General features: G+C 43.2%; 1 protein-coding gene across 1 annotated transcript; it reads left to right on the forward strand.

Moving 5' to 3' along the window:
- The first annotated feature begins 7,395 nt into the window (after window positions 1-7,395).
- PXDC1 (PX domain containing 1) lies at window positions 7,396-34,006 on the forward strand. The gene is made up of 5 exons (XM_061346588.1): window positions 7,396-8,008; window positions 21,039-21,130; window positions 21,414-21,531; window positions 26,328-26,439; window positions 32,361-34,006. Exons 1-5 carry the CDS (start codon window positions 7,753-7,755, stop codon window positions 32,476-32,478), a joined length of 696 nt encoding a protein of 231 aa, XP_061202572.1. The 5' UTR covers window positions 7,396-7,752; the 3' UTR covers window positions 32,479-34,006.
- The last annotated feature ends 37,882 nt before the right edge of the window (window positions 34,007-71,888 follow it).

Here is a 71,888-nt window from a genome sequence, read left to right on the forward strand (position 1 = left end):
TTTCTTTAATGGGTCTTTCCTTTGTGACTCAGATAACAAAAAATGGGAGAGACCATGGGCCACCCTGGTGATCGAGGAAACATCATAAAAATTGAAAATGAGGTGGTTGTGCACAAACTGAACTTCCAAAGGTATGACGGGCCTCAATTTAATTCCCATAATTATAGTAATGATGCAGAATATAGCCAGACTGAAATAACTCAGGTAATTACTTAGCATATTGCTCTAGTTTCTGCAATGGTAGTCATTGTTTACATCTCTAATTATGCTGTGTAGACACATCAAATCACTCACGCTTGTTTTGACTTGAAGTATTTGAAGCAGGAAACACTGACGAGCTGCATCTTACGGATGCTGCTATGTGAATGAATGCAATTCAGTAATACTTGTTCTTCAGGCTCAGGGTCCAATCTTGCATGTCTTTCATAGTCAGCATTCCTGTTGCTGTGACTTACTTATGTATTTCTTTCATTGAGACCTTCTCCTTGCATTGAGCAGATGTTGAAGGGCTCCATATTCACATAGCTAAGCACTTAGCATGTCCTTAATTTTAAAAGCACAAGTGGTCTACTGCAGGTCGGCTGAACTGCTATGATTTAAGGGAGAGCTACCACTAGTTAGGATACAGCCAGAGTTTTCAGTGTCTAAAACAAGGCCAATTGCTTATCTTAGGGTAGTGTAGGAAAAGCAAAGAAAGAATTTGTTCCAATTAGTAAAAACTGTAACAAAAAAAAAGCCCAACTTGAAGTTATTCTTCACCTACCTGTTTAAAACTGAGTGATTTTTCTTCACAATAAGGGGGGGGGGAAGTAAAAAGGGATAACATTAGAGCAGCTTCATCCTTTAAAAAAACCAAACCCAACAATCAAGGTATCCTAGCATGTGCAAATGGCTCTGTTGTGCGTTCATGGCTCTACAGGACATACACAATATGGCTTTTTTTTTTTGCCCTGCAAAACAGTATGTTCTCTAGGGCTTGTATATAAATCCATGTGCCAAGGGCTACAAGTATTTCAACCTTTAGGACAACCACTTTCTGCAGTTCTGGGCAAACTGCTTTCTCTGCTCTGTGGGTCAGTCTCTCCTTCTGCAGATTCAGAATAATAATGCTCATCTTTTTGAACACTTTAGGGGTTTCAGTTTTGATGTGCAATACATATTTGTGGTGTTAGGCCGTACAAATGATCATTAAAAACAATACTGAAGGCCAGTACTGTGGACCTTTTACTGCCCAACTGGCTGATTGCGCTAGGCTAAAAGTCTGAAAACAGAGATAAATTTTGTGTTGCATATTTTTATACCAGTGGGGTTTTTTAGTATCCTGCAGGTATATTTAATTTATTTTGCTCTGCTGGAAAAGTAGCGAAGACATAATTTCGAAAGGCTCATAAAAGGTAAATTGTTCCACTAGAAATATTCTCCTGTTAGATGAAGCTAGTTTACCCTTTGGCAGGAATATACCTAGCTTTCAACTGCAGTTACTGCTCTTTGAGCATTTATAATACACACTTTAATGGAAAGAATTTCATGCTCTTCTATTAAATCAAATTCAATGTCAACTCTGAGGGAGAAGAAGGGGTCTTTCAAGCAGTTTTTTACCCAGAAAACATGTTACAGATTCTAAAAATAGGTTGTGCATACATTAATGGCTATATTATGAGGTAGCCACAGCTGGAGGGATGTTGAGCACTTTTTTAACTCCCACTGGCTCCAGGAGGGCTCAGTACTTCACAGAATCAGCCTGGGGGAGAGAGGAGGAGAACAAAGTGGGAATACACAGCCCCAGCAGCGCTCTGGCTGTGCATGCAAACCTTTTGCTGTGAAGCCGCCCCATAGGAGCATGAAAGAAGGTTTCAGTCAGTGGGTCATTTCATCAAGGGTTCCCTCTCACCAGAGGCGTTCACAAGGGATGATCTTGTCATATGAATTAAAGACTAAACCAGGAGGAGCTGCTTTGCACATTAAAAGAAGTTCTTTGAACAGAAGGGTGCACATAGTGGGAGAACCAAAAGAGTGCCCATTTCACACTGTTTGCGGGTATTATATAAGTGTGGGCTGCTTATTAAAGCTCATTATTGTTTGTCACCATTTGTGTAAGTGGATAATGCTTCAATCCCTCTTTCCAAATTAGTTTTTGTACTGTTGAGCAATAGGTGAGCCTTTTATTTATACCAGCATGGCACTAGCAACCGAGCAGAATGAGCTGAGTGTCTTTGATAAGGCTCTGGTCTCCTGTGTTTACACTTCTGCTAGCTGAGGCAGTCTAGGCTGTCCATGTTTTCACAGCAGGAATGATTTTCAAAAGTCACCAGGCAAGAGGTCTTTGGTGACTCCAGGCCTGGGAGCTGTGACTGTCTTGATTTGCTAAATGACTTCGGGTCTCAAGTAGTTAGAAGGAGCAAGTATTAATGGAGTCAGGCACCTTGGATGCAATTTTTGTTTATTTACAAGAATGTAGAAAGTCAGCTTCCTTGAGCAAAGGAAGACTTGAACAACCAGAAAGCCTCTTACCCCAAGGCAGGCATTGTCCCCCTCCTGCCCTCTCAGACTTTCCGGGGTGATGTACCAAAACTATTCAGACTCTTTCCTGTTGGCGTTTTCCACCTTGAGTTCTGGTGGCAGTATCAGTTAAAAGAGATACCTCTTCTCCCTGTTCCTGGCTGGTTCTTCCTGCTCCGTACCTCAACACTGGTTTTAACCCTGATCAGCTGGCAGGGGTAGTCACTCCAGTGCAGGAAACATAACTCTTTGACAGTGCTGCCAAAGCTAGATTGCCTTCAGCTAAAGCCTGCCTCTGTTCTTAAGCTCCAACTTGGTTCTTCCATGACAGCTATTGCCTTTAGGTGTTCCTGCCCCACAGAGATTCTGCAACACCTCTCCCCCTCTGTTTCAGGTGGAGATGTATGTTGGCTGGTTAGTGGCTGCTACTATTTCAATCATCTATTTCCTTTAAATAAGTTAATGATCTAAACTGAAGCAGTGAAACCTTACAGCTTCACTGGTCCCGCTCAAAAGATACTATTTTTCAGTAAGATGAAAACTACTTTCTTTACCCCTTGTTTGCACTAGTGGATACTCCTTGTTACCTACTAAAAAGCCTATTGACAAAAATGAGGACTTCAACTACAAATCTAGTACAAAAGCCTCTTCCTACCCTGCAAGTTCATGGATGTGGACAGGAAGAGAGTGAATCATCATGCCTCTCTCCTAAGGGGGTTGAAGGCATAATGGCAAAAGGGAGCTCTAAAATGACTTCCAAACAATAACAGGGAGAGATCTGAGGCATTTAGATGAAGTCCCTCCCAAATACAGATGCAGTCTGGGAGACAAGAATAGCTGGGGATTATAACTGGTGAGGGTGAAAGAAGGTGCTACAGTGGACAGATGTAGGACACATGAAGAAAACGGATAGGTAGTGTGGAAATAGCTTTCAGAAGTCTTCATAGCCTGTTTGTATGTGACAGAAGGCAAGGATATATTATAATTTCCACTACACCAATGAAGAAACCTGAAAAAACAGGGCTCACATGTCATAGTGCAGCCCAAGATTAGAACCACTGGCTCATTAAACTTTATCTGTATTTCTAGCCATGGTTCACATCACAAATTTAAGAGGCAAGGGCTACCTGCCCTTAGGCTTCTTAAACCCTGTGCTTTGGCTGCGGCCTCTACTCAAATTCAGGCAATTTTACTGCATCACTTTTGTTGTGTTTGCATCAAATGAAGACTTGAGAGTGAATTTTTGGACAGAGTAACCTTCAGAGGGCCCGAGTCCTTTCAGCAAGCTGATTAACAGTAGATGGTAGGTATTCTACATGTATTTTAAATTAATTATATTGTTTACTGGTTCGTGAAAGTAAAATGCAAGACTGGGACATTGTTAGGTTGAACTCAAACTAATAAATGGCCAAGCAAATGCATGCATTCCTGAAATATCTTATTACTTAAGTAAGATCACAAAAGTGGAAGGGGATAAAACACATACTCAGTCAGCATCTTTATTCTCTAAGGTGCAATTGCTACTAATTACTTTTGTCTCAAAACTTAAATATGGAAAATAGTAACCCTACATGTCACATAAGAATGAATAAAACATATTTCAATAAAAACCTTTCTTTAAAGAAAGGCAGATGCATGTTTCCCATTTTCTGCTGAAGAGCAGCTGCTGCACAGTGCCTCTTCCCATGCTGCATACACATGAAAAACCTGTCAAATGCAAATGCCCACCCTCTGTGTACTTTTAAAAGGGCACAACAGATACAATTTGTAGAGCAACAATATAATGTGCTGATAATGAAAAGTACTAGAAGACGTTGATGTCCTTTGGGACTATCCATTCTTCCTGCACATCCATTTCACATTACACACTACAGGTAATCTTGGAAGTCCCACCGCCCTCCTCGGCACACCACTGGGCTAATACAAACATTTATTTTCTGACAAGACTTTTCTGGAGCCACACAGTAACAGATGATTATTACTAACCCAACTTTCATGAACAGATTTGTGCCCAGATTTAATGGCTGGCTGGCATTACATTGCTGGAATAGGGATGCTCAGGAGCACACCTGGGTGGTGGGAGGATGAGAATGAGACTAAATTGCACTGAGAACAAGATTAAACTGTTGTGGGCTACTGACTTGTCCCCGGGCTATAGGTAGCCTGCTCAGTGGCAGGATTTAAAGCCACTTTTTTCCTGGAACAGGATCATACTCAGAGAAGAACAACAAACTGATCCTCTGTGTGCAGCATTAGGCATAGGCGTACTTTGACCTTTGATACTCCTAAAACTCAGGATCTGGCATCAGTATGTCAGCTTCAAGCCCTTGAGAAGTAGAATTTTCAGCACAGGCTAATTTTCCATGAGCAGGCACACAAGGTCTTGCATGATTTGAGTATTTTAAGTTGGAAGCTTGGCACCAGTCAAACTGAAAGATTAAAATTGAACCAAACATTTAACGCTCAAACCTACAGGCTGGTGTGCACCACCCTTAACCCAACAGAAGCTGGGGATCTCCAATCAAGATCTTGCAGAATCCAGCTGAAGCCAGAGCTCTGAGAAGGTGCTGAAAGCCTTGGAAGTCTATTGAGTGGCACATAGCTTGTGAGCAAGCTGGCAAAATTCCGATTGCAAAGGCAGAAAATACCAGTCAGAAGGAGCAGAAGTCAAATGCTTTCCTTGCTTAAACAGAAACAATGCAAGGCTGACATCATAAATAAAAAGGGGATTACTCTTGAAGTTCTCTTCCTAGAAATTTCACTTCCTTAGGGTATGTGGTTATTTCGAGTTACCACAGCAACTGTCAGAAGAAAAGGCATTTTATTTTCTTGTTTTGTTTTTACATGGAAGAACTGGGAAGACCTACTGTCCTGATTTCAGCTGTAATGGCTATTTTCCTTCCTAGTAGCTGGTGCAGTGCTGTGTACTGAAACAAGAGGAGGGATTACAAAAGCACGCTCTGAACAAAAGGAGACCTTCCTACAGTTCAAAGTTTCATAATAATTCCTTTCCTGTGTAACCACATGGAATATACTGACCAGCTAACATGGGGTACTCAGGAGATGTCTGGCCCAACCGTGGTGTGAAAACCCTTTGTGTGGCAATCCAAGGTGAAGCGGATGGGCCTCTGCTTTGCCCAGGGCAGGGGTACACAGCTCTCCTTGGAAAGTGTGTGCCTTCATATTGTTCACTTTATTTGGTTGTGTATCACAGCTCTGAGCCCAGTGCTGTTCTCAGTGAAGTTGGTTTGGTAGGATTTGGTGCTGAGGGCCTCAGGATCCACTCCAACATCTTGACTATCACCTGTCCTGGTTTGAAAAATACAGATTTCTCTAAAGAAATGTCTGCAGGTGCTGTAGAGTGAGGCTGCGGTAAACATGCGTGTGTCTTTTTGTTTGGAGAGATGAGGCTCAGATCACTCTGAAGCAGTCATATGTAAAGAATATGATGTGCTTCAGAGTGAACTAAAACCAGTTTTGTTATGTAGAAGTTAAATCAAGAAAATAATACAATTATGTATTTGAATAGGGAGATTGTGACATCATTGCATTTGTTGGTTTGGAGTTGGTTTACCACGGAGGCATGTATCATCTGGGTGATGTAGGCAGTTACTAGCAGCATGCTATCTACTGAAGAGTATGAGTTAGTTATTTAATTATGCACTTTACAGAAAACTGTTAAGTATCTTTCACCTCTCTGCCTCTCCTTGCCATGCTTATTTGTACTATCCCAAGCCAATCCAGCTGCAGTGCTCTCCAAGCCCCGTGTTCTGGCTGATACCCACGTGGTTTGTCTCTTGGCTCTGCCGATTTTTCTGAGCAGTTAAACAGCACCTGGGTTGTTACCATGTGAATTCCCAGCCTCCTGAGCCCCAGATGTCACACTGGCGAAAACTGGCTTAAATCTGATAATATGTAATGTGAGTGTGACAACCTCTGACCTTCCCAAATTATGCAAACAGGAGGGGTCTCTCCTGCCCCGGGACATGGCATGACCCTGGGAAGTGGCCTCCCTCTACAGTGCCAAGCCCCCCCCCGCAGCAGAAAGCCCAGTGTCAGAGGCCACAGCCTTCAAGCAAAGGCCAGTCCGAGATGATGCATCCCACATCACCGCACTGTCATTCAGTTCACCTGCAGTATGTATATCTTAACCCTGCAGCTCCTAGGCATTTTCAGGTATCCAGGTACCTCCCACAGGCTTCTTTGCTTTACAGTGCATTTTTGATTTTGCCAAATAACCGGTGCAGACCCGCCGGCTCTCCCAGTGCCCCGCTCTCCGTGCATTAGGACAGTTCCGGATCCCATCGGAAGAGGAGGCTGTATTCGCAAGTGCAGACCTCCCCATCTCCCTCCGTATGCGATGCTGCAGGAGGCTAAGGGATGGCGTCCCACCAGACTATTAAGAAAAGGCTGAAGAAGTCCCAGGCACCAGCGGTGTACTCCCTTCCTCCTTTTTTTTCCTCTCCTCAGTGCACCTCCCTCTTCCCGGAGATGCCGGGGTCTTGGCTGCTAGGGTCTCGGTTTAGGCTTCCCAGGGCACAGAGGGCCGCTCCTCAACCGTGGGGCGCTGCTGGGGGCTGACAACCTCGCAGACGTCGTAAGCAAATTCCCTGTTTTCCTCCCTCGGCGGGCCCGGATGGAAGTTTTAAAATTTATTAAAAAAAAAAAAATAGAAAAAAAAAAAAAAAGCAAACAACACTCGAGGGGCCACCGGGAGGAGAAAAAATGTCCTCGTGATGTCTGTGGCGTCTGCGAAATCGTCCCGAGAAGGAAGGGGAGGATCCCGCAGCGAGGACAACATTGTGTTTGGCGCAAGGGGTGGGCGCTGGCGCCTGGGCCGCGGCTGGGACCGGGGAGAGGTAGTTAAGTGGCCGCGGGCAGCCGCGCTCCCCCCCATTTGAACGGGAAGAAGGGGCCGGGCCACTCCGCTCCCCGCCCCGGGAGGGGTGAGAGCCGCTCCGCTCCGTGCCTGGGGCTCGGCGGGGCAGGGGCCGGGGTGCCCGGACCGGCCCTTCGCTGAGAGCTGTCGTCTGTGAGGCGCCGGCGGGACATCCCCCTCCAGCGCCGGCTGGCGGCACAGCCCCGGCGGGCAGGGCAGAGCCGGGCCGGGCGGCGGGTGGAACCCCCCTTCTCCTTTCCTCCTCCTTCTTCTCCTCCTCCTCTTCCTCCTCCTCCTATTAACTTGGCCGCGGCGGCTCGGGGCGGTGCGCTTCGCCCTCCGCCGGCTGCGGGGGATGCGCGGGAGGCGGCGGGATGGCCTCGGCCGTGTTTGAGGGCACCTCGCTGGTGAACATGTACGTGCGGGGCTGCTGGGTGAACGGCATCAGGCGGCTCATCATCAGCCGGCGGGGCGACGAGGAGGAGTTTTACGAGATCCGCACCGAGTGGTCGGACCGCAACATCCTCTACCTGCACCGCAGCTACTCCGACCTCGGCCGCCTCTTCAAGCGGCTCCTCGACTCCTTCCCCGAGGACCGGCCGGAGCTGTCCCGATCCCCCTTGCTCCAAGGTTTGAGCATCCTCCGCGGGTCCGACTCTCGCTGCAGGGCGGTCGGGTTCTTCCCCGGGGGTGCCGGTGGCAGGGCGGGCGGGAGGACGGTCCCCCCTGGCGGAGGGGAAGGGGACGAGGAGCCGGATCCGCGGCGGGACAGGACCGGACGGGGCGGGAAGGGGGGACAGAGAAGCTGCGTTTTGCGGTCGGAAACTCCTCCCGAGCTGTTGATTTCTGTTGTAATGTTTTTGGTGAATATGGGGGGGGGGGGGGGGATGAAGGGTAGCCCCGCATTCGGAGTCGAGCCGGGCGGGAAGGAGTCCCCAGCCCCGCCGCTGTCCCCAGCTGCTCGGCGACTTGGGGCCCCGAGCTGGGCTGAGGGAGCAGAGGGATCCCCGACCGCGCTGCTCCTCCCCGATGCCTCCGGCCTCCCCGAGGCTTCCCGAGGGAGGGCTGGGGGGGGTTGTTGGCAGGAGGACTGTAGCTGAAAAATCTCTGCATGTTGGTATGTTGTTTGCCACAAGGAGAGGAAAATAGACCCGAGGCTGCGGCGCTTGGCAGCGGACGGAGCAGCTCTGGGAGCTGGCATAATTCCTCGCATAACTTCTGCGAAACAGGGAATTGCACCAGCGTTTAGAACCGTGTTTTCCATTTTCATTTCTGAAGTGGATTAACCCAACTCGGGGGATGTTGCCTATTCTCACGTCTCTTTGAGCAGAAGCAGAATGTACCTGCTAAGCTGTCTTGGGGTTTGGCTTTAATTTGTGTGGGGTGTTTTTTAGCTACAATTACGTGTTTTGCTCGAAAATATTTCAAGTGTGTAGAGTGGTGCGGAGCATCCGCTCATCTGAAAATGGATGTGTGTGCAGCACTTCCCCTCCCTCCCCGCTGTTTCGGTAGCCACAGTAATGATCTGATTGAATAGGAACGGGGAGAGGCCGGTATTTCGTATGTGTTTTCCTCTATGAGAGGATGGCGAAGTTCAACCCTACGCTCGTTTCGCCTCTCACCTTGCTAGCGGGACCCTTTTGCAGAGGGTCTGCCTTTGATATTATCGGGATGCTTCGCCACCCTGGGCACCGGAGTTATTTCGGGGCCCTACCTGTGTGCCAGCCAGCTCTGTGCTCTGCGGAGATGGAGGGGAATATATCGACCTCCCCCTAGGCTGACCCTCCAAGGATATTTTCTGACGTGCGTTCCCAGTGAGAAAAGTAATTTTCTTGCAGTCCTGCCAGATCCCTGGTGGTGGGGTGGGGGATGATTATTTTTGGTGCTTCGTCTAAACTTCCCATACCTTTCCCGCTCTTTGCCCTCTTCGGTGTCTCCCGGCGCTGGACTTTTACCTTCTCGCAGCCGGGAGTGGCCGCCTGGTCCCACCGGCTGCGGGAGATCCGCCACCGCTGCCGCTGCTCGCAGGTCCCGAGTGCCCTCTGCAGACGGCTGGGAAAGGTGCAAGGCTGCCGGCGTGGCAGCGGCCCCGGCAGCCCCTGGCTGCCCGCTCCGGTGGGGTGTGCTTACGGGACTGGGTGCTGGATGGGGGGCTGTCTTCTCCCAGCTTGGGTGCAAGCTGGGAATGGGGGAGTCCGTTGTTCCTGCAGACCCCTGTCCCATACCCCCAAGCAATGCTGCGTGCGGGGCACACTGTTCTTATGCAGTGTCTCACCCAACTAGGTTGCTGACCAGGGATCTCAAGTATTGTGAAAAATTATTATCCTTTGCAGGTGCCCTACCTAAAGTACTCCAGGCTTGAGTTTAAATAGTGCTGAGTGGCCGTAAATTCTAAATAAAATGGCTTGTATGTGCACTTGGCAGCTGGGCCCTGCATTTTGAGGATTCTGGGTAGGTCCGGAGTGAGCCTGCCTGTGGCCTGCAGGGCACAGCACCTGCCAGGGTCACTGTGACTAAAACTTGACTTCCCAGGGTGGCAGGAGTCCTTTTAGTTGGCTTTATTGGGCTCTGAGAAGTAGCTTGGCAGCTGTGCCAGGGTGTGTGCTGAGTCTGGCCGCAGGTGGACTCAGTCCTTGCTGGTGCTGACCTCTAGCCCCTCCCAGCATACTCCCTCCCCATCACTTAGGCACAGGAACCCCTGTGCATCCTAAAGCCATTCTCATTCCTCAGTGCCCCTGTCAAGTGAGCATGGTTTCTCTCCTGTTTCAAGACCTGCCACAGCTTTCGCAAAATATTAAACTGGTTTCACATCTCTCTAAGGCATCATTTGTGCAGTTGGAGCTAGATGGGGTTATAATCCCTTGCACTGGCTTTACGTGACAGTCCCAGGTAACATAGTGCATGAATAATAACCCTTAGTGCATGAAGAGCTGGGAAAGCGTAAGCATCCTCAGCCTGCAACACTCAATTCCTGCCTACAAGCTGGAGCCAGCAACCTTCACTTACCCTTATCTCAGGAACAGGCATACCTACCTCAGTAGAATTGGGAATGAGCAAAGCATCAGTCCAGGGTTTAAAAAATCGAAACCCAATATAAGCAGACTATGATCTGTTCAGCTTGATGAGGGGGTGGGGTTAACTGTGCAACAGAGACAGAATAAGAATCAGGAGTAGTGTTAAAGCAATCACAGTGCGCTTCACGATGTCAGTAATACTCTGTTTAAAATTACGCTGCTCGTGCTCTAAAGAAGATGACTTTGCAGAGTGTGTTTCTCTGCATAGAGGACACTTCATCACACCAGCATGTTAAAGTGACCAGCCACAGCCATGTATAACTTCACAAAATTGAAACGTAAAAATCTCATTTAACTAGGTGACATTGCTGCAAAGCTTTGGATGTAAGAAGATACTGCATGGGCCGTGTCCGGCCTTTGCAAAACTCATGTGGTAAGCATGGTTTCTTAATGTCCTGTTTAAAAACAGACATCCTAGAGCTGACAGTGAGGCTCAATGTACTTAGACCAGCAAAAACACCTGACAAAAGCACACCCTTGTATGTTCAGTCATTTATGTTTGTGTGTATTTTTATATACATACAAATGTATATGCATATGTATGTGAGTTTGTATACATGTGTGTGTTTATCTTGGTCTTTCTGAAAGAAGGTAATTATTAGCTGTGGCTTTTATCTGGAGGAAGTGGTAAAATGTTGCAAACCAAATTTGCATTGCATTGAAGGACTCCAGAGTCCCTGCAGATTTGCCTAAGGAGCATTAAAAGGACAAGCATTATCCTGCAGCTCAGTCAAGCTGCAGTATGTTACGTTTAAGGGATATGGTTGAGGAGCAAAAGCTTGAGCTATTTGACGTTATTAACTTCTTAAAAGAAGATTTTATTATTTTTTTTAACATCAGCAATATTAGAAAGCATTGGTTGTTACCATTATTGCTGGCTTCAGCAAACAGCTCATACTGAGCAGGAGTGTGCTGCTTTCCTTGCTCAGCAACAGCAGACCATCCTCTCCATTCCTTTCTTCATCTTTGTTCCCTTGGACTGACTTCCATGATGCTCTCCCTCTCTATTTGTCAGAGCTGCTGACTGCTTTGATATTACAGAGGACAGAATGGGAAGTACAGTTTTCTGCAGTGGCTGTTCATCTTACCCTTTCTTGATACTAAAAGAGGGGAGGTCCCCAGGGGGAATATGGCATTCACACAATCTGGTCTTGTCTTTGATAACTAATAAGAACACGTGGCAAAGTACGCGCTTGGCATCTGGAGCTTGCTGTGATGCTAAGGGCCAAGGACATTCAACAACACAGGACATCCTTCTAGTAAGCTGGTAAACAAGGTTAAATATGTGCATACCTGCAGGGTGACTAAATATGATTCACTGTGATGTTACTAGTAACTTGCTAATATTTTGTGTCTGAAACGTGCCCATCCCTTGCTCTAGGCAAATGCACAGAAGAGAATCACAGAAAAACACAGGCTAGTTCACTTTTAGCAGAGCTATAACACAGCCTCATGTTGCTAAGCTGTCTTTCTATGTGAAAAATAAACAAGCTTTGTATGTAAACCAGTCTTCATGAGAAAGGCAGCACTATGGACTTTGAAGCCAACTTAGAATCAACGATTTAAAAATAATGCAACAGGCCAATAGACACTGGAAGTAAAGTATAAACCTGGAAAAGTACTTTTTGTTCCCTGTTTTCTCTAAATGTTACTTCTGGTGGGTTCTCATCTAAGATTTCTCCTAGAACTTGATCCAGCTTCAGTGCAGTCAGACACTTGCCTCTGACTTCAGTGTGGGCAGGAGCAGCCCCTTAAGCGTTGGACCAGAAAGCCTGAAGAGCTCATTAGCAGCCTTTCAAAGCTGGGATTTATTTTGCCCTTGGAGTGGCAGGGTGGTTTCTGGCAATCCTCCTCTGCCACTGTTTTGTTGCCTTTGTCATCAGAACAGGTGCTCGGGTACTCTTGCAGTGTCACTGTGCATATTGTGCCTACATGTAGCGCCTGGTCCTGCTCTGATACTCTGAGCCATCAGAAACTTTCTTCAGCCTTACAGATTTATTTATTTTTCTTACTTTCCAAACTGCTCATTTTTCTCCGCCTCCTTTTTTCCATGCCTCCTCTGACTCATTCTGCTCTGTCGTGGCCTTTTTTCCCCTTGCTCTCCTTTCTGTTATTTTCTCTCTGCTTCTCCAAGTTGCTTTCCCAGAGCCACTTTCTGTTTCCTTTGCTTGCCTCCAGGTTTCCCTCACCATCTTGGTGCCATCTGTGATTATCTCCAGAACTTTTCTGTTTCATTCTGCTTTGCTGGGGCTCAACCGCTGTCCATACATAGAAGCTCTCCAGTAGTGGTGGAGATTTCCTATAGAAGCTTTGTGTCTGTAGCTTGCCTCGTAGCATAGAGGCGGCCACTTCACCTGTGGCAGACCCTGAGCAGTCCCTTCCAGATGACTAACACTGGGCTCTAGGTCTGAGGCTCTGCCCTCCAGCCTGGTTGCCTCATACAGGAAGCAGTCAACCAGCTGTTTTCAGTGTCCGAGTGGCTGTGCTCCAGGAAGCACACATGGGAAGCTCCTCCAGGACTGCCGTTGGAAGGACTTGCACAACACAGAAGGCAGTTCCTAAAGAGCCATCCCAGGAACATTATGTTTGCTTGCAAATGTCGTGTTCATAACTTATGGTTTTCTATATGCTGTATTATAGTGTTGTTGTTGTTTACAGGACCATCTGGGAGTGTGATTGATGAGAAGAGGGAGCTCTACAGAGGCAGCATAGTGGTTTCCACAGACAGCAGCTGTTCCGGTGCTGTGACAATACAGATAAATACACTGCATCTATTGTGCTCTTTTCATTGTTGACATTGTCAACAGTTCATTAGTGGAGCTTGCTCAGAGCTTCTGTCTGGCAGACAAAAGATGCAGCTCTTGGTTATCAGGCTCTAACAGTGCTGGATAACCAAAATGAAGTTTGGGGCTTCTGGGTTTGTTTTTTATTAGCTAAATTTCATGGTTCATCAGTAATGATGGAGATAAATGAGGCTGGCTGTGTTGTTGTAAAGAGATGCACAAGTCCTCTTTTTGTGGTGGATAGAGGCAATGTGTCTGTGAGGATTTTGGTGGAAAGGAATGGCAATGATGGAAAATAAGTGGTTTTTTTTTTTTTTCATGACAGTTCTCACCTGATAAGAAATAAGCACTGCATTTTTCATCAGGCTTTGACTGCTGTGTTCACTTTTATCTCACGCTTCTTTGACATCATTTTCTTTCTTGTGGCTCATCAGCATCAAGACAGGGAGCTCTGTAAGGCTGACTGTTACCAGGAGGTGTCACCTCCCATCCAGATCCTGGGAGATCATGTAACTAAAAATATATGTGTGGAAAAAACATCAGTTGGAGAGTCTGGACTTCTCAGCTTTTAACTTGCCTCCCTGCTCTGCAGGGAGTGTGTATTGGAGTGTGCCAGGGTCATCAGGTAGTCATGGTCACAACCTATGCTCTGGAGGATTTCAGTTGGGCAGTTGTTTGGGTAGGACTTTGCTCTGTCTGTATTTTTACATCTGCTGCGTATGAACTGCAAAGTTAAAAATGGCCCATGTTAGAGCTGGGTGTGGGCAGTGCGGGCAGGGTTTTGAAAGCTCCCTTTCTTTCTGCATCTAACAGATTTCTCTTAGTATCTTCAATATGCTCATTGCTACCTATTGGGACTTCTAGAGGTAGGGAGTGACTTACATGCACCTGTGTAGTCGCACCTCTTCAAAATTCCTGTCCCTATTTTGTTTCCCAGCATCAAGTTTAAGAGGGCAGCACAACATGTAACAAAAAAAAAAAAAGTCCACCTCCCTGCACCTCTCTTTTCAACTCAGTCATATCTTTTTAGCTGCTCCCTGAGTAATGCCACCAAGAGATGGGCCTTGTCAGGGATACTGCATAAATAGTAAACCTTTTGTAAAGGCTTTATAGACTCTAGTGACCCTGGTCATGTTTGATGGATCAATTTCCCCACGAGGGGAAGGGACAAGTGTGTCTGCCCCAACAGAGGGGTGTGGTAGAGTTAGGCAGGAGGCGTCCAAGAGTTGTTGCTGGAACTGCCATATGGAGTCAGGCCAGTGCCATAGCTAGTTCTGGGATCTTGCCTCTAGTGATGAGAACCAGATGCTTCAGAAGACAGCATGAGTAACTAGCAGAGAACAGAAAAGTGACAGTCCTGGTCTCAAGTAATTGGAGATCTGATATCTCTGATTGCCTGTAATTATCTGCCTTTCTCTGGATTTTATCAAGACTTTGGACTTAAGGAATTCCTGTGGTGTTATTTCTGCAGAGTTAGTGAAGAAAAGTTGTGTGAAACAAACTTCCCCATCTGTTATTTCTTTGTAATTTCCTGCCTTTACATACCATTGAGTATTCATTTGTCCTTCTGATGACCTTTTATCCTATTCTCCTCCATCAGAGGAGGCAGCTGTAAATGCGAGCTGTTTGGTCTCATCAGAGTCCAGTCTGAGGTGGCTAATGCCATAGCTCCCAGGCAGCAAGGCTGAGGAAACATGAATCTGCAGGGATGAAGGATTCTACCATGGCAGCTGCTGGGAGAGAGACGTATCATGGCCATGAAGCAGGGAAAGATTCCAACTGAAGTGGTCATGAGAAGAGGCCAGTTCAGCAGAAGGGGAAATGCAAAGCAGTGCAAAGGAGCAAAATAGCAGAAGACATTGAGCTGAGCTACTGCCTTTCAGCCCTGATCCATGTCCCTGAGTACCTTCAGTTCCTGCATGATTCTGTGGAATATCTATCCATGGGGTTATTCAGAAATCAAATGGACATGGTCCCCAGCAGCCTGATCTGATTTTGGAGCTGGCCTTTCTTTGGATGAACGAGATGAAACTCCTCCATTGGACATTATTCTGTGATTTTGTGTCCATCCTCTCATGGCTGGGGTCTTCCTCCTATTGCTCCATCTACATCCTAAATTGTATGTGTGTGCACATGGGTTAGAACGTATCTGAGGGAAAGGAAGAATGAGGGCACAGGATAAAAAGACTGAGTGCTGCATTGTTAATGAATACTATAACTGGGGGAAAGTGGCATATTTTCTATTGAAGCCATACAGCCTGATCAGGAGAGGCAGCAGAGTAGCATTTTCCTGTGCAAGACAGCTTAAGTGTCTTGCCTAAAGATCTGAAATCCCAAACTGCTGCTCATGGGCTTGTGCAAAGAGAGAAGGATGGGCTCAAGATCTGAATCTCTAGGCCTTAAAACTTTCTTGCAGGCAGGTTAGCAGAACGTAGTAAGATTTCTCCCTGGATTTATTTGCCACTCTTTTCATAGGATACCTACTGTGCAGTCATCCCATAGGGGATGGAGAGAGGATTAGGTGAGGTGCAGTATTTTGATCTTTGTGTACGTACTAAAATACACACCATTTAGGAGTATTGTCATTCCATCTTGCACGCATCGTCAGAAAGTACACCTTCGATTCTGCTCTTGCTCAGCCTCCTATACATATTGAACTGATTTTGAGAAAGTAGGAGGTTCCCTTGACGTAATTTATTCCTCCCCTGACCGCAAGCCTGAAGTGGAGTCTTTCAGATTGGAGAAATAGGGTTTGCCCACAGTTGGAGATCATGTATACATAGTGACTTGTACATAGCAACACATCTCTAGAAAAACAGACTTCTGTGTATCATCATTGAGAGATGGCGTATGAGACATACTTGACCTAGGCATGAACTTACTCTTCCTTGGAGGCACTAGAGGACTGAGTGCATTCCAAGGAAGGTGTTCATTGTGGCCACTGACTGTCAAGGCTGCACTGTGATTTCATTACAAGCCAAGGAGCACATGCTGTGATAATTGCTGTTGTTTGGTAGAAGCATGCAGCGTGTTACCTGCAGTTGTCAAAATGTCATTAGTTACAGATTTGGTGGCTCACATGGCATGAATAGGACAGGCCTACCATGGCTTGTGTGCTGACATCAGGAATTGGCTCCCAGTTCCTTCTTCTCTGCTAAGCTCATTTCCTGTCATTTGCAGCTCTGGGCCCCTCTCCCACGCCGTGAGCCAGTGTGCCAGGTACACAGCTGCTGGCCTGCTCTCAGCCTCCTGCAGCTGCTCCGGCACCAGGGTCCCAGAGCGGAAGGATGCTGCAGGCCTCTGCTGCTGCATGGGCCATGTTTTTCCAGAGACATATTGCTATGTGTAAAGTTGCTTGGTCTCAAACTGTGGGCAAATCCTGGGACTCGTTATCTGGAAGGGGACAGAGAAGAGGGCAAAGGGATTGAATTAGGTCACTGACTAGGGTGGTTGTGCACACAGCAGAGCCCAGCTGAAAGCATATTTTCCAGGTACAGGTGAGTGCCACCCTGGCTTAGGTGGTGTGCTTGTGTCGTCCTTCCTGTCACCCAGCATGTGGGCTCCCTTGAAATCTTAGAGGTTTGTGATATTGGGCAACAGGGTTTGTGGTAAAAATGGAGTCAGTGGGACTCCAGTTTACCTCAAGCCCTATAGACACAGGTGTTTATATAATTTAAATCACTTGAAATCATAATTGTCCAAGCACAGTATGGGTAACAAAACAGAGAGCAAAGTTTTCCTGGGAGGAATTTATGCATGTTTTCCATTAGCAGTCATACAGGGGCCAGGGCAGAGGAAAAGGCATGAGAGCAGCCTTTTGCCATGATCTCACTAGGAGATTTCCCAGCTCTAAGCTCAGCTCTGTGGCATGGCTGAACAAGTGGAATAAAGCACAGCCAGTTCCAGGCTACTGGTTACTTTACTGGTGTCTTATTTTTGTTTTATAGTAAGCTATCGGAATAAGGGTTCTTGGGGTCTAAAAGCTCCAGATGGAAAGACAGTCACATATTTATAGTCTGTGGGTGGAGACAACAGCCTCCAAGACATGCTGTAGCTGCTGTACAGATGCTGCATACATGGCCAGTGAGTCCTGTGCACTCCAGATGCATCCAGGTTGCCGTGTGTTTGTGTCAGGGTTAATGGATGGTGGAGGTGCTGGGCTCTGTCTGCAGAGTCAGCTGGCACGTGTGTGTCTGTTTGTTCAGGTGTTTCCAGCATCTGGAGATTCTACACCAGTCTCTGGCTTTTGGTTTTTTCTTTCTCTGCCTCATCAAAGCTTCTGAACAGGGAGAAGAAGACAGGCATGGGAGAAACCCCACAAAGTGAAGAATAGAGCTGGAAATCTTGGTTGCACTTCCATGAGCTTCTTTGTACAAGTTTTGTTTCCTGCTCAAACTCAGTATGGTGCCTGGGTGAGAGAGGAGTTTAAATGGGGCACCCTAGCCTATAGTCTCTTACTTCTTCTGCAAAGGCTGGGGTTTCCTGAGGTGAAGCCTTTGACAAGAGCCGTTCAAGGCATTCCCCACTGCTCACCTGATTGTGATGGCAAAGCAGAGGCAGCCCTGTGTTGCAGTGTGGGAGGGGAAATGAGTTGCAGGGGAGGGTGAAAGCCCTTTAAAGCAGTGCTGCCACCAGAGATTTCACCTCGCAAAACCACAGTGTTCCTCGTGCGTGTCTGTGCTGTGGTGGGTGACAGCAGCCAGTTGGGGAGTGCTGAAAGGGATCAAGAGGAGAGACAGGGGCCTCTGCTCCTCCTGGCTGCTTGGGTAGGCAGTGCCTTTCTGTGGTTGACGTGGCTGTAGGGTTGTGAGCAATCCCTTGGGCTGTGGCATCACAGACTAAGACTAACCGAAAACCACAAGGGCATCTGTTAACTCTTAAAAACAGAGACTTATAGAGTTAAAATAAATGAGGGCCTTACAAACTTTGTGGCTATTGCAGAAGAAATGACAGGGTTCAATATATATATATACACATTCAAGCAGTTACTGTGTATTTGGACTGTAGATGTATGAAAAGAAAGGCTTTAACCCAGCCAAACTGAATTCCCTGTACAGGGAATTCATGTAAGGTCAGCAGCTTTAGATCCCAAAGCTGTGCATCTGTAATCATTAAGCACATATATGGGAAGCTGTATCATTTACTGTCCATCCTACGCTGTCTGCCTTTTGGTTTTGAAATTACTAAAAGCTGCAGTAAGAAGCAGTGTCAGATGTTACAAGTCATCTGTGCCAGTTTCCAAGTCAGAGTGTGGGTTTGCATGGCTGGTGCCTTTCCAAGAGCTGGAAGGAGGAATATACCAGGGCTGGAAATTCCTGGTGAATGCCAGAAGCTGTAAAACCTCCCACTGGGTGATCTGTGACAGTGTGACAGGCTGACAGCCTTGTTGGACTTCTCTTGCTGCAGCACAAAAAGGCAGTGTGAAGCTGCAGATGCTCTCTCTGATTACTAATGAGAGAAAATCCTAACTCCTTCGCTGGTTTTCCTCAGGGGATGAATATTCAGTGTTGTTGGTGAGGTATTTTTTTCTTCTTCCCCTCCTTACCTCCCCCCTGCTCTGATCTGAATATCTTCATTTGTTTGAAAGTATCCCTCTTCCTGGTTTCCTGCTTCCTGAAAATACTAGTTTCAACAGTAAATGCTTATTTGGGAAAGGGTCTGAGGTGGAAGGCATATTTAAGAGAGAGCGGTTGAATGCTGAATCCTGGGTGGGTCAGCAATGAGGTGAGAGCTGCAGTTGGGCGGTCTCTGCTCTGCTGTGTCAGTATTTACACAGACAGGATCAGGACTGGCAGGAGAAGTGGAGGCACCCCATGGCAGCTGGCACCGGGATGGCTAGATCTGATTTCTCTGATGTGGGCTATTGCAGGGTGACAGACAGCATGTTTCTGATTTCTAGCATCATAGGTGGGTGTCTGAGCCGTGAGGCCGTTGGCAGCTCTTTTTTGTAGGGAAGATGAAAACACCTTTTTTGAAAGGTTTGAACTTTGTTCAAATGTGGGATGGGAACATGTTTGTGGAGGGGCCAAAGCATATCCACCCAGGCCTGCTCACACCCAGTAGTTAGGAAAATGAAGGGTGCTGGTCTGCAATTGATGTCTGTAATGTCAAGCACAACCCAGATAATACACAGTCTGTGGACCCATGCAGATGAATTAATTAATGTTTCCAGCCTTTCAGAGAATTTTCATGCAAAGCTACCTGACTGTCATGTACACTAGTCAAAGCAGGATACTCTGCTTCAGTGTCAGAAGAGGGAGTGAGCTGTACCAGGGTGCGGTTGTATATGCTCGCAAAACCAGGAAAATAAAGGACTGTCAAGCAATAGAAGGGCTTATGCAACCAGGCTACTTCTGTGGGACAACCATCAGGTAAACCTGGTTGCTTGAGAAACAATCCCCATTTTATTTAAAGCTGTAACTGGAGGAGAGCTGACAGCTTCAAAGTCACACCTAAGTCTGGAAAGTTTGCATGGGATTATATCTTGTTGGTAACCAGCAACAAGGACTGGCGCAGACTGAAACTGTTTGGGGAAGTTCTCCCTACACTGCATGTTTGATTGTTCTTCCTGTACTTTTGTCTTTTCAGAAGGGAGATAGAGATGCACTTAGTTTAACACAGGTTTAGTATCTCAAAGTGATACGCACAAGTGATTCTCACAGGCTGCTTGGCAGATATTTAGTTTTGGTGGTTTTGATTTATTGGATCTTTTTCTGCTCCAGCATTTTGCTTTTGTTTTGTTTTGGGGTTTTGTGGGATTTTTTGGTTTTTATTTTGGCTGGGTTTGATTAACAGTGGAGCTCGTTGAGTTTAATAATCTCTTAGGTATTTCATTTTCATCTGTGTATCCTGCTCCTTAGAAAAGATGCATGAGTGTGGAGGTGAAATGATGACTGGGTTAGAAAAAGTAGGTTACAAAGATCAGAAATAAAAAGGCTGCTAGGTGGATGGGGGATTTTGGGGTTTACTTCCTGTATTCCCTGTACATTCATATAACCTGTGCTGTATTTCCCTGAGCCTGCTAGAGGAGGGGGGAAGTCACAGGTGCCCTGCACATTGTACATATGAAATGTGGTATTACAGTTGAAGATCCCACACTGGGCAATTCAAAATCACAAACATTGTAATGCATGGACACTGGACAGCACATTTCCACTTTAATCCCTTCTGCAGCACTGTGATAATTCACTTATTAGTGCATATATATATATATATATACACACACACACACACACACACACACACACAAAGTTGTTTTGCACTTGAAGGATGTGATACTGAGAAATCTTCTTTGGGCCGCTCACTGCACCTTACATGCAGAGAAATAAAAGACTGCCCTAAAAGCCTTTTGTTTAGCTTGTGTTTAGTTTTTTCCCCTTATCTGTGGATTGTGGTGTTTGGGTTCTTTCTTGGGTTCTTTTGCTTTGTATTGACAGGAAAAAGGATGAATCATGGTATTTGGAAGCAGAAAACAGGCTGTTTGATTATCACTGCTGGGAATGCTGTGTAGTGAAACTGTGGGTGAGGGCGTAGGTGGTTCTACTTCTGCTTGTCTTGCAACTCTTAAATATGATCATAAACAACAGAATCTGGTTTTAGGCTTGCAACTCTGCTTGTAACTACACCCATCTCTGTTTGGGGTACATGCTTTGTCAACAGTGTGGGTTAAAAGACATTTCCAGGAGGCATGATATTTGAGGTTGTTCCACATCTTCATGAGTGGCTGCTTCTGGCCGCTGAAACGTGTGTATACATGGAAGTGTGCTTTTGTCTGCGCTCATGATCTCTCTACTTTGTTTCTAGGGCTCATCACAATAAAAGAAGCCCATGATATAGAAGCCAGACTTAATGAGGTGGAAAAGCTTTTGAAGACTATTATAAACATGCCATGGAAGGTGAGTAGGCCAAGTTCCACATTTAGCCCATCTTGACTCCTCCTTCATGGTGACGTGCACTTTCATGCAGATAGAAAGTGATGGGCTTTGCCAAACTCTGGAAAAAAGCAGCAGGTTATTGAGTATCTTGAAGAAGTGGCGAGTGCCAGAACTGTGTGGTGATGTCTCCAAGCTATTGCTTGTAGTAAGTCTTCCTTTTGTACTGAGAAAGGGTAGAAAGGGAAAAGAGGACAAAACAAACTACTGGCAAAAAATGGGTGTCTGTTTCTTTTTGTCTTTTAAGTATTCAAGATCTGAAGTTGTCCTCACATTCTTTGAGAGATCTCCTTTGGACCAAGTTCTAAAAAATGACAACGTCCATAAAATTCAGCCAAGCTTTCAAAGTCCAGTTAAAATATCAGGTAAGAGTTCTTAGCTTCCTATGGTCTACACAAGAATTACAGAATGAAAATTACTTTATTTTCTCTTCCCCTTATTCTTTCTCCATCAGCAATTCCAAAGATACTTCCCAATAGTTTGCTTTATGATATAGAACATAAAATTAGACATGATGTACTATGCAACATGCATTCAGGCAATAAAATGGCAGGTGAAATTGAAGGCTGATTAAGGCAAAGAAGTGGATGTGAGGAAAACGCAGTCCTCACTGTCATCATGTATGATAGTGCTATTACCACCTAGGAAAGAAATTTTGAGGCTATTGATACAGTTCAGTGAAAATGTAAGCTCAGTGCGAAGTGATGAGCAAAACCAGCAGTGAGAATACTTGATATTATTAGGAAAGGAGCACAACCCCATCTTGAATGCAGTGTGCACAATTCTCTTTTCTCCATCTCAGAAAGGATATAGTAGAATTTAAAAGCATGCAAATAAAGGACAAGGATTCAAATTGTTTAACAGCTTCTCTAAGAAAAAGGTTAAACAAGGAAGGACACTTCAACTTTGAGAAGACATGGCAGAGTGGGGATATGATGGAGGTCTAGAAAGTTGTGAATAGAAGGAGGTCAATTACCCTGTACTCATGAAACAAGAGCTATAGGTTATCCAGTAATGTTGACAGACAACAGGCTTCAAACAGAAGAAAGAAAGGTTATAATGTTGATTTGTTTCCATATGGAACACAGTTGAGGAGTGGAACTCATTGTCATAGCATATGGTGGAACTGAAAGCATGAATGACTTCAAAAAGGAGTTAGACAAGCAAGTGGAGGGAAAGTACATTGAGACTTGTCACAGGTGGAGGCATAGAAAGTTTCTAAACCAGATTGCTAGTGGGTGAAATGGAGAGCAGTATTACTCTATCCTTGTGTATTCTTTCATTTTTTTCTTTATTCATCTGCTACTGACCATAGTTTAAAAGCTTGTGAGGTTTAGGTGTGCTTGGTTTTGTATTTCTATGCTGAAACATTTTGTTTGAGCCTAGTGGCAACTGGTGGTTTTGTGTCATCAAAAGACCGTATTTCAGAGAGAGAAATAAAGTGAAACACTAAATTGTTCTCTAAAGCACATAAAATGTTTAGCATAAAACTAATATCAGTTTTCTTAGGTACTATCAGTGTATCAGTAATGGCCAATCAGTGTGTCAACATGCTAAAGACATAAACAGTGTGTCCAGAAGGATTGGTCATATACACAGAGTAGACATGTTGTAATTGACCCCCAGCTCTAGTTCTAAGTGAACTAGTCCTCCGTTAAATAAATACTCTTTAAATTAAATGACAAATGGTTTACAAGCCCACCAGTGACTCCTTAGAAGTGTACCGCATAATATAGAGCCTTGATAGCGGAATAGACTTCACAACTTCGTTGAAGTTGTAAAGTAGGTATGCTTTATTCAGCTGAAGGCTCACGGGGGGGGGGGGGATTGGTCCTCCAAAAGACATGCGCACCTCCGTGCCGTTTTCCTTTTACATTTATCCTGTAAAGTCATACATATGTATTAGGTTGCACAATACACCTATACATATTCATATTCTATCCCCACTTCGTATTATAATGAGCTAAAAGGCTCTCCACACATGCACAGTGCCTCCTGGTGGTTTCGGGCAGGGGTCTTCAGATGAAGTAAGTAGTCTTCCTCTTGTGGGTAGGGGTCTTCAAGATGAAGTAAACGAGTCTTCCTCAGGCTTGAACTTCTTACCTCTGGTCCTCATGCATGCTCTTTAGGAGCTGGATGGGCCTGGTCTATGTCCAGCTGGTTTAATGAGCTATTCATTAGGTTCTATCTTGATACTGCCTGATAAGGCATCTGCTGAGCTTGTCAAACAAGCTATAACTTAAGCAGTATCCCCGTGTACAACCCCCCTTGTTCTCCTCATTAGGAGGTTCTATCCTGGTATTGTCTCATAAGGCATCTGCTAAGCTTGTCAAGCCAGATATAACTTAAGCAGTACCCCCTTGTACAACCCCCCTCTGTACATTTTGTCTAACCCCCTTGTACAACCCCCCTGTACACAATAGGCCACATCAGTTTCAAGCCTCAGTGAGAAGTGTGGTCTTGCCAGCCTGTCTGGGCCAGTGCCTTCCTGTAGGGCCACCCTGAGCCCAGGCTACAGTGCAGCACAGGGATTGTAAAGAAAAGTTTCCAGGGCTGTACTGCAAAGTGGGGTGATGCAGGTCTGGCTTCTGGGAACAAGAGACGGGAGCTGACATGTGTGCCTCATGCCCCGTCTGTGGCTTGGGAGGTTTGGATGTTGCTGTAAGTTGATGTGGAAACCTCAGGTAAAATTCCTCATGTGTGTGTTCCTGACATTAGTTTTCTCCCAAAGGGTGAATGTGGTTACTCATTTTGCTCCTGAACACCAGGATGTGTTCTTAGCGCTGATCCTGAAGAGCATATTCACTGGTTTTGTCTGAAATATCTTGCTATTCTGTGAGACTGGAGCTCCAAAGTGGGTCCTAGCACCTGCTCATTCCAAAATGAAAGATTCCCAAATTACATGCTGTAAAAATGTTTCAAAGGGTGGCTGCTGTCAGTGGCACCTTGCAGGGTTTATTTGTTTGTTTTCTAACAGGTAAATATCAAGAATAAATGCTTTTGGAATTGCATTAGTTAGAAAATACATTATATGTATTTGGAACTGCAGCATCATTCTGGCTCAGGGCTTTTTGCTGTTTGGAAGGGTTTAATACAATTTTGGGGAGGGTGTGTACCCCTTAGGGCACATGTACTCTGTGTCTGTGTAACTGAATATGTCGTATGATGGGTACAACAGAGAAAAGATGGTCAGAGTGAATCATAGACTCGTAGAACAGTTCGGTTTGGAAGGGGCCTTAAAGCTCATCTAGTTCCAACCCCCTGCCATGGGTAGGGACACCTCCCTCGCTCAAATCCCCATCCAGCCTGGCCTTAAACACTGCCAGGGATGGGGTAGCCATGGCTTCGCAGGGCAACCTGTGCCGGTGCCTCACCACCCTCGTAGTGAAGAATTCTTTCCTAGTATCTAATCTAAATCAGAACAAGGGTACCTGGCTGATGGGCAGAACCTAGCAGCAAAGGGAACCGACCTGCAAGCCTGTGTATAGAGGAGCTGTGGAAATCATGTTAGCTGAATAATTACATGTTTTGTTTTAATTCTGAATTAATTTTGGTAGAAATGAGTCATAATTAATTAATTGGAGGAAGGTTTTCCTACCTATGCAGCTATCCAAAAGCACCTTTTGGTAATTAGTTTTATCATTTAAGCTATTGCTGCAAAGAACATAGGCAGAAATTTGATGATGATTCGTTTTTGACCAGTCTGCATGTTGCGCGCACTGGAAATGCTTTCAGTGTCTGCAAGCGCCGTCGGTAGATGGCGGTAGATGTTAGCGTCTGAAGCCGTTCAGGCAGCAGTGAAATGCTGTTAAGTGATGCCAAGGACGCTAGGGAAACACTGGCATTCATGTTAGTCAGAGTACAGCTTTCTACGTGGCTTTCAGGTTTAGAAAAGCAGACAAAAAGGTTTTGTTTTCTGAAGAAAGCCCGAACTGTCCCGCACGTGGTCCTGCTTAGGGTGGTAGGTAATGGGGAAGAAAGGGACACCCTCTTAGGTGGAAAACTGAATTTGAATTGATAGTACAGGTCTTATTCTGCAGTGCAGTGTTGGTTTAAAATGAGTTATGGGTGAAGAGTGATTCTGCTGGGATTTAGTGTTCTTACCACCCCTAAACATACTCTGCTAAAGTGAGTCCCAGTAAAATACAGACTGAAAGTCAAAGATGACTTTCTCAGGAAACACATGGAAGTGAGTTCTGGTTTTACCTTAGTGTAGGGACATGTAAATGTACATTTGAAAAGATAACCTAACTTCTTCTTCCTGTCTTATCTCCTGCTCATTACTCGAACTCATTAGTTATGGTTGAAATTTGTTTGAGGATTGATTCCCTGTATGTGTCTTGTGTCTGTCATATTTTTTGTCACAGACTAATTTGCTTTTGTTTGTGCCGATAAGAAGGCTGTAACACAGGGTTCTCATGCCTTGAGACACTTACTTAAGTCAGTGCTGATTTGTGTAGAGATGTATGTTCATTTTGTGGTGGCCCAGCTTCATATAAGATTGTGTGAGCAAAATAAATCCTTGTGGCTTGCTTAGTTTGCCTTTCCATCTAGCATAAATGTGGATTGACTTCTCATTCACACCAAATACTATTTTTTAAATATAAACTCTCCTGATGGCAATAAGTCAGTGGAATTAAGTGTAAGTTTTAGCTATTCTTGATTGAAGACTTCTTACACAATGAGAAACAAATAAGCAGATTTGAAGGCAGTATGGAAGATGGTATTGCTTTACATGATGTAAGGATGGTGGTTGAATTAACTTGGAAGATCACTTTTTATTTCCTTTTTCCTGTCTTTCTGATTTTTGCTTAATTGGCTTAAGCCTGAGACTGTCCAGCAAAAATACAGTTATGTTTTGGTAGTGGTAGGTTGCAATGTATGGATGGGCGGCCATTCTGCTAAGGGTGATGGGAATTTTGCCAGTGGCAATAACAGCTGAAACTGGGCCTCAAACTGATCACGTGCATAAAATTGCTTAAGCACTGGCAGCTTGCAGATGTAAGAAGCTGTGAAACCAACTCTGTTTATTCCTGCTTTCCTGTGCAGATCTTCAATGTCACACGCACATCTCAGTTCCTAACCGTGTCAATTACATATGATATGCAGTTGTTTTCCGGCTTTTTTTTTATTATTCCCATTTCTTTTCTTCTCCTGACAGAAATCATGCGATCAAATGGATTTTGTTTAGCCAACACTGAAACAATAGTCATTGACCACAGTATACCCAATGGAAAAGAGAAGCACCTGGATGTAGATTCAGCAGAACACTTGTAAGTGGGGTTTGTGCATCAGTAATGCTGTCAGCTTCGAATAAACTGAACCTTTCCTTCCCACAACACGCTCTCCCCCCCTCCCCCCCCAGCAAAATGTTATCCTCTGTTTAGGAGTAAGACAGGTACAGCTGTCATTCCAACTGGTTAAATATTACTGAGCCTGATTGCTAAGGTTTCACAGTTCTTTCTATTAAAATGGATATGGTGGCTGTTGGTGAGAACGATTGACACCAAGGAGCTCGGTCCTCTGTGTATGAAAAACAGCTGTGACTGGCATAGGTGTCCTGCCAGGTGAGAACAGAGGAGTTTTTTCTTTTTCTCACGACTGTGATGAGAGCTGGTTTGAGCTCCTGACAAGCATCCTTACAAATGGAATATCCTAAGACAAAAAGTTTGCTTTATTTGAGAAGCAAAACACCATCCTCAAGAGGGACACATGTCCTGAACGTAATCAAAGGAAGCTCAGCAGCTGCTCAGGTGCTGTGATGCAGATACTTGGTGAAGCATGTGTATTTCATTATGGCAGGAGGAAGTTAGACTAGTCTTATTTGTATATTCTGCCTCCCAATGCATGTAGGTATTCTGGGGTCAGAGACCTGTAACCAGGAGGGCTTTTATGTAGGTCTGAAGTTAATGACAGTGTTGACAGATGTGTATTGATGGAAGTCAGATTTCTGTCATAGCAGGTGATTGATATTTCAATAAGCTTCAGGTAGTGAAGCATTTAAATATTTTTAATGAGAAACACTGACCTATTTTTTCATTAGAGCAGTCAAAATGATGGAAACAGAATACTAAAAGCCTTATGGGGGCTTTATCTTTGAATGCAATGCTTTGTCTTGCCACAGCTGAAATGTGGCCATTGCCAATCTGTGGGAAGGTTTATAGCTTGACAAGATTTTGTCAGGGGTTGCAGGGTATCTCTGGCTCCAGTGTAATTTCTTGAAGTCTTTCTATTAATTTATCACTTAGTGTTTTGAACCTTGACCTTGCTAACAGCATCTAGGATTACGAGCTTGTATTAATGAGGCTGAAGCAACACACTGGAGGTAATTCTGTAAGGCCAGTGTCTGAAAATTAAAGTTGCTGCAGCCCAAGCAAAACTTACTGGTCTGAATCAAAACCTGCCATTATCTGAAACTGTCACCCCGTTGAAGTCAGAGACTATTAAGGGCAAAAAATACAAAAAACTGTGTGGTAGGCATGGTTTCCCAGAAACTGCAGTGGAAGAAATAGATCTAGGAAAACAGCCTGCCTTTGTGCATCTGTATTTTATCTTCCCTGAAGGAAGTTAAATCAAGAGTAAAGAAGTTAATAAGTTTTAAATGCCTATTTTACATGGTTCCCTAAATTTGGCCATCCTGTAGCTGTACTGTGTCGTTGAGAGGTAATACCTAGGAGATAATAGCATTTGTGTAGCACAGCTGTTCTGTAAAAATTGAACTTTTTTAAAAAGCAGAAGTTTTCTGTGCTGTTACTTTTGATGTAGGTTAGTAGATTGGAAAGGAAGTTTTAAAATCTTTTAAGATCTCATGCAGTTCCTTTTTGGTCTACGTAAAATTGGATTTACAGGGTTAGTGTACTGTATTCTGAAATAAGTCAATTCCTAGTGGACTTGTATATCCTCAGATGGGGACCTTTTCCTTTCATCAGCATTGAATGCTGTGTCACTTCTATGTTTTGGCGTCTGATGTACTTGAATCAGACGTTTTGCAAAGCAAATCTGTATTTTTGGGGGAAGCACTTGGAGTTTCAACAGGTAGCATTTGTTCCCCAATGTTCTACTGCACTGCTTAGCTGTTCTAGTCTGCAGTGCTACCTACCCAGTGATCCACCAGCTGAAAAGTCTCATACTTCTTGCAAAAGAAACTGTAGCATTTTTGTGAGCTGAAATTGCTTACTCTTGTTCTGAAGTAGTTGCTTTCTTCTTCCTTCATTTTCTCTCTAATTTTAGTTGGCAGTACACTGTACTGTTGGAAAATGTGGTGAGCCCAGCATGCTCAGCATCCATGGGGCATAAATAGACCTTTCATGTGTGGTTCTTGGAGTCCTTGCTATTCCTTTTGAAAGGAAAGGTAGTAAATTACTGGTTGGATGGCAGAACCCAAAAAGTGGTGGTAAATGGTGTCACATCTAGTTGGTGACTGACCACTAGTAATGTCCTCAGGGTTCGGTATTAGGGCTTGTGTTGTTTAATATCTTCATTGATGATCTGGATGAGAGGATTGAGTACACCCTTAGTAAATTCACAGATGACACCAGCTTGGCTGGGAGCATTGATCTGCTGAAGGATAGGAAGGCTCTGCAGCGAGATCTAGACAGGCTGGTTGGGCTCTGGCCAATGGAGTGTGGCTCGTGGTAAGAGGTTCAACAAGGTAAAGTGCCAGGTCCTGCATTTGGGCCACAACAACCCTATGCAATGCTACAGGCTTGGAGAAGAGCGGCTGGAAAGCTGCTCAGTGGAATAGCATGAGCCAGCTTGTGCCCAGGCAGCCAAGAAGGCCAAGAGCATCCTGTCCTGTACCAGAAATAGCATAGCCAGCAGGGCCAGGGCAGTGATTGTCCCCCTGTACTGGGCACTGGAGAGGCCACATCTTGAATACTGTGTTCAGTTCTGTGCCCCTCATTACAAGAGAGAAATTGAGGTGCTGAAGCAGATACAGAGAAGAGGGTTTCACCAGTGAATCTGGTGAAGGGTCTGGAGCACAAGTCTTATGAGGAACAGCTGAGGGAACTGGGGTTGTTTAGTCTGGATAAGAGAAGGCTCAGGGGAGACCTTATCGCTCTTTACAGCTACCTGAAAGAAGGTTGTAGTGAGGTGGGTACTGCTCTCATCTCCCAAGAAACAAGTGACAGGATGAGAAGAAACAGCCTTAAGTTGTGCCATTGATCCAGCCTGTCTAGATCCCTCCACAGAACTTTCCTACAGTCAAGCAGATGAACACTCCTGCCCAACTTGACAGTGTCTGCAAACTTACTAAGGGTGCACTGGATCCCCTTGTCCAGATCATAGATAGAGGTATTAAATGGAACTGGCCCCAGTATTGAGCCCTGGGGAAGACCACTTGTGACCAGCTGCCAACTGGATTAAACTCCATTCATCATAGCTCTTTTGGCCTGACAATCCAGACACTTTTTTACCTGGCAAAGAGTAACCTGTCCAAGCTGTTAGCTTCTGTGTACCTTGCGTCCCTCTTCTTCCTGACGAATAAGAGCAACAACTCCAATGCATTAAGAGAGATTAAAAGGATAAGGAAGGTTATCTTAGAGCACAAGAAGTGTCTGTCAGGGTACTTTGGGGAAAAAGTAGCAAGGGTTTAGGCATTTAAGAATCTGTCCATAGTAGTTTGCAAAGTTTATTTTGCAAAAAAGACCTATTTGGAACAGTACACAAGCATTTTGACTGTTGGGTGTCCTATACAGCTGCTAGCTGTAGTAGACAATCCTTGTTTACTTGGTTTGGTTTCATTTGAGCAATCTAGAGCAGTGCTTTGCAGACTCTTTGCCGATGTTTCCTTTTTGGTGGCAAGGAAGGCTTTCTGAGTAACCACAGCACGTGAATGCAGCTGCTTTGTACCTCAGATGCTGCTTGTAGTACCCTATCAGTGAGGCTGAAGAGCCACAGAATCTGTGGGCCCTTCCTGTTGTAATAATCTAGTTTTATACAATTGACAAGAGAAAGAGAGCAGAATCTGAAGAACCTCCTTGATTCCTCTTCTGCTTTCTTCTTTCTGTCGGCCTCACTGATATGCATAATCTGTTGTTTCTGGATCACTAGCAGTCCTTAAGACAGCACAACGTGACCTGTGAAGTATTTGCAAGATGTCAAGTCAACTCCCTTCCGCACGTGTTCCCACATGCAGGCAGGCAAATAGCCTGGGGGCTGCAGAGGAATAAGGGTAATAAACATTCAAAGTTCAGCCTCATTTCTGTTTCATTGTAAGTAAAGAGCATAGCAACAGCACTGCAGGAGAAAATCAGTGTGTTTCTGCCCAAAAACGTTGTGACCCTCATAGTTAAAAAAGAGGTGCAGAATGAATGCAATTTCTGTCAAAATATTAGAGAGTGTGAGAAAAAGAAATCTCACCGTTCTTCAAGTCCTTTGCTTGAACTGAGCTGAGATTTAACCCTTGGCCTGCAGTGACTGCCTTTCACTGCTAGGCTATCTGGGAAGATGTAAGATGCCTTCTAACTCCAAAAATTTAAGCCTCCTTGGAACCGGAATGGTGTAAGTGAAGAAGGTTTAACAAGTTGGTGCTTTCTGGTTGAGAGCAGGCATGAGACCATGGGTAATCCTTGCAGAAACTGAGGTTTTAACACAGGAGTTAGGAAGTGGGAAGGAAAATACCAAAGCAAGTGAAAGTAAATGTGTGAATCTCTCTATATTTGAATAGTCTCTGCTTGTCAAAACCTAAATCATGTGCCACTGGGAGGACAGCGAGGCTCTGGAGGAAGGAAACTGTAATAATTGTTTCCTATTTGTGTTAGACATTTGACCTCATACAAAAGCCAAACCCAGAGAAGACACTTCACTACCTGTGAAGCAGAAGGGTGAGAGTCCAAATTCAGACCAGAAACAATGGCAGTTTCCTTTCCACTTTTGTGTGGGAACTGAGTCATTTTGTGTTGTTGCTACATGCTGTGAGAACAAAATGGAAGGATGGGTACCTCAGCTGCCTGATTCAGACTTCCAGGGCTCGCTGCTTCTTTCCTTCCTCACTAGTAGACTTGAAAGTCAGGGGTAACAAGATGATTTGCTTGTGTGCGTCGTGGTTCTCATTGGCCTGTGGCTTATTCATATACACATGGGTGTGGGAAGGAGAAGGTGCAGATGGGACCAACTCTGAGTACTTTCTGTGAAGATTTTCCCATTCCACAGAGAAAACTATTCTGGACTCATAAAAATCTCATTGTAGAGGTACCCAGGATTGCCAGACAAGAAACGCTGTCCCAGGAAATGATTCATTTGTTAGTAGGAAGGGAGCCCTGGGAGCTGAAAACAAATTAATAATGTTTTTGATCTAGCTCATCTTAAATGCAGTGTGGTTAACAGTGAGATATGAAGTTCAGGTAGTATAATAACAAGTGCTGTGAAGAGTCAGTGTAATACCAGAGGGAGTCACAAAAGTCCCTTTTGCTGATGACTGCTATCTGAAGAGAAGAAAACTTGCTCTCCTAGTATGCTGTGCAGCTGTGTTTCAGCACAGTTTTAAGTGGGAATAGTCATCCTGTTTTACTGAAAGCAAAATCTTCAGCTTATTTGTTTCCATAGGTTATAAAGAAGCAGGCTTTCTGTTTAAGGACATGGAGAGCAATGTTTTCCATTTACTTCTCAACTATCTCTAGAACAGTTGAGCCTTGATTTATGAAAGTGACAGTAGATGCCATTGCAGGTGTGTCCTACCTTAACGATATGTAGGCTGATGTCAGAGAAACTATAGCTTCATGATTCACAGTTGATCTGCATGAATCTTAATTGACAGCTTCTAGTATGAATTTGAGTGTCAGGCTGCCAAGAGAGGGAGCAAAATGATGAAGCTTCTGAGAAAGAGTTAGGACTCTAGAACTTCATCTTGCAAGCTGAGCTTCACAAAGCTGAAGCTGCAAACCAGCATTAGAAGCACTTCTACTGCAACACTGCTCTGGTGTGAAACAAGTCCACATATTCCATTTACTCAGAATATTAACATGTAGTACCAGCTGCTGTACAGCATTCCTGCCTGCAGCCCTTTTCCCAAGTAGTCCCCTCGCAAATGTCTTTTCTCAAAATTTCCAGGGGTCAGTCTTCAGATAACCTAGACTTCTCCCTCTCCTCAGTACCCTTCTTCCAGCTCCTTTCACTTTGATTTTCTGAACGAACATTAATGACTTAATGCCATTCAGTGATCATGTTTTTTTATTTATTTATTTCTCCTTAGGTTCGAAAGTGTTAGTGACTTTACCTCAGAGCTAGAAGACAGCGATGATCCAACAGCTTATGTCACCAATTTGACATACTACCACCTGGTCCCATTCGAGACTGATATTCTGGACTGAAGGCAGCTCAGTGATGCAGTCAGCCAGCATCCAGCCGACCTCTTTGTCCATAGGCTCTGCTATCACTGGTGTTTCATCTCTGTGAATATGGCTGTGCAGGCAAGACCAACAGCAGAGAAGCTACATCAAGTGCACTACAAAGCTGGTTTTGTAGTCTGGCCCTCTGTTGTGTGTTATGGAGACATCTTGTAAGGAGGTAACTGCTTTGCTGTTGACAACAAACTCATTTTATGTGAAACCAAGACAGCAGAGGCCTCTTGAAGCTCAAGGAAATATCTGCTGTGTTTGTGGGAATTGCTGCTCTGGCACAGACATTAGAAACTTGTGCTGTAGTACTCTGCAACCCAGCTGCTTGGGTTGCAGTGCAAGTTGAGGCTTCCTCTTCTAGGATACCACGAGAAACTTCCCCAGATGGTGTGACCACACTTTTTATGCTATGTAAGCAAGAAGGCAAGCAAACCAGCTGAATTTTGTCAGTTCCCTCTGCGGTTGCTTAATGGAGGTCTTGTGGGTCACTTTTTGCTCAGCTACCGGAGGACTGGTGCCTTAACACGAGATGTCAGAAATACCATTGTGTGCCTACAGGAAACAGAACACGAGCTGACTGCTTTACTTCTTTTAATCATGGGGGTTTATATAATTACTGAAGAAGCAACTACTCTTTCCTGGAATAGTAAAGCAGACAGCAGCTGGCATTGCAATGGACTGTGCATGATTTTGGGGTACCTATATTGTTTTCAGAGATCTGGAAAGCTGATGAGAAAGCTGAGCTGCCCTGCTAAAAAGGGTTAGGGCTATGGCAGGCACTTGGATATGATTTTTTTTCATGTGGACCAGCAAATGTGAATGGTGCTTACAGTTGTTTACATCAGAGCAAGAATTCCTTATGCACATTTCTTCCCAGAGGATGGGTAGAAAGGTAATGAGATTTATGTTGTGTTTGGACTGAAAAAGAATGGCAAGCTACAGTGTTTCTACAGTGGTAGAAAAAGCATTCTCTCTGCTGCCAGCCCGGCTCAAGGAGCCTGTCTAGCTTTTCAACATCTGCCCGTGTGGCCGGGAGCAGCTGTCATTGTCATGTAATGCCATGGATTTTAGTGGAGGCAGGACAGTGGAAACAAGAGCAGGATTGGACCCCGCAGCCTCTTGACTACTGAGTAGTTGCAATGTTGAAATCTCCTCGGGGTCTCTCTCATGAAGCACTCTGAAATCCCAGCTCTCACTGTGAGTGCTCAACATAAATGTGACCTTTCACTGAGTGTTTTGTAATCTGTTTGCAAACATGAATTAGGATGGATCAAAATGGGAAGGAATGCATTTTGAACTTGTTTCTTGGTAAAAGGGCTTGCTTGGTCCTGAAGAAGTTGATACATCTCCCTTCTGCAGACTTTCTATTTCTATCTATAGCATAACAGTCAAACAGAATTTGCTAATGTAAATAATAAATTATTGAGAATCCTAATTCTTTTACACAATATGTTTTAAAAATATATTTTAATGAAATAAAATATAGCTCACCTTCAGTACATGTCTGCAGCTTAAAACAGTGCCTTCCTCTTTTTTGTTTGTTTATTTGAAGATGCTTTCCCAGCCATGCCAAACTTGCTTTCTTTTTCTAGTAGTTTTGGAAACATGCTGAGTTTGGACAAGTCTTTCTGTGCTCCATGAGTTGCCCATATTGTAGATATGGTATATTCCCCTGTCAAACCTCTCCATCTAACTGTTGATCTTGTGTCTAGGTGTATGTGGTTTAATGCCACTAAATTTAGTGGAGGAATTCTGCATTTTCAAGACTGTAAGTGAAATTTAATCTGGCAGTTATTCTTTTTGAAGATAAAGCAGATTCTTTTATGATAGATTTCTGGAATAGAAAGGGATGTTCTCACTCATGCAAAGGCTTTCTAAGTAGCCTCTTGAATTAGAATGGGAAGATTTCTGTCATTTATTTACTCTCATTAGTTTTAACTCTTGTTTCAGTGCTTTTAGTTATGCATGATGCACTTTAAAATACCTGAATTAAAAATAGAGAAATATTGCCAATTTTTAAAATGTACAAGCACATTCCTCATATGAAAGCCAGCTAAGATGCATGTACAGTGAAGTCTTAATGGAAGGGGGAGTCGAATGCAGGGTAACTAATCTACAAACCAAAGCTGCACCCATTTCACTTGGATTTTTCAAAAGCCATTTTGATCAAGTGTTTTCCAGAGATGATGTCATGTGATTTATTTCTCTTAGCTGCAATACACTTACTTGATAAATCAAAGGAATACAAATGGTCGTGTGTATTACTTTGTCCACAGAGTCAATTAAAAAACCCTTACTGTTGATTGAAAAGGAACACATACTTCTTTTTTTCCTTCCTCTTTTCAACTACCTCTAATTATAGACTAGCAACATCCTGCAAGGAAACGGTCTAAACTCATTGTCCAGGTGTCATTCCATCAAATTTTGCCTTTTGATATAGCAGAATGCTCAACTTTTTCAGCTGTGCTTCAGTTTCCATTCTGTTTGGTAGCATGTAATGCCAAGTTATAAAGAGATCATCACTTATACAAGTATACGGGCTGAGGTAGTAATTCTGAACACTTTAGATGTGGAAGGGATGTATAGCAACCTGATCTAATTGAAGATGTCCCTGCTCATAGCAGGGAGGTTGGACTAGATGATCTTTGAAGGTCTCTTCCAACCCAGACTACTCTATGAAGAAAAATGAGTGACGCAAGGATTTTATCCCCAAACCCCTCTCTGTAATGCAAAGCTGCTTCCTACAGAAACCATGTTAAGAAGCTGATCTTTATTTTCTCTGCAACTTTGGCTCCTACCTTTGGCACACGGCACAGGGATCATGTGATACCAGTTCCCATGTTCCAGTCCTTGCTATTAGCTGCAGAATACAGTTGAAGTATTCTGGTATCCAGTGAAGGATCAGGAATTATGTGTCTCTTGGCAGGGATAGCGATGACAAAATCATTTGGGTTTTATTTTTCAAGTCAAGTCATGAAATACGCTGGCATTATAGTGTTGCCAAATCTTAATAGTTAGGGAGGAGAAAGAGTATCACACTATGCTATGTCTTGTCAACCTGTCTTTTTGCAGTTTATTTGTTCTAGCAAATGCTTTTCAAAAGCTCAGCCTTGAATTCGGAGGCCACTCTTTATAGCAGCAACAATCTGTAGCTCAGCATCAAACTCAAGTTTCCTAATTGCTTCCTATAATAATGCCCATTCCTGTTCCAGTCAGCTATGTCTGAATTCCCTTCCCCACACATAGACACAAATTATTCAGGCTTACATACTGGTCAGCTTTCGACAGTGTAATTGCTGCCCTATGGAAATATTCACACCCTAAAGTGCACTTCCCAAGTTTTATAGCACACAGAGCATTCCTGTTTTCAGTCTTCTGAGGTAATTTCTACTTGTTCTAAAAGTAATCCCATTATAATTAACATTGTTAATCATACATACGTACATTGGGGGATTTAGGTAAGGTAAAAATACCAAGGTAATATTCTACATAATACATCTAGATTTCATAAATGGAGAGCTTGTACATCTTCGCTGCTTGCCATGGACTTTTAGGTGAATACAAGTTCCCTGGATAGATTTACGATTGGATTGTATGAATTCAGACTTTCTTGGGGTTTCCCAATCCCCATTATCATGTATTACTTACAATTCATGTATATAAGCCCACCATGCTCTGATGAAATAGAGGACAGCTTAAACTTTTGTATCACAGAAGGGGATATGGAACACCAAGAGCTGTCCAAGACAGGATTTTGCAGTGCTTAGTTTTCCTCCTAGCAAGGCATCTAGCAGGCAGATGCCTGGCATCGTAGGACGGGAATTGCTACAGAGGTTTAGGTTGTTGTTCTTCATTTGAAAGGGAACCTGCTCAGGTAGGGGTTTAGAGAAAAGCTCCTTATTCTCTAAGGGTGCCGTGTCAAACCTTGCATAGTAGTAAAATTCTTTTTCTGTTGTCTTGTGAGGCTACTACCTGTCTGAACTGAAGAGCTGGCTGGTACCAGACTAATACTCAGCTGCAGGAGGGCCTGCTACTGCTAGAGAGGACTGGATTAGAAACCCTCTCCTGCCTTGGCTGCAGGGAAGCCATCAACACCCATCTTCTAGTCCTGAAATTCTGCTAAACAATTCTCTGAAACTTTCAGATAGAAATTACAGCTGATATACTGGTAAGAGGAAAACCCAAATGGGAACACTGAGTCCTGATTAAAAGCATCCCAGCATCAGCTTTGTGTGTGTTTTCTAAGTAAACTTCAAAAAAGAGAGGATTCTTCTCTAAAACATTTTACAGCATTTGTTGGAGCTCCATTAAGACCTTGCATGTCCCTCTGGTAGGGAAACTTCTGACACAAGCTAGCAAAAGTCATTACTTGGTCACAGTTGCAATGTGTGTGTTTATAAGGTCTGTGAGCCTCCTTTGGCTCCCCTGAAACTCATGGGAGGCTCTCAGCTCTTCAGAGGCACTGGTCCTTTTTGTGTCATTGAAGTGCCTCCAGCATCCAGGAGGTGCTCCAAGCAGCTGTAGTTATTTCCATTTGTAAGTTAGCTTCATTTAGCATTGTAGTTCAGTTTGCAAACCATCTGCAAGTAATCACAACCTCTTGTTTAGCCGTATCACCTTGTACCATGCAGGCTGGAGATAGGAATAATTACATGTACCAGAAGCCAATTTTGTTATGTAAAATGAAAAAAAAAAAGAAAAAGAAAAAGAAATCCTCAGCAGCACCACCAGCAAAACAACCATTGTCCATTATTTTCCCTTGTAGCTCTTAAAATTGAGTTGAACAGACTCCATGACTTCTGAATGAACATACGCTCTTTTCAAAACAGCAGTTTCCTGAATTGTGCCAAGTTCTGTTTTGTCTCCTGGGACCTGGCCTCAGCAGTTGAGCACAGTGCTGCCACCGCAGTATTCAGCTATCTTGAAGCGACCTTCAGACAGAAAAGCAAGCAGTGGGTGTATGTGGAGGAGGGGGCAGGAGGCACAGGGATGGCTTGTAAGGAGAAGGATGAAGAAATAAGGGAAGGATTATAGTGCAGATGGATGAGACCTCCAGGGGCAGTTTCAGTTGTGAAGCTGCAACAAGACATCTTTGTCAGAGGTAGGGTGGGCTTGTGTGCACTTGTATTGGTAGTGTCTGGGCATTGAGTCATGCTGTTGCTCACGCTGCAAGGAATGGTACAAGCCTTAGTTGATTTTGTTGAAAGCAGGAGATGTCTGTGTCTGATGAGGAGCCCTTGTATAAAACAAGTGTGCTGAACTTTTTGGAAAGACATTTTGCAGAGGAAAGAGATTATTGTGATTGCCTCTTATAAAGCACTGCACAGCTAATGGGAAAGGTTTAGTAATCCAGATTCTGTTTCAGTTAGTTCCCCATGCACCTGACACTGCATGCTTCATTTCCCTATTTGTAGGACTAAAAATTCACTTGGCTGCAGGTGAGGGTCATGAGAGCACTAACAGGTTTTGATTGCCCTCACTGTCCTGACCTGGGACCCTACCCAAATCCTCTTAACTAGGGGCTTTACTTCAGCTCAGCCCAGAGAGTTTAGTTCTCTTTAAGATGGGGTACAAGAATGGCTGCCCTTAGTCCTGCTCCTGAGTTGTTATGTGGGTTTCCTAGGCTGCCCTCTGATGTGATGTCTGTGTTGCCTGACACTTGTTGGATGACTGCTGGGAGTTGCTGCTGTTACTACCCTGCTCCACTCACAGTGAGTTCTCCTGTTTTGCTTATTGTGATAAACCTCATCTTCACAAACATTTCCTGACATGAACATGAACTTTCCTGTTGTAGGGGAGCACTTCCCAGAAATGCCTAAAGAGGCCGTGTGCCTGGAAATATGTTCTTTTGTGCAGCACATGAGTTAATAATACACTTAGCTTGTTCTGGAGCATATGATAATATAGTTAGCTTGTTCTGGAGGGTATAGATGCTTGATGGTAACACTGATGTGACATTGATATTAGTGATGAATTAATGATGTTCTGGGTTTTAGAGTAAAATTACAAAAATCTGTTCACATGTAATTTCCAGAAATAATTAGTTTATAGGCTTTGATGACTGGAAGTTTTGCTTGTGTTTCTCTTCTGATTCCAGCCTGTATTGGTATCAACTTTTATTAAGCAGCAAGTAATTTGGAATGCCTTATTGGCATCCTCTCTCTGTAGAGTGAGTATATGTCCAATCCAGTAAACAAGCTGGCATTATAGCAGTCATAAATTTATACCCATACTGGCCGTATACTCTATGGCTCCAGGTGGTAAATAAGATCATTGCAGGAGGAAGGGTAGAGGTGACCCCTGGAAGGTGGTCCATAAAGGGCAGGTCTTTGATCAGTGGGACACCAGTATGGGGTGTGTGCAATCACTGCTGGTGCTGGTCACATTGAATGTGCAAGCAATGCACTTCTCAGAAAGAACAATTTTGATCTTCTTTCCACTTAATCGCTACTGAAGTGCAAGTGGTAAAATATCATAATACCCTGGGGTTTGGTTGTGAACAGGTTAAGGGGGCTGGGAGTTCTGCTTCTCAAGTTGAGGAGATAATAGAGGTGTTTAACCAATACATACTGAAATGGCAAAACTGCAGTTTCTAGGCTGTAAGGAGACTTGTTATCTGTCTCCTTGGTGCTTAATAACCTGAAAAATGATGAAGGAGGCAAGCCAGCTGTGGAGGATGAGTGATTAAATACATGGCTGCTAATGGGCATAAGCAGATGTTGGAGAAACAGGAGCAAGAATGCCAGTCAAGGGATATAGTAACAGGTACTATAGAGACATAAAATGAACTTACTGGGGTTTGGCTTAAAATGTCTGAAGCATTTACATGTAAAACAGACATTATTTTCCACAAACCTACAGTGCCAGACAGAATTGTTATGAAGCAAGCAACAAAGCACAGAAATACAAAGCTCAGTGAGTTAGAAGAGTTGAAGAGAAGCTGTGTGGCCTAAACGGAAAAGATGGAACTATCACTTTCAGCAGCTCTGAGATTGCAGATCCTGATTCGGAGTTTTAGCCTGATCATGGAGTATCGGGCACTGTAGAGCCTTCTAGGAGCATAGGATTTTCCACCAGTAGAGTGCTCCAGGTTAATGAGGGAAGCAGGATGTGATTAGAACTTAATGTGCAAGTTTATGAGGCATGTAAATGGTGATCCATTAATAGCTGTGAGGGAAGATTGGTATCTTTTTTTGTATTTTATATGCAGTTACACGCTTTCAATCGGGAACCTCTCCTGGCACATTTAATTAGCTTCAAGAGGGAAAATATGCTCCCTGTGTACAGTACTGTTATTCTGGTTGGTGAACCAGCCTTCAACATAACGCACATCAAATGGGACTCCAGGCTGCTGTGCTAAAAATAGCTGCTTACAACTTAGGAGTGCAACAGCTACAACCTAGAAACATAGGCACCAATAGCACTTATGGAGATTGGATTCTTGGTTAAAGGAGATGTACATGGCATGCATTTGGAAGAAGTGTTACTGTGAGCAATTAAAACCTGTAGTGGGCTTTCTAGAGCATAAGAGTAATTTCCCCAGGTGGGAAAAGCTATCTTCCCACCTAGCTGTCACCACATTTCAAGAAGTGGTGAAACAGAGTTTCTGCTTAGATCAGGACTTGAAATATCTCTGCTCTGCACACTCCTGCGTGGTATTTAGACAACCAAGCTATTCCTAAATAAACCGCTTATAAATTACCACAAGGCTTGTAGCAGCATATTCTACTCAGTCACCCAATGTATATGCACTGCCTTCCATTGGAGATTTAAGGTAAGGCTTGTTTGTCTCTCACTTTAGATATAGCACAATTTAAACCTTTTGAATGGCAAGGGCCTGAGGGAAAGGATGTGGCATGCAGTGAACAGCAGTGACTCTGTAGAGCCTTTTCCTTTGACTATGATCTAAGTTTATGTAGTAAATATTAAGCCCTTTTTTAATAGGATTCCAAGTCCTTGTTCCATTTAATCTGCAGAGCTGAGGAGTGTATTGTGATCACAGTATCACAGTATCACAGTATGTTAGAGATTGGAAGGGACCTCAAAAGATCATCTAGTCCAATCCCCCTGCCGGAGCAGGAACACCTAGATAAGGTTACACAGGAACGTGTCCAGGCGGGCTTTGAATGTCTCCAAAGAAGGAGATTCCACAACCTCCCTGGGCAGCCTGTTCCAGTGTTCCGTCACCCTCACTGAGAAGAAGTTTCTTCTCAGGTTTAAGTGGAACCTCTTGTGCTCCAGTTTGTACCCATTACCCCTTGTCCTTTCATTGTTTGCCACTGAGAAGAGCCTGGCTCCATCCTCGTGACACTCCCCCTTTATATATTTATATACACTAATAAGGTCACCCCTCAATCTCCTCTTCTCCAAACTATAGAGACCCAGCTCCCTCAGTCTTTCCTCATAAGGGAGATGCTCCACTCCCTTAATCATCTTAGTTGCCCTGTGCTGGACTCTCTCCAGCAGGTCCCTGTCCTTTTTAAACTGAGGGGCCCAGAACTGGACACAGTATTCCAGATGAGGTCTCACCAGGGCAGAGTAGAGGGGAAGGAGGACCTCTCTCGACCTACTACCCACCCCCCTTCTAATACACCCCAGGATGCCATTGGCCTTCTTGGCCACAAGGGCACAGTGTCAATGGATCCATTGCCATTACTAGTATAAAGAACTTTCCTATACTCGGGGTAGATGCTATATGGAATAATTCCCCTTTCAGAAGCTAAGTTGAGACACCCAAATGCAGGACTAATATTAAATGTTGAAGTGAGGAAATTACCATGTTTGTTTTCATTTTATCTTGTTACTGCCATTGCTACCTAATTTTAGAGATAACACTGGAATCTGAGAGGTAAGAATCAATAGATATGAATGTAAGTATGCCAAGTTTTTGTAAGCAAAATTTGTAGGGCTTCTGTTTTATTAAGAGAAAATTATGTGAGCAGGGGAGAGTGTGTGAAGCTTTTAAGCTTTACTGTGTTCCTAGAAATAAGTGCTAATCACTTTACCAGCTGTGTCTATTGGTTTAAAAGAAAACAACCCACAAATATTGTTTCAGCTTCCAGTCCTGGTTTTTGATGTATTCGTATGTTATTATGGCAAAGCTTTCTTTTTAAAGCAATTTTCACCCTCAACAGTTTCATTATAATAAGACATATTCTAATTTTTCATATATTTTTCCTGTCAGATATTTGTGTCCTTGTTTTTTCTCCCTGCTTCTCTCTTGTTACTTAACCACTAAGAAAGGTGCAACAGAAGAGGGATGGAGAGAACGGAAAAGGCATGCCTATTAAAATGTAGAGCACTGTAAAACTGCCTTAGTTTTCTTAAATAAAATCAGGAAAAGGGACAAGTTATCTTAATATCACAGGAGGGGTTTATGACAATAAAACCTGGTATTCTGACCTCCTGGCTTTCCAAGGTGCTCTCCCTGTTTCTACCCCCTTTGTAGAAGCTCATTTACAGCTTGCTGAAACCTGACTATAGAGCTTAGATTGAGTTGTATTTACAGCTTTCTGTGCCTCTGTGTGTACAGGGGTAGGCCCCGGGCAACTACAACATAGGTTTAGCAGGGATGAAGGGAAAGAGCTTAATACCCTGAAAGGAGCAGAAGCCCCCACTAAGGCTTCTCCCAGCTATGTTGTAGCAGTCAGATTCAATGTCACACAGCTATGTCTTATCAGAGCTGGCCTTGAGCAATGGTTATAAAGGCCCTAGGTTGGAGAGGAGAGGCTGCAGGGACTAACACCAAGAATAGAAAGTCCACTACCCAGAAAGTTGTTTGGGCGATCTGAAAACCATGTGGACAAGACAACTGAAGGAAGTATAATTCTTTGTGCCTGGTTGCTGCAGAAGAAGCTGGGGAGATTCCCTGTGCAAGTTTTTTTAGCAGTGATGCAGCAAATCACCAGCCTAAAGCTGGGAGTGATTATGAAATGGGTTGAGGTACAAATAAAATGAAAATTAACTGATTGCCAGGGCTGGTGCTAATCACCTGAGTGACTGGAGGAGCTCAAGGGTATGATGAAGAATGACCTGCTGAATTTGGGAGATGGATAGTAAGACAGCAGGTGAAATTCAGTGCAGGTGAAATTCAGTGCAGGTATATGTAACTCCTGGGTAAAAGTAATCTGGTCTTGCATATCATATTCTGAGCTATGACTTCATTATTGTCATTGAAGAGTGAAACTGCGGGTTTATGATAGTTCCATGAGACCCACAGTTTAGCACTCAGTAACCATAAAAATAAATGAAAAAGAGGAAATATTATTACTTTGTGGGAGAATACTAGAAATAATAAAGCCACTGCATGACTCCAAGGTTCACCCCCTCCACGCAGTTCTGGATCTTTCAAGATGTATTACAGCAGGAAAAAGTCTGAAGAAAGGCAATATGTGTAAGTAAAGGTATGAAAGATAATCTGTTCAAGGAACAGTTAAGTAGGCTGAACTTTACATTATCTTTTTCCAAGGATGGGTGGATGATATAATAGAGATCTACAAGATCATGGGTGACATGGAAGGTATGAATAGAGGTAGATTGTTTATTTCCTCTGGCATGACAACAGAGGACCATCACTACACTGAAAGGTAGATTCAATGCAACCAGGAGGTGGTTGTTCATGTGGAATGAATGAGACCTGTTGTGCTGCCTGGCAAAGGAAGGTTTGGAAAGGAGCCTGGAAAAGTGCTTGGAATAGATTTTCTTTGCGGTTTACTATCTAGACAAACCACAGCAGCCTCAGAATCCCTTAGGCTGGGGAGAGCTGGAGATGAGGAGAGTATCAGGGTGAAAGTACCTCCTCAGTGTTACTTACTCTTCCTCATTTACAAGCACTGCCAGAGGCAGAAAACTGAACTAGGTGGACTAAGTTCTGCTCAGATATGACTCTTCCTTTGTTGTTGTTTTTACACAAGAGTATACATTTATTTTTTTACTTTTAAGGACAAGAATTATTTTTTCTTTTGTTTTAAATTCAAAGTGCCTGTCCTACATGATGCAAGGTTGTCATATACTGCTATGGCAATTCAGTATTGAGTCCTTTGATCTACCAAATGTTCAGAAAAGCTTTGACACTGCATATGTGCAAGTCTTCACAGAGTACAGCTGTGATCCTAAAGAAAAGCAGTAGATGAAGTCCTCTTTTGTTGTTCAGTGAGGAAGGTAAGCATCCCAAGAGCTGACCCTCCAGCATCAAGAAACTGATTTTCTCCTGTGCTGCATCTTCCCCAAGCCATTGGGAATGCTCCTGTGAAGATAAGGTGCTGTCTTGCTTTTTGTGTACAACCTTCTTAAAATGCTTGTTTCTTTCCATCCTTCTGCTTTTGTGTTTTGAAGGAATTTGCCATGAGCAGTTTCCATGGTTACAAGGATACAGCTGCTCTTGGACTGGGAAATCTGCAGAAAGCAAAACACAAACCAGTGCATCTGGGACAGAGGAAGTGTGCTTTGTATCCATAATAGCCATTCCACCTTAGGTAAAAGTCAATGTGAAATCGAAGAAATAGATGTTATTCTTAACCCCCCTGTCTCACTGGTAAACGCAGAACTGTTCTTTATGATTAGGTCTTTTTAGATTGCTGAAAGTGCTCCAATTTCTGTGGGCTCTTGAGTATTAAGCAGCAGAAAACAGGCTATGTTGCAAATTATGATACTAAGCCAAATTTTACAATTTTCTTGTGTAAGAAAAATGCCTTCTCCCTCTTATTCAGCATTACACACTTCCATTTTGTTCTTCCTTCAAATAAAATGGAGGAAAAGTCTGGAGTTCTGGGAGAGATGCAAAAATCTCTCCTTGCTTTACACTCCTTGCTAGTATTGGCAAGTACTTGTGGTTGTGACCATCTCTGTATAGCATTTTATCTGCTGAACCCAGGAACAGTGGTGGACACCTCTACAGGAGTGCAGAACATGTTACTGTGCACAGAAATCTTTTTAGGGTGAAGCTGTACCATTACACCCAGTTTGCTGTAAACCTGGAGCAAGCCTTGGTCCCATGACTGTCAGTGGTGAACTCATTGCCTCTGCTACAAGGCTTGTGGAAGCGGTGAGTTAGCAGGCTGGTCTGAAGAGGCTGGCACAGAGCCTCTGCACACTTATATCCCTAAGGGATTGCTAAACCACTCTTCAACAAAACTTTTTAATCTGAAGTGGTAATTGCCAGTCAGGTAACTGGTAAACTGTTTCCTGTACTGACTGAAGAGAAAGCAGAAAGAAAAAGCAACAAAGGTAGAAAAATTCTACATTAGAAATTAAACTTTGGTGACTCTTCTTGTTCTTCTCCTCTGCAGTGTTTAGCTGTAGCTCTTTTCCACCTTAGCACAGAAGTGTTTATTTCAGCAAGCATCAACAAAATTTCCAAGGTGAGTGCAGCTGCATCTCATGGATGCTGGTGAAAGCACTCAGGGGACTAACTGATGTTACAGGCAAGACTATCAAAGGATTTATTCCAGTTTGTTTTATTTTCATTAGTTTTTATAAATCCTCCATTTAGCTACTGTTAAAAATGCGCCTTTTGGCAAAATGCACCCAAAAAAAGCCACCCCATTTTTTAAATGTGTTGTTCTTACAAAGCCCGAGTTGCAGATGTCTTTTTGTTTGCAAATTCTACAGTACAGCTCTGCAATACTCAAGAAAAATAAAATTACTCTTGGATGGAAGAAGTGCCTAACCATTTAGGGGAGCTTACTGAGCAATGGAACATTGGAAATGGCAATAAATATTCAAATCCCCAAGCAAGACATTTCCAGGCTTCTGTATTCCAATAAAATTATTAAAATGAAACCTCACTATTTATAGCAGGTGGCAGCTTAACACCAGAGGATATTCATATTTAATAGAGTGCTCATGTAATGCTGCCAGTGCTGAAGAGTTAGGAACTACTTGCTGTGATGAATGACTCTCAACTGAGCATGTGCCTGGGGCTTGCTGCTGATGCTCAGCCACCACAACGGCTACCTGCCAGCCATGAGGCTCTGCCCTTGATGGGCAGAGTTTAGACAGGTGTTTATTGGGTTTTTTTTAATCACCTGATGGAGATGTCTGTGGTGGCTGCTCCTTACAAGTGGTGACAACCATAGGGCTCAGCTCTAGTCAAACCAAATTTGGAGAGAATATATGTACTTCTGTCAACCAGCAGTTGGCTGGCTCTGTGGTGCTTTATCCCTTTTGCGTCATGAAAATAGCCTCTTACAGATTTGCCTTCATCTTTGAGAGTCGCATAGCAGCCCTGGGAAAAAGTGGGGCTGTGCTAGCTTCACAAAAATAAGGTGCACCTCTAGGAATCAGTGATGGAGTGGAGAGGGGAGACAGCTCAGTGACGTAGAAACACTTCTGCAGAGGACAGTTTAGGTACAAGCAGTACTTGTAGTTGGTTCATCTTCACCAGCTTTCTCTGTTTTGAGAAGAACCTCTGCCAGATGTGTGTTAAATGAGATGACTAATGTCTACCACATACTCATTAAACGTCACACATACATGGTAGAGAACCCTCTGCCAAATCTAGTGCTAATTAGAATCTGTAATGAATGTTATTCTCCTCTTAATATAAGTGGGGTAGAATTTTCAGTGATCTAAGTGACTCAGGTACTCACCTCTGCTTTTCCAAAACCAGTTTAGAGACAGACAAGCATTTAATTGGACTAAAATGGCATGCAAACAGCAGTAGCAGTGTTTACTTTTGTAAGCTGGGATGCAGGCCTGGCTGCATTGTGGATGTCAACTGGCTTAAGTGTGTTACTCTGATATACTGAGTTTGGTTGTCACTGGAGTAATGTGATGGGTTTCCTTCAGCTAGCTCCTGTCACCTGGCTCGCTCCTTCCCCCAAAACACAGATGACTATTCTGGAGTAGTACTGCACCTGAAAACTGAATCACTACTGCAGAATCAACTTTGCTTTTGAGAGTGTCCACACAAATGAGCCCACAGTACTTGAGCTTCTCGCTCAGAAGCTGCACTCCAAATTCCATGTGGCACAGAACTGTGATAGAAGGTCTTCTGGTTGTCTAAAGGCAGAACTACAGAACATAGTAAGGCTAACTTTATTTTTCTTTTATTCCTTTCATTTGTTGTTCCTTTTTACCCTCAGTCCTTTGTGCCACTACTTCTTGAATATAAGGTCCCTTACAATTCATTTGAAAGATGGTTGATGAAGCACTAGAAGATCAAGATTGCAGTGAATGTCTGCAGGTGTATGGTAAACACATTGCATCAAATTCTTCAAAGCTGTTGAGCTGTGATCTGGTCTGCACTGGAAGTTATATGGAAAGAATAAAGTTCCTGGTTTTCATTTTACAGAAAACACTTTTTAAGATGCACCTAATACTGAGTAGAAGGAAATCAATAGAAAACTGGTACTAGAGCATGTACAGCTATGATTTAGAGCATAACACTGCATTAGAAAACAGGATTTCTGCATTATACAAACAAGAAGGATCTGTGTCTTTTTCATCTGGCCTTGTATCGACATTTTCCTCTGGCACAGAAAAAGGTTCATTTTAAGAAATGCTTTAAATATCCTTTTTACAGGTTTTTCTCAAACATTCAACTTCTTATGGTATATGTGTGCAAGCTAAAAATTGTCCCAATTGAGAATGAAAGACCCATAAAACAAGAACTTCCTGTTTTCTGATTGAAACACTTCTTAAATAGCAGTTCTGAAAGCAAATATGAAAAAAGATCATATTTGCATGACTGTTCTTCTTTCGTCAATGTGCCCACATTTCTTTATCTCCTAATGTGTGCAGTTCACAGACTATCAGCAGTGCCCTTTTGGAGGAATGGGAAACAGGCATTTTTAAAATAGTTCCAAATATTTTGGTATTGAGAATTCTGTGTGCATAAGCCTATGAAAAGCACAGTCTTTGGGGGGAAATAATGGAGATAGGACTCCTAGAGACACAGGCTCAAGGAGCAGCTATTAACTAATGAGAAAACTTGCTCTCTTAAACCTATTAAGGGCCAGTACTGTCAGTGTTGCAACTTACAGCCAAGGATGCAGCTCAGTAATGATGAGTGCAAAGGTTTAACTTTTCCAGAAGGAACCTGCCAGAATCATCGAATCATTGAACATTTAGGGTTGGAAAGGCTCTTCAGATCATTAAGTTCCAACCCCCCTGCCATGGGCAGGGACACCTCACACTAGACCATGTCACCCAAGACTCTGTCTGGCCTTGAACGCTGGCAGGTGTGGAGCATTTGTCACTTCTCTGGGCAACCCATTCCAGTGCCTCATCAGCCTCACAGTAAAGAATTCCATCTGTATCTCTTTTTCCAGATCACAGCCTTCATGTCATGGCTCAGGCTGGGGAAAATGCATGTATTCTGGAAGACATGGGGTCCCTGCAGGGTGTGACTTAGAGCTTATCTTATTTCACTGCCTCCAGGTGAAGTGGTCTAAGTCACATCTGAGAGCAAAAGACTATCAGGAGAAACTGGTTTCTGTGGGAAGAGAGATTCTATTCCTGTTGGCCTCCTACAAGTAGACATCCGGTTGCCTTACCCAGCTGCAAGCTGCTTCCAGGTTCCTACAGTTGCCATGGATCAGGCTGCCTCTTCTGCAAACCACTGCTCCAGTTGGCAGCACCTTTTTCCTCTGGGGGATGGTTTGGTACCTACTGAGCTCTTGCATTTCCCACGTAAGGCTTTAACAGCTTTCCTGCAGTGATGGGGAGTACAGCACATGGTTCTTGACTGAAAATGGTCTGCTGGGGTTGCCTGATGAAATGAACTCCTTGTCATCCCAAGGTATGAACTGCTTAGGACATGGGCTGCTGCTGGACAATGAAGGTAAATACTCTTGCAATATGTTGAAGGGTAGAAAGACTTTGAGTCTAACCAGGAGCTAAAGCAGAGCTGTGCATGTCTTGTGCTGAGCTGAAAGGTATTTCCTCCCACTGGATTCAGCTTTATCATTTAAGTTAATATATTTGGTAAGGGTCTAACAGTCTTCAGAAGCAGCAAGCAAACTCGCAGAGGTAGAGCAGGGGAGAAAAGTATCAAAAATCGGATCAGAAGAGGTTTTCCCATCTGCTTGTTATTGGGTATTGTGGATAAAAGATAACTATTGAATTACTCGCAGAGGTATCCCAACCTGTTTTGAGGAGAATAATGAGCTTTGGTGCTGTAATCCAAAAATAGTTTTGTTAATAAGGATAACTTATTCTCAGATTAAGCGTGGCATCCCATCACATCTAGTGTTTCCTTTTAGAAATAAATGTCAGAAAAAAATCTGATGTGTTTTATTTCAAATGCAAAGGATGTCTCTTGATTCAAAGGAAGTGTAGCTACAGTTTTGATTTGATCTACCAGCATTAGCTGGGTACATGTTCTTTAGAAAATAGGTCACAGCAAGAAAGGCAGTTAAAGAGAAGAAAGATGAACTGTAGTGACTAGAGAGATTAAGGTTTTCAGTAGATGAATGGCACTATCTGACAAGCAGCCCTCTTTCAATTGGACATAAATATTAATGCCTTCCACATTCATGCTAGACAGAGCCTTTTATTAAAACCTACTAAATAAAACAATTACAACTGGTGCTTCTTAAGTTGGAGGCTTTGAGCCTGCTGTGGCTGCCCAGTAGAAAAAATGTGAAGCTGCTCTTGTAAATGGTCACTCTGGTCACTTGTGAGTGTGAGGAATTCCAAATCTGGTCTGTGATCTGACTTCCAAAATTTCACCTATTGCTTTTCAGGACAGCAACCTCACTAAATAAATACACAATAAATGCTACCATTGTTTCCTTGCTGCAAATGTCCATTTATTCAGTGGCTGTATTCCATATTATAGCTTATCCCCTAGTTTTTTGTTCTGTGCCTGTGCTGTGAGAATAGTGAGAGATCTTGCTTGAATCCTCCCTTTTCATATTGCAGTGCTTGCAAGAACCTCATACCCTCATCTGCCCCAAAGCTCCTTATCCTGGCAGAAGCACCTGCTCAAATGTACTAATGGGTCATTGCTGCCAAGTAAGATGTACCTGGCTGCCACATTTGTGTTAGTAAGGTACTGTGAGAGTTTAATCTTCCCGTTTCTCTTCAGTTTTTGTGTATAACTTCTGTGGAGCATCTCCCAAAAGATTTCATTCACCTTCTCCAAGGTTGTTAGATGTGCTTCGTGCATAGCAAACACTTGTAGCTGGGGAGAGAACGCTGGCAACTACTATTTGAAAAGGAAAAACTATTTTTCACCTGTGGCAAGAGTCTAAGACTTTAGAGGAAGGTCTGTGGACCTTGGCATGCAGGAAGCAAGTGGAGGTGATGTTTTAAGTTTAGTATCTGTGTCCTGATAGCCTGTGATTGCAGGGAGCTGGTTCTGATGATCTCAGTGATTTCTAACAGGTCTGTTCTTTGCCTTTCTTCTTAGCTCTTAATTACTTCAGATACACACTATTGTGGTGCCAAAACTGAATGGGATGAAAAAGAGGTTTATTTTTAAAGACGTGACTCCTGTGGAGTGGTGGTCGTGTTACCGAGTGCTGCAAGTAGCTCTGTCAATGAAAGTCAGTGGAGATCTCCACTGAGCGCAGGAGTGTGTTACAAGCTGCATGTGTGCCTGGGGTCCCTTCAGAACTGTGTACCCTCCTGCTGCCATCAGACCCAACCTACCCCCAGTGCACCCACTTTTCTGGCACCCTTAAATATGGGGCAGCTGTTACATAATGAGAGACTTATATTACAGTAGTACTCACTACTCACAAATACACTACTCACATCTGTATTTGTATTCTGTCCACTGTACTTCCAGCTGAAGACTTACAGAGCGCAGGAAGGACATTAAGTGCTGGTCTGGCTACTTGAGCTCTATTTTCTCATTTTATTACAGCTGTCATTCTTTTTGTTGTCATAAGAAAGGACTTTTGTGATGTTGAATTACTTCCTGGGTAATATATTATTACCTCTGCTCTTCAAGGAATGCAGTTTAAAACATACTGGGTGTTATACTCAATATTGTGTCAACATGTTGCTCTTGTTTGCAATTATACCATAATAATTACAATATGGCAATCTGGAAAGAGTCCACCATGTAATTATTATCAGTGTAGTGCTGTTTCTAGAGAAAATTTGTGTTTAGGACTGATTTTTTCTAGTGTGATTGAAGGAATTGAAGGAAAACTTTTCATACAGCCAAGTAGAAATAGGTGAATTAAATATATGTACACAGGCATACATGTATATATATGTACCTATATATTTGAATATTCATCAGCATTTCCATATGCCGAAGAAGCATTACACATTAAAGGAAAAATATGAGAATTTGGATCTAAATACTCGGCCAGAACTAAAATCAGTTAATTTCACTAATCCTGTCCAAACCATTGTGCTTCTTGGCTGCTTCTGCTTTGCATTTGTCCTGTGGAAAGGAGCGTAAGACTCAACCAATAAAGCTAACCTGTTATTTCAAATATCAGGTGTACCAAAGGATGGCCTTGATGGAATTTCTCAAAGGTATTGCTTTCACTGACAGTATTTGTGCCCTCACATGAAGTGGCAGCGGTATGCATTAAGGCACATGACAGAGGAGCTAGCCTTATTTACCTAGGCAAAGCGCTTGCAATTGAGTTGAGAACCACAAAGGCCTGTCAATAGACTTAAATAGGTAGTACAGCTTTCCTCTCAGAATGATCTACAGGACCTCGTGGCTTGAACCATCTTTTATTCTCTGTCCCTTCTATGGCCCTTAATTGAAGGGGGTAGGTGATACTTCAGTGCATGAATTTCTATGACTGTACAAAATTCAAACGCATGGGCTAATTCAGCCTTACTCATTTACAAGAGTTCAGGGTTTCTGTGTGTTGGCTTTCAGAGAAACAGTTTTGTTGACTATTGTGTTGCACTGCTGGTTGTTGTTGCTGCTGATGCCTCATCACATAACTGCACAGGTATCCCAGGCAGTTGTGGGAACACAGCAGTAAATGAGGCAATGGAGCATCACACCTAGTATCACAGGAAGAAAACTAGCTTCTCGTCTGTCTATGCATTGAAGTTTTAGAAACGTCAGGTGAATTACTGCAGTAGTTCTAGCTGATTTTCTCTACTTTCCTGTCACAAATCCCAGTAGATTGGGATTTAACAGCTGAAGTTAGAGAAAAATTGTAACCTTTTATCAAGCAACAAGTTCGTTTCTATTGTTCTCTGCTGGCTGATAGCTCTTCATTACCTTACACCGGTAATGTTGCTAGTATGAAAGAAATCTGTCTTTGTGATAGTTGTAGTAGGCTGTGTATGTAGTGGGAGTTGTAAGAGAAAAAGCAATCATCTTGTTACTTGAAGCAGTCAGTGAATTCATCCTTTTAATTCCAGCTATTTCAGCCTCATGAATGTGATAGCATTCTGTCAATAACCTACCAGAAAGAGGTATATTTTGTGAGTGTTAGTTGTAGGCTTTTCAGTAGTTCATGCTTGTACATTGTTTACTGCTGCACTCCAAAACCTCATTTGCCCATGTAATAGCTGATTTTGGGTGACAGGTTATAACCATGAAGAAATGCTTGCAGAAACTGTGCTTTACATTGATCAGGAAGAGAGGTTCAGTGCTAAAAGTTGTTTGAATAACATGGAAGACCAATGGCAAACTAAGTGATTAAAAAAGGTTAGCAACCTCAAATAAGCAGGATGGCTGTAAGGTGATGCAAAGGTGAGCAAAAAGGAGGTATGGACTGGGAATCCTGCTTCCACCTCTCCAGGCAGAGAAGTCTGTGACGATGTCAATCTCTGTATACTGGAATCTGTCACTATGTTGTTTACTTGTCCCCAGAGCTGCATTTAGCCTGAAAGTGGGGAAATCAGACATAGGAATGATGATCTTGTGTACTGGTTTGCAGCCACTGGACAAGCATTTCATAGGGAAGACATTGGAGTGCTACAAGAAAGAATCACGCTTTCTTTCCCCCGAAGTATAAACAAATTACTCCAGACTCCAGAAATAAGCCAACCTTCTCTAGTCATTGTACCAAGCCAGAACAGCCCTTCTTTAGGATCAGTTTTCTTTCTTAATCTTGACAGAAATATTCATGGAGGAAAAAAAAAGAGTTGGCATTTGCTGCTAATATTGACTAGCTATTTCTTAGTTATTGCACTAATTTTCAAAACCAAATAATTCCTGGTGTTTTTATTGTAGCGTGTATGTTCAATAATTTAATGATTTGTTAAGCATCTTTGAGACAGAAGCCATCAGATTGTACTGAAGTTAATACAAGGCAAACTTCCTCATAGCCTTGTACAAGGCAAACTTCCTCATCATAATAACTGCAAAACACTGATGTATGATTTGGGGTAAAAGGTTACAAAGGGTAACTCTTACATTTTCCTGTATTTTCAGAAGGATTCTTCTGCACTAAACAAAATACTGCAAATAAACACTGAAACTGCAATTTCCTGGTACCCACATTTGAGTATTCTAAATCCTTTCACAGCTGTCTCTTCCACTTCAGCTGCTCAATTGCTGTTCTCTATTGACTGTCAGGTTAACAATACAAAGAAAGACAGGTAAGTTGCCGTAGGCTTTTGTCCAGACCTTGTTTTTAAACAAAGCTCCACTCAAAATTAAATTGCTCTTATGTCATGTCCACAGTTACAAAGACAGTGTCCAGCAGCCAGACTCCATGAGGTCTCCCACTGTTGCTGCAGCCCCTGATGCAGCCTAGTTGGATCTTTTGGACACAGGCAAAGTTGAAATGCACATTTAAATCCATAGGTACTTTCTCTGACTAGGAGGAAGCTAGATTCTTACTGGATGTATTAAGCTGCCTAGTTTGGATGTCTGAAGTTAGGCACCTCAAACCCTGTCTTATCAGTGGTGAAGAGTAGTGTTCAGTGGTGTGATTTTTATGGAGAAAGTTTAATACCTGCAGCATCTTACTGTTTCATCGATTGAGGTGCATTATGTTTAAGTGCTTTGTTGCCTTAAAAGAGATTTAATAAATGTATTTAACAATATTATCTATAACTCTCATTGAAAGATCAGTGCATACAGCTAGTGTTAAACACAAAGCTGAACCATACGCTCATGTACTTGAACAGTCTTTCACTTTTTCCTGACATTTCTAGAACATGAGGAAAAAAGTGTTGAGAACACAAGCGTTCTAACTCATATGGCTTGTAAACAGAAGATCATACATTTAAAGTCCGAGTATGATGGAAAGGAGACTAATATTTTAGAGAAAAAAATAGTGTATTTGTAGAGAAAAAGCTCCTAAAATGAGCTTGACCTGCACCTATATTTTTGTCATAATGTGGTTGTCTGAGAACAAAAATAAGGATGTAGTAGCAATCTACAGCTGAATTTTCTGGTTAACTGCAGTCTGGGGAATTGCAATTTCCTGGGACTTCAAGTAGCTTTATTTGAATTACCTATTTGTTATAGGAAATTATTTTGGAAACCCCACTCACTTTTTTATCATTAATCTTGAACTTTGTTGGTTTGGCAAGGCTGTGTTTGGAAGACCCCCAACAAGCACCAGGATCCAATAGTGAATGGGAAGACAGATTGAGGGGTGAGGAGGGTACCTGATGCCCATGCAGCAGTTATTCTTGCGTGGAGCAGACGAGACCATCAGGTTCAAAAGGAAAGCCCTCTAAGTGAGTTCCCCTTACATAGCCCAGTGGCTTGGCCAGTAGCCTGGGAGTAGAGATGGAGTTAGCCTGAGGTCTCTTGACCCCTCAGTTCTGATTTGTGAATAAGCAATTGTAACAACAGCTGCAGCAACTGTTATGGCAACTCTTTCCAATAATGCCAAGCTAAGTGGGAGGTATCCCTTTGTGTTGAAGAGGCTTATAGAGGCTTAATAGCCATAAATTTATTGGGCCAAGCGAAACGTCTCTCGTGCAGGGAAATGTACTAGTATAAGGAGGCTCTGCTTTGCTGGGGGTAGCATATTGACTCCTATATCTCAGTTCTCCTCTGCATCCCTATTTAACATGCATTCACAATCAGTCTATGCAAGTGCATTCACTGTGGTAGTACCTTGCCAAGCAGTAAACATGGTTTACTTTGTGGGATAGTTGTAAAGTGCCTCCTTGGGTTCTTACACTTCAGCTTTCATGACCAGCAAGTGTACTTTTCTTCCTTCTTTTTAGCAAAGAATGAGGATGCTAAACTGCTGATAATGCCAGGACAATGTCAGTTTTAATGTGCAAAGCTTAAAACACACATGTGAGCATATCAGTGCACTTTGGACACTGATGTGTATGAAAGTCATTCCATGGGCTCAGGAATTGCAGATGGAAGTGCAATTGGATACGCAAAGATGTACATCCCCAGGGGAAAGACAGATGGCACTATGTACATACAGTCTGCTGTGATTGTCTAGTTGGAGTGTGATTGTGATCTTATCTTGCCTGTCAAGGCCTGTCTAGAGAGAGAATAGGTCCATCAGCTATGTGACTTACATGGTTCCAGGTTGAAAATTTGGTGGCAATTTAGCAGCCCATGTGCCTGGATGTAGTGTCCAGCATGACGCAATTGTCTGGCAGAGTACATTCTCTGGATATAATTTACTGTGCATCCAGAGCAACAGATTGAATAACAAAGTTAGTGTGGTAACTTTAGTATTTACACAGATTCTTTTTTCCCCAGTTTTCCCCTTGTGCTTTAGGGGCTTTCATGGAATTGCTCTGCTTAGACTCATCTGTACCTAGATCTGGCTGTGTGAGGCTGCCTGGGTTTCAAACCACAGGTCATTCCTTTCTTCTTGCTAATCATCACTATTTGGCTTCTGATCAGTGAAGCCAGTCAGCCAGTGATTTGCACCAGCTGTGGGTTTGATGTAGCAGTGCATGAGGTTAAGTAGATAATACTAAGGGAGGCTTGTTGCTGCTGTAAACACTATTCAGTGATTTACTTTTTTTTTTATGGAAACTCTTTTAAAATCCCTTCACTCAGCAGTAGAAAGTGCATTTTCTTCCACAGGTATGCTGAAAAGTTAAGTAGGTCATTTTAATCTTTAAAATGTAAAGCTTGAAAGCACTTCTCTGAAATAGTCTCCATTGGGTAAATCTTAGCAAGCAATATTTTTGTCATTGCTTGATGGTGCCATGAAACAGAAATAATGCTACTGCAATCTGGGATTACTCTGTGGCACTGGGTCACTGTTGGATCTTGGTTTGAAGTAGATTTCAGTGATGTGAACTTTCAGTAGGAAAATGGAAATGTCAAACTCTAGTGGTTCTTCAGTGACCTTGGTGAACACCTGAATATGCATATTCACCTCTGGCTCACTGCCTGCTGCACCTTTCCTTTTAAAGGGAGTGAAGGCACAGCAAACTCGAAAGTGAGTTGAAAGGTAAGGCTTCCATTTGACCAAGAATAGTCTGAGTTGATGGCTGCTGAGCAGCCTTCCCTGAATCCCTGATATCCCAGTGGTCACTGCTTTGTGTTCTGAGCTACCTGAATCTCTAGATGAGGCTTTGGAAATGTGCTTTTCAAATCTATCTATCTATCTATTCAAGGAGGAAGATGTAGGCTTATAGAAAAGATCTGTACTTTTACTGATGATTATTGCATTCTTAGTGCTGTTCAGCAACATAGCAGAAGGCACAAAGTGTTCCTCTTCTGAAAAACAACTTGTTTACATGTATATCCTGCCATTTTAAGTTAGGTCAGAGAAGGTTAGGCTTTACTTTTTCAGAATCTGAACTCTTGTATATGTGACATTGTTCTTCGTCTTCCAATCAACACATATAGGTAGGTATGTGCAAATGCATGCATACATACACACTGTCTTTAAAAATAAATACCTACTGTTTCTATCACTACCAATTTTTATGGGCCTTCCCAGTCTCTGGCATTTAACAGCTCTTGTCCCTGCTATCAGGGAGCTGCAGCTCAGAACTATGTGTTTGTGTAGGATGGGGAACAAATATTCCAGCTATTCTGTTCTTTCACTGAAAAGGGTCATAGAGGCTTAAAGCTTATATTAATTGTAGGTGGACAAAGGAGGAATTGTTGTACATCAGGGACCCTATGAGACCTGATAGATAGGTTATGTTCCTATTGCACACAAGGTGGTCATAACTTCATGCAAAGACAGTTTCAGTCTGTGTTTTTGTAAGGGCTGTGCCTGGCTCTCTGTAGCATTTCCTCTTTACCCATAGTACCTCCGGCTTTCTGGCTGCCCGCTTATTGCGGGAAGCTGCACTGCCAGCAGTATAGACAGCTCTGCATCTTTCCTCTCTACAGCCCACCATATGTCCAGGTCTGTCTTGGAGTAACGAGCTTGCTGTCCTAGAGTGAAAAAAAACCTGCTGACAGCTTGCAAAATCCCTGCAGGCATTTCCTAATTGCAGAATGGGATTGGAAGGGACCTCTGGATATGACACAGAAGAACACAAAGAGAAGGGATCTGGTCAACCAGTTGTCCAGGTTAAATGTGACAGGCTTAATCCCAGCCCCCACTGTGTTTGTCTCCTCCTCCTGCTCTGTCCCCTCTTCTTCAAACTATGAAGCCATAGGACCATCTTTGGATTGGAAGCCAACCATGTTTAGGACATCCACTGTAACGAGGCGTGGTCTACTCTGTTTCTGGCTCGCAGTGTGACTGGGCAGATCGCTTGGTCTCTGTGCCTCAGTTTCCCTTTTGAAAAATGGAAATGGTGATGCTTCTCTGAAGTGATAAATGATCTATAGGCGGGAGATACTGCAGATAAACCGAGTCTTTTTGGTCACTAAAATGTTATAGCCAGGAATGATGAGAAAGCAGTAGGATCAACTGGTATAATGCAGAGATACCTAATTCCACTGGGTGGCAGTTGAGACTCTTTTTAGGTGAGGAGTAATGTTTTCTCCTTTGGCTTAAAGGCAGCAACTTCTTTGCTAAAAGAAAACAGATCCTGAACCAAGCCTACTGCAAGCTTATGAGGCTGTATCCATTTAAGATGGCAGTTTTCCTTTTGTTTAATACAGACAATAAACCAAGATCTTTTGAACTGAAAAATCCATCGAACCTAATGGTTTTGGACTGCCAGTCACATTATTTTTGAAGGCTCATAAATGAAAACCACCTCATCAGAAGTCCACACTTTTTTTCTTTCAAGTATTTCCTCCTGAAGTCTGTATGAAAACCAGGACATGAGATATTGTGTCTCAAAACTATATTGGTTAAGGAGGCAGATAGCTAAACAGTTCCTGTTGTCTGTAGGCAATACAACCCCTTCTGCACTTCTGTACACTGCCTTCCTTCAGCTGTGATGTCTATTTCTTCCTTGGTACTTTGTACTGTTTGTACCCAAGAAATGAAGACCAAGCAGCCATGCAGGATGCTGAACCATTTAGTGGTTGGGTCTTGCTTTTCTGTTCAAGTGGTAAAGAAAAGCCTCTGTAAATCATGGCAGTCTTATGGATTAGGCTGGAAGGTGGTGGCAAGAATTGCTCAAGATGCTGTGTTGTTCAGATGCTGTATTAGTGCTTCAGGAAGAGCTGCTGTCTGTGTCTCTAACGGAAAACCAGTCTCCCTAGCCCTGCCTGTTGGCTTTACTGTAGGGATTTGAGCTCCCTGTCCTTTCAGGCAGTTCTTCCACAAACTTGAGTTTCCTTCTCATTTACATAGAGGAAAAGAAGCCCTTTTTCTCTCTCTGTGCTGCCTCAAAGTGAGTCACAGCATGAAGTTTGCCAGAAAGCTTCTCATGTTTTTACTGCATACTTACCTGCAAGTGCCTCACCCAAGGATTGCTGCTTCTCTCTTCTGTTCTTACATATCCAGTTCTCCCTGGGTATGTTGTTCACGTTATTCATGTTAGTGCAATGGACAGAAAGGGGCTGAAGGTGCTTTGTAGGAGATTTCCATGTCTCAGAGGAGCTAGCACATCTGTGTAAGGCTGGCAAAGGCAGCTTTTGCAGGACTTTTCTTCAGGGTGGGCAGAGAACAGCAAGGCTGTGGTTCATCTGCCACTGGGGTAATAGTTTCAGGACAGGAGAGTAAATAAGAGCCATTCTCAACCTAGTCTTAACTAAGCCGATGTGATCAGGAATGTGACACCTGCCCAACAGATTTTGGCTGTGTAAGAGAAGCAGGCTGCCCTCAGCATGGGTGCAGGATGTCTCTGGAATGCTGTGTAAGGCAGGATTGGGTGTCAGCATATTTAAGAACATGGGAGGGTTTGGATGTGAGAGGTAATGCCACAAATATAATTAGAGGGTGAGAGAGCATGGTGGCTCATTCTTGGGGATCTTTGAGTGTTTATAATATTTGACAAGAGTCATGGATGAAAAAAGAGAGAGTTACAAAGCTAAATGAGGCTGGGTTCAACCCTGAGACATCTCACATGTTCCTGGTAAACACATGCCAGATGAATATGCAGGATGATAGGCTCCCTTGTTTGTGTCTGAATTGATTTTTGAAAGGCAGTTGATGGGCACAGGACCATCCATCAGGCCTTGAGCATTACAGCAAAGAAGACTGCATGGAGATGCTGTGTGCCGTGCAGAAGTGGGTGGCCTGAGAAAGGAGCAGGTTCAGCTTCAGCAGCTCTTTCTTTACTGCCCTGTGAGACTACCATAGACCAGTTGAGGTGCAGGTTTCAGCAGCACAGGCTAGCGTTGTGTAAGTAGATGATGAGGATCTTTTTACAGTTAAACTTTATAGACCACTAAGTGGCCCACTAAAAGCTAAAAAACCCAAACCCCAACAACACCCGAGTAGTTAGGTTCACAGCAGTCTCATTCATGAAACTGCCATGTCAAGCAGTGCTGATACACTGACAGGCAAACAGCAGCAAGGAAGCAGAGTTCTCTGCAAGGACAGCAGAGGAACCCCAGAAAAAAAAGTCAAGCCAGGAAAAACTGAAGCTAACCTGGACTCCAAAAAGATATCAAGCTGAAGCAAAATGAAATTTAACATATCTTGGTGTATAGCTGTGACACCTGGTGCCCTCCTAAAATAGTACGGGACTTTAAAATCTTGCATTCATGGGATGGAAAAGATTCCTCAACTGATGATGAAATTGAGAAAGAACCTACCACCTGATCACTGAGCTGAAATACATCAGAAGTGCTGGACATAGGCACTGCCCGGGCTGGGGGAGCAGCATGAAGACTACCTCCAAGAAGCTGTCAAACCCAGATCAGACCCCATAAGGTACAGAAAAAGTCCTATAAAAAACTTTCCAGGGAGAAGCAGAGCAGGTGGCAGTGGACAGCAGGAAGAGAGCAGCTTATGCCCTGCACAGCAGTACTGAGGCAGGTGCAAGGTAAGTGTGATAGAAAAGGTGTGACTGGAGCCATTCATCTCTTATGAAGGTATTTTGTTTCCTTCTGGGCATCAAATCCTCCTCAGACTGCAGACTGTCCCCTGCATGGTGCAGCAGTGTTCTGCAACACTCATGTGCGCTTGCTCAGCCTGCTTTAATCTCCTCATCCTCATTTTCTCCTTCTGGTAGTGAAGAGCAGAGCTGTGAAGGAAATCAGCTCCAAAAGCTCTTTGTCTCCCTGCGGCAATCCTGGCAAGCAGTTGTGCAGTGGCAGGAGCTTGAGGTCTGCCAGCAGTGAGCCCTGCTTTGCCACCCAGGCAATGTGAGCTTTCCTGTCTCTTTAACAGCAGCTTGACCTGGGGCCACCCTGCTCCCCAAACTGGATTGCCAGTGAGTCCCAGGCTGCTTCTGCTGACTCTGCAGCAGGCAATAGTCTGATTAAACAATTCTAGGTAAGTAAGCAAAGGGATTCAATGCTGCCTACTTTTGCATCAGGTGAGAGCATAGGGACTGTCTCCCAAGCTGCTCCTTTCCTATCCTAGAAATGAGACCAAATCTTGTTTCATTGTTTAATTTTATTCTATTGTTTGTTTAATTAGAATTTTTAGGTAATTAATCTGAAGGTGCTGGTCAGGAATAAAACTAATTTGGGATGATCACCATACCAGGAGCACTTCCTTTTAGGACTTCCTTTATTTCAACTTCTTTTTAGCAATGCCAGCTCCAAGCTTTTGGAAACATGAGCCTGTACCCTTGTGTACCATGCAAGTTGCTAATAGTTTTGTTCCTAGAGTATCGTTCCATCACACAGACAAGACCGTAATTAGTGTCTGGGACGAGCACAGCAAAAAATACATAGATGAAACCCAGTGCTTGGTAAATGTTCTGTACTTAGAGCTGGAGGTCTTTGAGGAGCTGTGTGTGCTGGTGGACTGAAAGGAAAACCTGTGGCTCAAGTTGTTCCTTGCTGCCATTGCAGTGTGATTCCTCAGCACATCTTCTGTGTGGTGAGCTGGGAGCTTGTCTTGTTTATAAAAAAAAGAAGGGTTGAGTGCTGCCTGCCTTACCCTATTGTTTACCAGAGGGACAGATAGATCATTCATTTGTGCATTGCTCAACGTCTGAAACCAAAGACCATGATATTGCAGCAGTGGATTTTGGGCTGGTCTGTCCAAATAGTTGAATTAATTTAACTGTAATCAGCTATGGGAAACATCACTTGGAAGGACAACTGTAAACCCAATTTTGGCTGATAGCAAGTATGTCTGAGCTTGGTAGTTTATTAACTTGAAGTTTTAAATTGGTACCACAGTTAACTTACTGACTAAAAGGTAAATTGCTCTAAGCTGTAACTGTTATAAATGAATTCAACTGTCTCCCCAAAGGAGTTTCTGAAGGATTAACTGAATCAGTTTAACAGCTGATTGTAGTTAAACTAGTGGGAACTATTTTGTGTAAACCAGTCCTTGGGTCTGGAAGGTTTCACAGTGAATCAGGTGAAGGGTTGCATCAGAGTCCATTTAGAGCTTAACATACAGATCTGCTTTGCAAGGAGAGCTGTGTGTATCAACAGAGCACTGGGCTTTTTTGCTGTTATTAGGAAGATGCAAACATCTTCCTAAAACCAGACTGAAAATGCTTACAACACTAGCATCTATTTTTTAGCAGGCTCTTGTAGATCAATTATTGCTTATCTCTACCACCTGGACACATGCTTCTGGATCTAGCTGTCCTGTAAATTGTATAAATGCTGTATTGTGTGCACCAGCTCGTCTGACAGAAATGTCTTTGAGCATGTCTAATTGGGATGAGACTTAGTATTGTAAAATGGTTTGGGTTGGAAAGGACCTTAGGATCATCTAGTTCCAGCCCTCCTGCCATGGGCAGGGACACCTCACTGAGGACCATGCTGCCCAAGGCTCTGTCCAGCCTGGCCTTGAACACCGCCAGGGATGGAGCATTCACAACTTCCCTGGGCAACCTATTCCAGTGCCTCACCACCCTAACAGGAAAGAATTTCCTCCTTATATCCAGTCTGAACTTCCCCTGTTTAAGTTTGAACCCATTACCCCTCATCCTATCACTACAGTTCCTAATGAAGAGTCCCTCCCCAGGCCCCCTTCAGATACTGGAAGGCTGCTATGAGGTCTCCACGCAGCCTTCTCTTCTCCAGGCTGAACAGCTCCAACTTTCTCAGCCGATCTTCATACGGGAGGTGCTTCAGTCCCCTGATCATCCTCGTGGCCTTCCTCTGGACTTGCTGCAACAGCTCCATGCCTTTTTTATGTTGAAGACACCAGAACTGCACACAGGACTTCAGAACAGCACAGTACTTGCACTAACATTAATGGTTTTTAAATCCTAGCCTAAGAAGTAGCAGTCAGGGTATGCATTATACTAACTGTCCTCTGGCTGAGATTGTGTAGGTTGTGCCACACACATGATGGTACTGTTTTCTTGGATAGATTTCAAAGAAAGCATTGTCTCAGTGCTGAGGAAGGAAAAATATCTTCAGTGATCCTGCTGTGTATAGGCAGAGAAGGTAAGCAAATGTTGCAAGACAGTGGCAGTGAGAGCATGGATCGTAGAGTTTGTAACATCTTTGGAGAAGATAGCTCAGGTTGCATCTGGGTGCCTAAGGGAATGCTTTGGGTTCAAAATATCATCTTAAATATTGATGTTAATGGGAACAGCTGTTCACTGACTTGTGCAAGTGTAAACAAGGTGTGGTTTAATGGGCACAAAATCATCTGTTTGCAAAGAGCAACCCAACCTCCCCCACCAAATGCAAGCTCCTGGGGCAGGCTCTAGCTGAGCCTGGCCTGTGCACTAGACCCACACTTGTTCTGCCCCCACACAGTGCTGTCTATGGCGGTATCCAAAGTGTGGCTCTCTAGGCCTGGTTCTTGCACCTCAGGCTTGCACTCCACAGCACTGCCTGTGTGCCTGATGCTGAGCTCGCCATCGCATCAGCTAGCACAAAATGCCATGGACTCTTTTAGATCATGAGATATCTATAGCACTGATCAGTGCTTGATATCTGGCACTATTGAGAGCCCTCTTAGCAGAGAGCTTGGTGAGGGATTGAGTACAAAAATTAACTTCTGCTGGGTCAAAGAGGGAGCAAGTGAGAATCTGGGCAGCTTACCCTCATTCTGCCTCTGTTGCTAGGGTTTGGGGGTTTTTGGCCTTTTGTTGTTCTTATAGTTGTGGGGGTATTTGTGCTGTTGCAGTGGTGGTGGTACTTGGGTTTTTTGTTTGGTTGGATTTTTTTTGCAGTTAGATGATCTCCATGAAGAGTGTTAGTTTGACATTTACTCCCCTATGGTAAGTGGATGATACCACACCAATAACCACGGTCTCTTGGCCTGGACCTTCTTCCTAAATTGACAGGGTGGTCATCAGTTTCTGAGGAGTTAGTCTAGAAGGTGGGAAGCAGTGTGATGTACTCCAAGTTCACCCTCAGTAAATTAACTGAGCTGTGTACACATTGCACAGACAGACTGCTCAAGAACAGCATCAGGCTCTGCTAACTCTCAGCACAGAATCAAGTTTGTTAGGAGCTCGTAAGCCTCAAAGGATAGTCCTTTATCATCATCTTTAATTATAAAATCCACAAGATACAAAGCAATCCCTGGCTACAGAACACTGGCAGCATCTTGTGTTTCAAGTGTAAGTGCCCTGGTTTTTTTCTACTATACCACTGGTGATACTGCAAAGTTAATAATCTTAAGTGGCATTTACCATTGCATGTAACAAAGAATTATGATGACATCCTATTTATGTCAAAAGAGGCTCTGTGGATGTGTCATCCCTGTGTTTTGATATAGCTGTCTCTCAAATATCTTCTGATAGACATCTCTGCCAATCACTTTGAGGCAGTGGGAGTAAAATCTGTGAGGACATGTAACACAATACTGAGCACTTTGGTTTGACTTGGATTCCTGCTTCAGTGCTCGACCTATACTTTGCTAGTCAGGTTTGGGAGGGATTTTCTTTGCAGAGGAAGGGCTGTGCTGCTGCAGGATTGTTACAGTTGTCTATCATCATGAGACAGCCCAGAGACCCACAGCCACATGTGGAGTGGTTTGCAGTCTTGTTGGACCAAACACAATAAAGAAATAAATACTAAAAATAAGAGGAAGTACTGGGGCAGAAGGACAAGCACAAGAGTGATGTGAGGAAGGGGCACTTGGCCATGCACCCCTGTGCAGGTATGGATGCTGCATGAGTCATCTCACACAGTCCTTTTGGGTAATGTATTTGTTACCACTATGATTCAGGTGTTAGGAATGAGGATGTAAATGCAGGCAGCCAGCACAGGCCCTTGTGGCTGCCCAGAAATTGTGTTTTCAAATCATCAAAGTAGTCTGCAAGAGAAGACCTACCTCTACCCTTAATCCTTTGCCCCAGCTTCTAACCCAAAGAGCCTAAATGAGGACAAAAGCTGGTTGTCCTCAGCAGATCCCACCAAACTGGGAAAGCAGCAGGTGAAACATCTGCACTGATATCCAGGATCCAAAAGATAATTCCCATCACAGCAACTTTCAGGAAGGCCACACTTTTTTCCTTTCATATTTTGAGAAATTCCTTTCACTGACATCTCTCATGGTTTTAAACATATTCTGGTGGGTAAAGAAGACAGTTTAATTTGCAAGTGCTGTAAATAATTTTATTTAAGAATAATACTATATTATTCTTATGCTGAAACTTCCATCTCAGGATGCAAGTGATCTTGCTGTGGTATGGGCATTGTAACAACAACTACCACACAGATGGGGAAATGACAGCTAACCCAATGTCACACAATTTCCTCATCATGGCAGGAAATAAAAATTGGAATCTCTTGGTCCTTGGTTCACTAAACAAGATCTGCTTCAACAAAAAATCTTTTCATAACTGTGATATAGCTAACATTTATACACATTAGCAGCTGCTGTCTATGTAGTCTCTTTTTATAGGTGAGTTTGCCTCAACTGATAGAGAAGTTGACTCTATCAGATGCACTTTACACTGGCACTTTCATTACTAGTCTGCCTTGTCCCAACTTTCATTTCAGTCACACTTTGGGTCTCTGAGTTTTTATAAGAAGAAATTCAATCTGTCTTGAGAGTAAAAGAAACAAAGCAAATCTCCTGAGTGTATATCATTTGAATTATCCTACCCAGTACCCAAGAGTGATGGTCACTGTAAAGAAAGGTGTCTGTCTTTTCCTGAAGCTTTTTATTTTCGATGACATTTAAGGCTAGAGCTTTTCATTTTACATCTCTAAAGTGCAGCCACTTAAAGCTATGCAAAGTGACTGTATTTAAAAACTAAAAAAAATCCTTCTATTTCATGCTCATAAAAATGACCATACAAGGTTGTGGAGTCATTCAGGAAATTTTGTCTTCTCCTAGCCCACTCTTTCTGTCAGTGTAGAAGACTGAACATGCTGGCATTCAGCTCTGTCAAAAGCAAAACTCCGTAGTGTGCTCTGTTTCAGCAAATACTGATCTCCTTTGTTGAAAGGCTTTCTGTATGTATCATCAGTCACTTGACATTCTGCATACCCTAGAAACCCAGAAACAGCATCATCAATGCTAATTTGTTTATATATTTTAAGGAACTTCATTTATGGTTTGGCTTCAGTCACATTACTTCACAAATTAACTTTCACATGCCTGACTGAACAGAGAATAGACTGGACACCAGCCAGCCTGCCTGCCTGTGGCCTTACCATTTTTTTTCTTCCTATTCCCCATTCCAATGACTCAACTCGCCCACAACTCTAGGACCTCTATAGCACTTATGACCTCCTTGGGGCTTGCTAAAGTTATTCATAGCTATGATTCACTCACTGATTGACACAGAGGGCTATGCGTTCACGATGTATGCATTGAACTAAACTGCTTTAGCTGTAGGCTTAATCCAGTAGATGGAGCAGCTGCCTGACACTGTATCTTTGTCCTGGGTAGCACGGTCTGGTGGCCTAGGGCACCTGGTTGTTATTGGCAGAAATGTGATCATTATTTGTTAGTGTCCACGGGCAGGAGAGAAAGCTCTGCTACACTGGATTCTTTGATGAAGTTTTATCTTTCATCTCTTCCTGCTCTTGTATGCTCCTGTTAAAATAGCTCCCAACCGTAGAGTTTGTCATTGGGCTCTTGGAGCTGGCAAGGCAGACAGCGATCTCTGCTACAGGTGGTGTAAATCTAATATATAGCCTGACACTGGCTTGACTGATGGAAACTGATCTGAGATCCAGCCCGCTGTGGGGCTTAAGAGAACCAGGAGGTACCTGCTCATGTTCTATATTTACCAGTGACTATCTTTGATGGCCCGACATTCCTTATGAAGTTAAGAACCCCAAGCTAATAGCTGTGATATATGGAAATGCCTCTTGCCTTGCATATAAGCTGTTCCACATTGTCCTGTAGGAATAAGAGCACAAGGCAAACAGTATTCCCAGAACCTTTTGTGTTGTTATTATGACATTTCCCCTGCTCCATCCTGGATCAGTGTTCTGCCTCATCTATTCTTTTGTTATTCTTCTTAGATAGTGCTCTGTTCTGTTGACTGGGTAAAATGCTACTAAATTTCTTTCCATCTTGACATTGTGACATGTCCTTTAGAGAGAACAGTAATTTCAGGCAAACCATGGTGTGACAGGCCCTCATCCTAATACTGCTTAAACGTACGCTTCTTCAGGAAACCAAAGAAAAGCAGATAATGATACCGTCTGCATCTTGACAACAAATCTGTGTCTGAGTGCAAAAACTGTAGCTGCCCTGAACACAGCAGCTATTATTTGTTGTGTCAGTGTTACACCAGGCAGGTGGACCACATCGTCACACAGAGTGCAAGAGCAATTACCTTTGCATCCTCTCAAGCCCAAAAAGAGCCTGTGGGGCAGTTCAGGTGTTATAAAGACAATGTGCAGCCTTTCTCTACAGGAGCAAACTTGGATTACTCGCTAAGGTCTTGCTAACCTGTGCTATTTCAAGCTGTTCCACAGACTTGTAGAGTAGTTGCCAGGGCAATAACACTGTGTAGAGAGGCAACTTTTTCTGTTTTAATGGCACTCTAAGGTTGGCAGAAGCCCTTGGAGTGGTCTCCTGTCAGTTTGGTTTATTTCACCAGCAGAACCAAGGCAAGTTCGAACAGTGAAATCATTCTATTGCTGCATCTATTCTAGAAGCACTTGCCTATGCAGTTATACCTGTATCCAACAAAAAGGCCAGTTCTCCCTTCATGGAGACCATGGGCTAGTTTCCACTTACAGCTGGTTGGTGGTAAATCTCCTGTTAGCCTGGAAACTGCTGGCGAACTCCTGAACCCATTTCTAACTTCTCTTTCCTTGCTGTGAGTCAGGGAATAGTGTGGGCTTCATTGATCCTGTGCCCATGGTGTTCTTGTGGGATTTTAGGCCAGCAGTATAAATAAGAGCTCTCCCTGGACTGCTTCTGCTCTTTTCAAGCTTGGACTGAGCTTTCCCATGCATCTGGAGGGGATGTCTATTTGATCCTGCACTGAGCAGAGCTCTGCTTCCAGAGGGAATCTGGCCTATTGTGATTGATTATTTGGTTAAAGCCTGGGTGCCTTTGCTATAATTTTTTTGCTTCCAAGAAGTCTTTTCATGTTGCAATATTAAATATCTAAACCCCTCAGGGTTTCATTAGCAATAAGCGATACAGGATGTATTCCAAGAGCTGGGAAAGAGATCTTGACAATATGCAGAGACCATGTTTGAGGCAAGAGGCTGGTGTCTGGTGAAGCCCCATTTCCTACTTTGCATTCCAAAACATCAGGCCACTTTCATCTTAAAATACATCCTCCTTTTATTTTTTGCACTGTAGCTGTACCTTGTCTTGACTGGCCTTAATAGAGAATGAGTGGTCTACTTTAAATCTTTATTTCCAAATGTTTTTTTAGTCTTCATATAATATTCATAGCATCTTAGGAAAATAAACCTGGAGGCTATGTTCAAATTGGGAATCTCTCCCTGATTATGCAGCTTCCTCTTTTTTTTTGGTAATATTAAAAAAAAAATAAAGTATTTGTATAGTGCCAGTGATTTGATGTTGCAGAAACTTATCCAGGTAGAAACAAATGGAGACTAAACTGCCATCAGGTGACACTGATCACATTACTGAGCAAATCAGCTCCTGCAAAGATGGTATTTGTGAGACTGCACCCTTAACCAAACATCTGCATCTCTCCTAATCTTTGTGTGGGCTCCCTCTTAATACAGCTTTTCACTTTGGCATCTGTCAATGTAAGAAACCTCATGGTTTCCCCTGCGGCCAAGCTGTGGAAGCATGGGCTGTTTGGAGAATTTTGTTAAGGCAGTAACAATGGCAAACGTCTTGTCTCCCCTTGCCCCTGCTGATGTTTACACCATTAAAACTAGCCTCTGCAAGGTGCAGAGCTTTTATGCCCCAGAGAAATAGTGAAACCATTCCCAAGTTGGTGAGCCCTGACAAGCTCTATCTAATGTTTTATACTGCTGTTTTTATGACCCTGTGGCAGGGTAAGCAGACACCTAGTGCTGAGTATTCCTGAGAAATGAGCCTGTCAAGCTGCATAGCAGCTGCTGAGGAAAAGCTTGAGCAGGTAGAGTGGATCTATTCCTATCCAGGTTGTACCCTGACCAGGTGAACTGACTCATGCAACAGCAGGATGGCTAATTGCTTTGGGAATGAGAAACAGGCCTACAGCTTTTCCCCTAGCATGAATGAAAGGTTTTTGGTATATAAGCAGGTGTTAGGATGAACTAATTTCCAGCCTGTTTTTGTTGTCTCTTTGCAGATCTTGACATGCATTTGCCTGCGCAGTGGACTGACGTAGCTCACTGGTGAGCAGGTGCTTCTGAGATACTGGTCCTTGCCAGCTGAGATGATCTTGTTTACCCTGCCACATCTTGTTCTTTCATCTGGGGAGCACATATGTTAATGATGACTTCTTTCTTTTGGATTTAACAGAAACGGTGAACCACTCCATCTTAATATAAAGGGTTTCCAGAGCAGATTTTTGTAGATGGCTTTGGGTTTTTTTGAATTTTTTGTGCAGTCCCAAGCTGTGATCTGTAGCTCTAGAAACACCAGAGCAAGTGCTTGGTTACGGTAACTAGAAAGGCTCACAGGAAAGTGCAGTGGGTTAAACCTGGCGGTAATTTAATTCTGGTATGGTTCTACTGGCTTTTCTGGAGCTTCCCCACTAGGACAGAATTTCTGATCATCCAGGACTTCTTCCATTCTCAGCAGGTTTGAGAAGCTGGTGCCTGGTGAGGGCTCTCCAGCTGAGCCTTTAGTAGACAGCTGATCATGGTTGTTCTTACTGGGTACCTCCCTCAACCTGTAAGAAAAGCCCCTACTGCTTTTCTCACATCTTACGTTGATGGATATCATGCTTCTGATGCCTTTCTCTTAGACTTTGTGTCTGGGAGGAGTTTTTACTTGGCCAGTGGGGCTGAACTTGCTGTGTTAGATCCTGATGGATGGCGACAAGCTGAGATAGGTGCTGGGCAGACATAATCTGTGCCCTTTCCAGGTCACTACTGACCTGCAGGAAACCTTTTCTTAGATTTGATTGAGAGGTCTTTCTCTTCTTTTACAATGAGCAGCAAACTCTGTCTCCGAAGTCCTGCACTAAATCAGTGTATTCAAAATAAAGGTAAGCAGAAGTCCGAGATAATGTCATCCTTTATGAAATCTGGTTAAGGCAGGTGTTATTTTGGAGGTATAGTAAATATCTCCACAAACAAAAATTGAGAGGAGTCTCCTGGTTTAGGAGGAAAATGCTAATGGAAAGCAGCTAAGGTGAACTTCCAGGATCATGCCCTGTGTCCAAAAGGAAGAAACATTCAAGTCTAGTGATGATTTTGAAGAATATATTAACCAGATTGTTAGTATTACAGGGAAGTAGATGTCCTTGGACGTACCTGTGCACACTGACAAGTTTGAAATTACTTTTTCTCAGTACAGATGTGTCTCTGTGTATAGCCTATCTATAAGCTGCTTCTTAAAAATCTCCATTGCTTTATGGTGAGCTGAAAATTGGATAAGCAACTATGAAGTGTGAGCAAAGTCTCTTCTCTATACTATAATGAACTCTAAAGGACCAGTATTAGTTTTGCTGAACTAAGTTCTGAAATATCTGTGTTTTATTTTGCTGCTTAAGAAACATCTTTCTCTGGTGAGAAACTCAAAGATGTCTTAATTTCCTGGAGCACCTTAGAGAGATACAGGCAGTCCAGACTATAAAAATGCTTGTATGCTCAACAGTGTTACCAGCACCCTAAGAACAGTTGAGCATCTGCTACAGTATTAGGTACTGTGAAAAACACATCTCCAAGTAAATCTTAAATATGCTATTATATGATCTGATTTGATTTATTTAATCAGAAAGTTGAGATGTCCAAAAACCAAGCAATAATATCAGTTACTTTTTATTCTAGAATTATTTTCCAACATGTTGTATATAAAAGTACATACAGTATATACAAAAGTATATACATATACTTTTATACTTACTATATACACATATATATACTGTATATATACAGTATATACAAAAGTATATACAAAGTATCTAAACTACTTTGCAATAACTTACACAATGTGCTACTAGAGAAGGCCAACTGATTCAAGAGTACCCCTGACCATTTCTTACTACTTTTTCTTTTCTTTGTAATATTGTGTGGTCAACAGATAATTTTGACTCCTGGTGGAAAGAATGTGTTGGTTTTTTGTTGGTGTTTTGTTTTGTTTTGTGGTTTTCCTTCCTTAATGTTTGTTTTCCAGTTTTGGTCAGTTAAGGTTCTATATGATTAAATTAGTGTATGTGGTTTTGGTTTGGTTTGGTTTGGTTTTGGTTTTAATGCAAGGGCTATGGCTATCTTTGATATGGCTGTGGCTTGGCTATGCTGCTTCAACAGCTCTGTAGTATGAGTTGAGAGCTACGGATTCTGAGAAGAGGAAGAAAGAAACCATGACCTTTGTAATATACCAAGCTGCATGTGTTAGCATTATGCAGTATCTTCCTCTAGAGTAGGGTAGCATCCAGAAGCCTTTCCCAGGATTAGCTGTTAATGTGAGAATTCAGAGTGGTTTCATATACCTGAAACAGCACAGTGATACTGGAATTAGGTCAGGAATGAGGATCACAAAGTCTAGCTGTAATTATTGCCTTGGTTAATGAGATAGGCTTTTGAACAGGATCTACTGCTTCAGGATTTAGCCTAGCTTGAAGCCAAGGCTGCATAGAAAGCCTACAGGTGCAGAAATCTCCAGTAAATGTGTAACAACACTGAAAATATGTATCCTTATTTGTTAGGTTGCTCCCCTGAGAAAAGAGGTAACGCTACACCTGACTTGTGAGGATTTTTGCAAGCAGTAACAGGAAGTTGGAACACGTCAAACTCCATACAAACACTTTTAATGGAAGTTATTATAGGTCTATTTTAGTGTTTAAAAAAACTGTTTATTGGAATAGGTTGGGGAGAGCATTAGTCCAGATAAAAAAAGATAATTGTCACTGTAAAAGAAGGTTAAAGTCTTCTCTGGTGTGTAACTGAGTAAAAATAGTCCAAGATCTGGATCCCAGCACAATGTGCTCGTGAAATGGTTAGTGTCAGACTGCAGTAGAAGCAAATGCATAACCTTGCTTGCTCATTAGCTTTTAATGCTCTCCTCTGTCATAGTTTTGTATGTATGGTATTTTACTTATTTATGCCCAGGTGATATATGTGAATGAGAGCTGGCAGCAGCCACTAAATAATGGATGAAACACCAGAATGCTGCTGGTGGCAACCTCTACAAGGTGAGGAGCTATGCTGAGGATTTGCTGCTCCCCTGGCTGAGCTGTTTGCTCAAATGCTCTTCCCTGCCAATAGCCAGAAACTTCCAGCAAGTCCTGAGGTGTCTCAGTGAAGAATGTCTTTCTGCAGAGTATACCTTGACATTTTGCATTACAGACTGTTTCATTTTCTAGCTGGTTGCTCCCATTTCTGGTGAAGAACCTGACTAGCGCTGGTCTACAAGAATAGCAGCCCCATTGTTTTCATTACCTTTTGTGGCAATTCCAAAGTGCATCCTGTAAGGCTTTTATGCACAATTACAAATGAATAAGCTTTGCTATAAAAGAAAGCAGAATGCTTTAATTAGAGTAACCTAATAGGCTGACTGAGCTCTGAATTCAACTGTGGCAAAAGATCACTGAACAGC

The sequence above is a fragment of the Neopsephotus bourkii genome, unplaced genomic scaffold, assembly GCF_033783945.1.
Source record: "Neopsephotus bourkii isolate Nb327-2 ecotype Australia unplaced genomic scaffold, CSIRO-AGI_Nbou_v1 NB_272, whole genome shotgun sequence".
Classification (NCBI taxonomy): domain Eukaryota; kingdom Metazoa; phylum Chordata; class Aves; order Psittaciformes; family Psittacidae; genus Neopsephotus; species Neopsephotus bourkii.

What these genes read in the sequence shown, in the direction of transcription:
- PXDC1 (XM_061346588.1), top strand. Translation starts at nt 7,753, where the DNA reads ATGGCCTCGGCCGTGTTTGAGGGCACCTCGCTGGTGAACATGTACGTG. An exon ending in CCGATCCCCCTTGCTCCAAG is followed by an intron (nt 8,009 to 21,038) that starts GTTTGAGCATCC and finishes CTTTGTTTCTAG; the next exon opens with GGCTCATCACAATAAAAGAA. An exon ending in GTAGATTCAGCAGAACACTT is followed by an intron (nt 26,440 to 32,360) that starts GTAAGTGGGGTT and finishes ATTTCTCCTTAG; the next exon opens with GTTCGAAAGTGTTAGTGACT.